General features: G+C 44.4%; 5 protein-coding genes and 1 non-coding gene across 10 annotated transcripts; 2 read left to right on the top strand and 4 right to left on the bottom strand.

The window, feature by feature from the left end:
* Positions 1–3,802: 3,802 nt before the first annotated feature.
* Positions 3,803–4,452, top strand: LOC123400058. The gene has a single exon (XM_045094456.1). It carries the CDS (start codon positions 3,875–3,877, stop codon positions 4,202–4,204), a length of 330 nt encoding a protein of 109 aa, XP_044950391.1. The 5' UTR covers positions 3,803–3,874; the 3' UTR covers positions 4,205–4,452.
* Positions 4,453–4,637: 185 nt separating this feature from the next.
* On the bottom strand, positions 4,638–8,240 carry LOC123400057 (subtilisin-like protease SBT3.6). The gene is made up of 11 exons (XM_045094455.1): positions 7,951–8,240; positions 7,732–7,826; positions 7,531–7,628; positions 7,292–7,453; positions 7,084–7,195; positions 6,444–6,987; positions 6,251–6,348; positions 5,934–6,173; positions 5,715–5,829; positions 5,402–5,606; positions 4,638–5,332 (listed from the first exon to the last, which is right to left on the bottom strand). Exons 1-11 carry the CDS (start codon positions 8,023–8,025, stop codon positions 4,764–4,766), a joined length of 2,313 nt encoding a protein of 770 aa, XP_044950390.1. The 5' UTR covers positions 8,026–8,240; the 3' UTR covers positions 4,638–4,763.
* A 21,009-nt stretch (positions 8,241–29,249) lies between these two features.
* On the bottom strand, positions 29,250–34,535 carry LOC123400055. The gene is made up of 5 exons (XM_045094453.1): positions 34,285–34,535; positions 33,936–34,105; positions 30,425–30,506; positions 29,779–29,860; positions 29,250–29,685 (listed from the first exon to the last, which is right to left on the bottom strand). The coding sequence occupies exons 1-5, from the start codon at positions 34,451–34,453 to the stop codon at positions 29,562–29,564; spliced, it is 627 nt and encodes a 208-aa protein (XP_044950388.1). The 5' UTR covers positions 34,454–34,535; the 3' UTR covers positions 29,250–29,561.
* A 6,420-nt stretch (positions 34,536–40,955) lies between these two features.
* Positions 40,956–48,347, top strand: LOC123400052 (NEDD8-activating enzyme E1 regulatory subunit AXR1-like). Of its 3 annotated transcripts, none has more exons than XM_045094448.1 (14): positions 40,956–41,146; positions 41,873–42,045; positions 42,140–42,303; positions 43,238–43,348; positions 43,611–43,690; positions 43,793–43,943; positions 44,031–44,124; positions 45,325–45,413; positions 46,200–46,273; positions 46,377–46,539; positions 46,925–47,010; positions 47,518–47,601; positions 47,696–47,876; positions 47,972–48,347. In XM_045094448.1, the coding sequence occupies exons 1-14, from the start codon at positions 41,091–41,093 to the stop codon at positions 48,053–48,055; spliced, it is 1,590 nt and encodes a 529-aa protein (XP_044950383.1). In that variant the 5' UTR covers positions 40,956–41,090; the 3' UTR covers positions 48,056–48,347. The 3 variants fall into 3 exon arrangements, with proteins under 3 accessions (XP_044950383.1, XP_044950382.1, XP_044950381.1); XM_045094447.1 differs by having other exon boundaries at positions 47,681–47,876; XM_045094446.1 differs by having other exon boundaries at positions 41,008–41,146; positions 47,720–47,876.
* A 1,005-nt stretch (positions 48,348–49,352) lies between these two features.
* Positions 49,353–52,889, bottom strand: LOC123400054 (dolichol-phosphate mannosyltransferase subunit 1-like). 3 transcript variants are annotated; one of them, XM_045094450.1, is made up of 9 exons: positions 52,567–52,654; positions 52,144–52,470; positions 51,543–51,642; positions 51,403–51,436; positions 51,247–51,323; positions 51,119–51,144; positions 49,873–50,037; positions 49,682–49,796; positions 49,353–49,587 (listed from the first exon to the last, which is right to left on the bottom strand). In XM_045094450.1, exons 2-9 carry the CDS (start codon positions 52,239–52,241, stop codon positions 49,483–49,485), a joined length of 720 nt encoding a protein of 239 aa, XP_044950385.1. In that variant the 5' UTR covers positions 52,242–52,470; positions 52,567–52,654; the 3' UTR covers positions 49,353–49,482. The 3 variants fall into 3 exon arrangements, with proteins under 3 accessions (XP_044950385.1, XP_044950384.1, XP_044950387.1); XM_045094449.1 differs by lacking the exon at positions 52,144–52,470 and having other exon boundaries at positions 52,567–52,871; XM_045094452.1 differs by lacking the exons at positions 49,353–49,587; positions 49,682–49,796; positions 49,873–50,037; positions 52,144–52,470 and adding an exon at positions 50,282–50,955 and having other exon boundaries at positions 52,567–52,889.
* On the bottom strand, positions 50,398–50,528 carry LOC123400611. Its single transcript, XR_006610831.1, has one exon. It is a non-coding gene; the product is annotated as a small nucleolar RNA snoR113 (small nucleolar RNA).
* Positions 52,890–70,314: the final 17,425 nt, after the last annotated feature.

The following is a 70,314-nucleotide window of genomic DNA, read 5'->3' as shown; positions in this document are numbered from 1 at the left end:
TGTAGTTCATTCACCTTTATTGTGTTTTAATTCATAGGTATGTTCCCCTTTTCTATTTTCATTTCTGATATTGGACACTTAATTAGGGCAGGGTGACGAGGCAAACAAAGTAATTAATGTACCAGTGTTTTAGTATTTCAGTTTTGAATTCTAGTTTCCTCAAGATCTCACAATTTCATTAGGGTGATTTTGTTTGCTGTGTGTACTATCTGAAATTCAGTTATCTAATGAAACACTGACATGTTTTAGACGGGAATTATGCAGTAGCTAGGTCGTTTTGGGAGGGGGGTGGGGGTTGGGGCTGTACCTTGTTTGGGGCGAGGGCAGTACTTGGCGGCTCCAAATCCCCGGGATCTGGATCACAAGCACCATCCATGTCTTCTCCCCCGCCAGCCGCCGCCGCCCCTGCAGAGTCCTTTTTTTTCTTTCTTGAGGAAGAAGAAGTGATCGGGGGGTGGAAGGAGTGTGGAAAAAGAATACACTAGGCCGGGTGGGCTAGGTCGGCCTGCTGAACTGATGGGTGGGCTAGGCGGGTGCTTATCTGTCAACGTGTTTTTGTGTTAACGGGTGCGTTAGGCGGCCCGTTTACGGAGCAGGTTCTTTTTATGGCGATGGCCCTTGACAATTTTTCGACCTGAAGCTAGAAAGAAAACAGTTGGTTTTTTGAACTGATCAGTTTTCAGACTGATAACTAAGCCACGTGTCAATCATTAAGTGGAACAAAAAAACGACCTGACATAAATTTAAAATCAGACGTCTGTTCATTAGTCACTCCCTAAAAAAAACTCCATGACCAAATCCCCGCTCGTCCACCACCCACCCACCCCATCAACACACCTCCTTCCTCTAAGCCGCCGCCGCTCAAACACCCGACCTTCTACGTTGAGCCACGCCCAAACCACCGCTCACCTTCTCCTTGTGCTACCCCTTCCCGCAGCACCGCCGATGCCGAGGAGGTCTAGCCCACCAGAACCCTGACCCACCCCCTGCCACACACGTCACCACGCCTCAGCGCCCCAATCCGCTGCCGCTCCACGCGCCACCGCAGCGAGACGACCCCAGATCTGCGAACATCTTCCTCGTGAGAGCCCCTTCTCCCACAGATGGCTAGAGGAGTTGCTCCACCATGCCGACCCCGGCGAGCCCCACCGTTAACATCTTCCCCTCCAGCCTTCCCCTCACAGTGCCCTTCCCTTCGCCCTAGCAGTGTCACATCCAGCCTCTCCTCCCCAGCCACACGAAGCACCAGCATCGCTCCGCTGGATGGCCGGCGGTTCACCTACATCTGTCGTGGAGGCTGGATCCCGCACTGGGAGGGGTCGGTGGCGGCGCGTCTGTTGAGGACGGATCTCGCGCGTTTGCCCTCGTGGAACTTTTGCTCCCGGTGAAGGAGGAGGATGGTTGGTTGTCATTCACCTTGAGAATGCAGGTCTTGTACTACGACGGTTCAGTACATGGGTGCGTGCAGCGTACGACTGCGGTTTTTGAGTGATGCAGGGTTACCTGCACCTCCTTCCCCTTCTTGAGGAGCATCAGCCGTGGCGGGAGCATTCACTCCGTCCCATAGTCGAGTGACAGTTGCCTTCAAGGATTAGAGGGGGCCCGGTGGGCTCCAAGGTCGCCAGCGACTCTCCCTCCCTATTCCTACACCTCCCTCCCGTCCCGTCCGTGGCACGGCTAATGGCGCGGTTCACTCGCAAGAACCCACCCCTCCCCGCTCAGATGTAGTTCGGCTAGAAGGGTCGTGTAGACCGGTGACCTACCTGCAGAAGATTCAGACTGAATTGCAGCTTATAGCTAAGTTTCTTGATGTTTTGTGTTTGTTTTATCACTAAGGTTCTTCCATGGTTGATCATTTGTGTCACAGAGATACCCTAAATAGTTTTCTCTCTTGCAATATGTTCATGCAAACTAGAGCGCAATGCCGGCTTGCTGAATGCTCCTACTAATCGCTGAGAGCGGATGCTCTTTTGTAAAACCTTAGTCTAATTGGTTCACTTCCCTCTGTTGTGAATTACACTCGTCTTGTGCAGTTTCATCTGTTTTAAAAAAACATTGTGCTACGAGGAAGTTCACTCCCTGTCTTCAAGCAGCTCATAAGTTACTGTAGAACTTTAGTATTTTTGCGTTGTTCGTGCAGTGCAATGTGCCACCCATTTAGTTCACTAACTATCAATATGAAATGAAAAAATGTTAGAGAGATGACAAAAAATCATGTGGTTCACTTTCAATAGTGTCGTCGTTCACTTATTCCTACCATGTACTCCTCGGGTGGGAAAATACATTTATCATAAAAAAAATACCATGAAGTTCGCTTGCCCGTATGATGCAGTGCAAATTTCAGTCTAAAGCAGTGCGCTCTTATGTACGATGCAGTTCACTAGTTGATTTTGGTGTCGCGAAAAACAAAGTGTCCGCATTTTGATAATTTTAAAACTGCTCTTAAACCATAAGGAATTAGAGAGGGTGATTTAAATGAAAAAGTTCCGCCTCGTCGATATCTTTCCAACGTCGTGTCATTTGCATCGTTCTGATAAGCGGTTTGGAAAATTTTACGAAAATACGCTCGCTGCCACTCGTAGGCAGCTACACTGTTTTCAAAATTCATTTAAAACCATAAGGAATCTCAACAAACAAATAACATATGAAAGTTGTGCCTATTCCACAACTTTCCAACGCTGTATCACACACCTCGTTCCAACGAACAGTTAAAAATGCAGCGAAAATCGTACCAAAAAATCAAAATTTTTGAAAAACAGAATTCCACATTTGGTAAATTTGAGACTCTCTTAAACCGTAAGGAATTAGAGAGTGCAATCTACATGAAAAAGTTGTGCCTCGAGAATATATTTTGAACATCGCGTCGTTTGCTTCATTCCGACGAACGGTTTAGAAAAAATCATGAAAATACGCTCGCTGCCACCCGCCAGGCTCCCATCATTTTTTAAACCGCTCTTAAACCATGAGGAATTCCAAAAGTGCTCAACATGGTGAAGCTGAGCATTTTTCATAGCTATCCAACGGTGTAGTATGCGCCTCGTTTTAAAAAACGGTCTAGAAACTGAAGCAAAAATAGTGCAGAAGTATGTTGATTTATCAGTGAAGTATGTTAATTTTAGAGCATAATCAAACAGCCGTGAAGTAAGTTTCTCATTGCCCGAAAGTGTTGTTCTCCGGAGCTCATGTGAGCTTGGGTGAATAGTAAAACTAAAACTAAACGAAAAAAGTTTAAAAAATTCTGATTTTTATGTGGAACATTAGAAAAAGTTTTAATAGCCTGCAAATTTTCAGCACCATATGACATTCGTGCAAAATCCGGCAAAAAAAAAATCGATGCTTCAAACATGTTTGAAGGCTATTAAAACTTTTGTCGATGTTCCACTCAAAACAATATTAGAATTTTGTAAAAAAAATATTTTCTCTTGGTTTTTACTGTTCATCCAAGCTTACATGAGCTCGGATCATGACAGTTGTGTCCCTTATTGCCTTGCTAATATACGGTGTTATGAGGTAGAACCCTTGTTGGTTGCGCCATGTAAGTACTCTCTTCGTCTGAAATTATTTGACATAAAAATGAATACAAATAGATGTACGAGGAACTAAAATACATCTAGATACATCCATTCCTACGACAAGTATTTTTGAACGCGAGAAAGTATTAAACAATGTTTCTTCGGCCGTACTAGCAGATTGTAACTTTATTTTTTAAAGGAATAAAACTCACTTTGGACAAAAAAATGACATAGCACAGTTTGGTGAAACAATTTTCGCCCTTTGTGTGTTGCCTCCGGTCGATCGCTTGCGCTAGTTGGACTCGTCCTCCCTCCAAACTCCATCCAACCAACCCATCGCTTTCCCCCTCCCCCCCGCCCGCATGCTGGGCGCCGTCCTCCGCGGCCCGGTCTCTCCGATCCCGCCTCTCTTCCCCGCGCCGGGGCGCCCTCTCATCCACCTATCCCGCCGCCTCCCTACGGCGCCCGCCATGGCCGACGCCAAGAAGACCGACGCGCCGGCGACCCCGGCCCCGGAGCCGCCCGAGAAGCCGCTCCCCGGCGACTGCTGCGGCAGCGGCTGCGTCCGCTGCGTCTGGGACATCTACTACGACGAGCTCCAGGACTACAAGGAGGCCCTCGCCGCCCACGCGGCCGCGGCCGATCCCAGCGGCGACAAGGCATCCGCCGACGAGAAGAAGACCGAATCATGAGACCCCAGAGGAGTCAGGACCCGTATGTGTATGCTTTGACTTCTCCTGTCCCCAAATTGGATTCCTTGCTCGTGTAAGATATGGCAGCATTACTCATGGAATTACAGCCAAACATCCATTGCATTCTCACCGTCTATGCTGCAATTTGTACTAAAGTGGAATGCTCTGTTAGTGCTTACTGCTCACCATTCTTTGTGTGACCAAAGATGCCCCTGGTTATCAATACAAGTTCCTTTTTTTTTGTGCAACAGTGCAATTCATGTTTGCACATACTTGCTGCTAAATTGTTCGAATTTGTGTCGCCAAAGATGCTCCTGGCTATCAGTACAAGTTCCTTTCTTCTGCAACACTTCAATTCATGTTGCAGATACTGCTGAAATTGGCCAAATTCGGGGTGACAAAATTTATTTCACCATAGTAAAACTCTAGCCAATAAGCCCCAACCAATCACCAATGGTATTAGAATCAGGAGAGATTAGCGAGTTCCTTACATCGTGTGTTCTCATGACCCAAAGCGGCGGTACATACTACAGGCACAGGGTGTTACACTGCTACTTATTCATGCATTGACATAGAACCTATTGATCATCGTCCGAACCACCAAAGGAATCCTCACCGTGTGTGTGCCGTCTTCCCATGTTAGGCTGCCGAAGGTGTATCTCCCCTGAACTTTCAGTTTGGCCTGGAACATCACCTTGAATGTTAACCTGTTGACTGTCGAGTTGAAGGTCAGGAGCGAGGGGCTCACGGTGACGTCCACCCCTGGAGGTGCTTCTACACGAGCTCTGTACTTGGACGTGACCGGGCCGACATTGGTGACCGTTCTAGACACTGACAGTTTGCCCCTCAGTTCAGGAATGGTGATAGATGGGACATTGAGGTTCAGCTGCGATTTTGGCGAATGCTGACAGGGTGTGTGCTGCTGAACCATGGAGGCAATGGCTGAGTTGTTGTAGCCCATGGAGCAAAGGAAGCGCACGTAATCAGATGGTCTCATGTCGTAGACGAGACCAGGGTGCGCAGCCCTATTTGGATCCACATGGCCACCTCCATAGTCAAAGGGATTCGCCTGCTTGTACGGCGCTGCTTCAGATACCATCTCGAATCCATACTCGTCATGGACATTGGCTACAAATGTGTAGACTTGTTAGTCAGGGGGGAGAGTATGTGCGACAAGGTGAAGCATATGTGCATTACCTGTTGTGACCATTGCTGATTTCACTGCAGCTGGGCTCCAATTAGGATGCATTGATTTGAGAAGAGCGGCCATGCCTGAAATGTGCGGGCAGGACATGGAAGTTCCAGAATCTATCTTGAAATTCACAGGTCCCATGGCCGATGATAAGGCTACAGAAGGTGACCATGATGCCAAAATGTTTACACCCGGGGCAGTTATGTCTGGCTGCAAATGTTGGATGGCAAGAGAAGATGCGTCTTTATTTAAAGTGTAGGTTTATTACTAGAATGGATTAAGGATGTACTTAGTTGTTCAACCAAAGGAGATGTTTACCTTCAGAATAGATGGAGTCAGAGAACTTGGGCCCCTAGATGAGAAGTATGCAACTTCAGGGCCTATCAGTTCTCCAAGGATTGTTTTTGCGGAGCTAAACTGAACTGTTGGGTTCCTGTGTATGTAAAAAACCAATGTCAAGACGGCTCAACAGACAGCAACGTCATAAATTTAGTTTCTTCACAACCACTAAATCATATACAGTACTGTTTTAAGTACCTCATGCTAGTAGTATATGCAAGTATGGCTGTTCCAACTTGATAGTCTACTTGAATAAGGGGAATATCAAAAGCAGACGCTATATCTTTGGTTAGAAACTGCGCGAAGATGACTCCTACACCACGGGCCTTTTTTACAGTCTCTACTGCCACCTGGGATGCCCGCTGTCCTCTTGTTTGGAAGCAAAGCACCACATTTCCTTTTACTAGAGTAGCATTCAGAGATCCTGCAGTGCAGCTTCTGCAGAGGCATTAGCCAAGATGGGAGTACAGGTTTTAGGATTGATAACAGAAGAGACCAAGGACGACGAAGCTTACCTTGCATCACTATCATCAGCATTATCAGATGAAACATCTTCAGCATATACTATGCGCATGCTTGTTGCAGCATGCTTTCCGGAGTACATTGTTTGGCCCTGCATCCATGGTACATGAGAATTCCAGAAGCACAGGAACATGTCAACAGTTTCCTACCATAAGTTCAAATAACTAATTCAGATGGAACTCTTACCACATAAGTACTATTGTTGCCAAGCGTGATCTTTGCGAGGAAAGTCCGATCAATGGTGCCCGCAGCAACGGTTAGAACCCATGGTGCAGAGTTGATCACCGTCTCCGAATAAGGACCGGAGTTCCCTGCAGAACAGACCACAGTGATCCCTCTCACGACGGCGTGGAAGGACCCAATGGCCAGGACGTCATCAACATAAGCAGGGAGAGGTGGTGCTTGGCCGAGGGACACCGAGAGCACATCGACACCGTCGTGTATGGCAGCATCGAAGGCAGCAAGGATGTCTGCAGAGGTACAGTCCCCGGTAGCCCAGCACACCTTGTAAACAGCCAACCTAGCCCTCGGTGCCCCTCCCCTCGCCACACCACTGGCAAGCCCCCGGAAGCTGGCGTCGGGCACTAGAGCGCCGGCAGCAGTGGACGCCGTGTGCGTCCCATGCCCGACGGCGTCCCTCGCCGACATGTACTCGTGGATGTCAGCCGTGTTCATCTTCCCGTACTCGGCTTGGTACCCTTTGATGAACCACTTGGCGCCTATTATTTTCCTATCCTATCATGAATCTGAAGTCACCACCAGGATGATACATTCTCACAACCAAATGGTGAGCAAACTGAAAGAAAAAAAATACAGGCATGCTAACCTGTTGCAGTTGGAAGCATTGAACCTTTCTCCGGCGACGCATTGCCCTTTCCACCGCCGTGGAACCTCGCCGATGCCATCGTCCCTAAAGCTGGCTGACTCCGGCCATATCCCTGAAAAGTTAAGACCCCAAGAAAAACCTCAGTCATCACATTGCTGTGCCAGTGTCAATTCTGATCTCTGCTGCAGCTGAAGAAATGCAGTCCCACCTGTGTCTAGCACGCCGATGATGGAGTCCTCCCCGAACCTGCTGCCGGAGAGGATTCCGCTCCCGCCGGCCGGCGACGGGTTCACCCGCATGAAGTCCCAGCTCCTGGTGGTGTGCAGGTCAAGCACCCGGTTCCGAACCACCCGCACAACCCCAGGCAAATCTTTTTGAAAGATAAACAATTAGCCAGACAGAAGTTTGCTAAGAACAACAGCAAGATGTGCAAGCCCGGCCGCTCACCGGAGAGCTGCGCCGCCTGCGCGTTGGTGAGCACGGCGGCGAAGCCGGAGAAGCCGTGCCTGTAGCTGTAGAGGATGGCGTCCTCGGCCGCCTGCTTGCTGAGAAATCACAAAGCCAGACAGCAGCTCTTGAGTCTTGAGGCCTTGTCCAAAGTTGTAAGGAACCATGGATGAACTAAGAAGAAGAAGACTCGTCTCTAACCTGCCGAGGACGGCGGCGAGCATGCCGTGGTGCGAGTCCCGGACGAGCTCCGGGTGCAGCTCCGGGTGCCTCTCCCCCATGTACACAATCTGCACCTGCAGATCGACGCGCCAAGAAACGAACAGACAAATCAACAAACACGCAACCATAACGAGCTGCCCTGCGCGCCGCCGCCAAAGAATGTGCACAAAAGCTGCCGGAATACACCGGATGGCTCACATTGGCGCAGGAGCAGAGGCCGAGGCCGAGCAGCAGCTGGAAGAAGACGACGACGCCGACGGGCTTGGGAGCCATGGGCACCGCCACCGCAGCTCGAGAGGGACTGAGCGGGAGGCCGGCGCCGGGAAAAATGGAGGGCTGCAGCGGAGTGGAGTGGTTTGAAAGGTGAGGAGGAGGAGGCGAGGCGAGCTCAGTCCGGGGGAGGGGGGTTGGTGTCTTTGCCGTGTCCGGCCTCAGTCTCTCTCGGCTCGGGCAGGCTCCTGTCAGCGTTGGACCTGGACTCGATTCAAATCTCCTACTACCAGGAGTAGTAAAGGAGTACAGTGCCGCTGTTGCAGTGACCGGCGTGGATCTGCTTGCTATGCTTGTCTGTCTGTTTGTTTACTCTTTGTTCTTCCTCCTGACGCAGCGACGTGCTTCTCGGGTCGAGTTTCCTAATGGAGCCGAGGTGATCACTGTCGTGCTCCCACTACTCGTTCCTCCTCCTCTCTCTCTCTCTCTCTCCTGCCGATCCGTTGGCTGCGTGCTGCGTGCGTGTGCCGGCGGTGTTGGCGTCCGGCCGAACGCGCCTCGCCCGTTGGGTGCTCCGCTCACTTGTTTTTTTTATTAATTTTATTAATAATTCCTTGCCCTTTGCTTTGGACTGCCGTAGGATTTCCAGCCAATTTTCTTCCTGAGGCTATCCACACTAATAACATAATTATAATTATAATTATGATTTCCAGGCATATAAGCTAAGAGATAATAACATTATTAGCAATTATACAGGATAATAATGTTATTAGCCATTATACCGGATAATGACATTAGCCATTATATCGTGGACAAGATTAGGGTGCATCTTTGATTTGCAAGATTCTCAAAATGCAGGAATAGAGAGGGAAAAAAAACAAGGATTGGAATACCGTGTTCTTTGAATCATGTAGAATTAGAAAACCACATGAATTTGGTTCCGGGCTCCTTTGCTTCACAGAAACTTCATAGGAATTTTGGAGGATTTGTATCGTTACGATTTTTTTCTATGCAGGTTGTTTAATTCGTAGGATTAGATTCCTTACAAACGAAATCTATGGATTGGTGTGCACTCTGCTTTGGAGGAAAATTTTCATCCACTCAAACTTCTTTATATAATGTTTTTGTTTTTCCTGTCACATGAAACACTCATTGCTCCAGGTTCTAGTGGTGGTTCTGCTTTCATACGCCCCCTTTAAAAATCAACATGACATGTCACTCCAGCGTTGTGTTTATTCAGTTCACTTATTTTGAAAATCATGTGAATCAAAGAAGTCATCAAAGAGTGTTTAATGTCACAGGAAACAACGGAACCAAAGTAAGAGGTAATCTTAAGAATTTTCCCTAAGGATTCCATTCATGTGAATCAAATGACCTATGTGGGGAAAAAATTCTAAAATATTATAAAATTTGTTTGAATCCAAGGAACCTTAAGTCCGCGCTTGGCATCGGGGTATTTCAATACAAGTGTATTTAATTTACACGTGTAACTTACCGAGCTGCGAAGGATCCCGTCTGGAAAGCAAACGGCTGATGAAGGTATGTATTTCCTTACAAGTGTATTTGTGGGGGAAACGACAATCCAAACATGGCTTAAAAAATTTCCTACTGTGGTAGGGTGTATCTTTTCCTATGATATTCCTATCCTAGGAATAAAAGGATATAAAAAATGTAGCATGGTTTGCTTCACGTTTGAGGCCTTTTTGGTTTACAGACTTTTTGTGAAATTCTATAGAATAGGATTTGTATAGAAACATTTTTCTTTTGATCCCTTTAGTTTGTATGAATGCATTCATATTCCTATGTAGGATTAGTTTTTATCCTTCATATTTCAAAGGAAAAAATTAGCTCAGGACAAATGGAAAAATCCAATCTTATGAAACAAATGACATACATTTTTATATAAGAATTGAGACCCATGTCATCTTACTTTCTATACTTTTCTATTCTTATGATATTCCTACCTTACAAGCCAAAGAAGGTCGGTTTTGTGCATCGACAACACTTTCTGGCGCGGGCAGCAAAGCACCTGATGTAGGGGCAAACCCTATTGGTGGCCTGATCTTCACGAAATGAAGGTGAATTTGAGGAAGAACAAAAAGGGGATTAAGAAAAAACACAAGCAAAACACTCAAATCAATACAAAGAATTCAATAAAAGATACACATATATACAAATTTGGTCTAAATCTTCCATATGAGAGAAATGGTAATAGATAGGGTTCTTCCCCAAGTCCTAAGACAAGGAGGGCTTGAATTCCATGGAGGGATCTTCCCCACAAGTGAAAGTCTTGGTATTCCTATGGAGTCATCCCCTCAAGAAGAGGTCATCATCTCCAATGGGTCTCCATGAAGGAGTTATCCCACAAGGGAGGTACATGAGTTAACCTATGTGGTTTGAGTTATATCTTAGCTAACCCTAAGAGGTGAAGTAAGGTTGTATATAGGTCCATCCATGAAGGGGAAAGTGAGGAGGTGATACATGGCCCATTTGCTCGGGCGGGTGCTAAATGTCCGGGTTGGTATTCGGACAGCTTGGGGTCGTGCAAACAGTCCGACTACTGATGCATGCTCTTATTCCGTATTATACCATATCATATTTGAATGATATATTTCACAATATGATGCAATTATAATATCATTTCTCTCTTAAAATACAAGGCATACAAAGAGAGGGGGATTGTCGAACAATTGAAAATTTATACCTAAAATGTAGCAGAAGAAAAGGAATTTTCCGGAGCTCAAAATGCAGTCTCGATTTTCGAAGAATTATTTTGAAACATTTATATAAAGAATATGGAGTGGAGGGGGCACCAGGTACCCACACGCCCTGGTGGCGACCCCCTAGGGTATGTCGTGTGGCCGTGTGGGGCCCTTGATGAGGACATCACACCTTCGCCTCTACGAGCCCTCATGACTCTACTCCCGGTGTTATTTGGCTATAAATTATATTTTTTTGTAGAAAAAATCACAGAAAATCCTCAGGATTTTCTACCACCGTCTGCAAGGCCGTACTTGAGCGGAGCACTTTTCCTCTCCGGTGGAACAATTTCGTTGGGGAAACTTCCCTCCGGGGCGGGGAAATCGAAGCCTTCATCCTCGCCAACACTTCGTTCATCATGGGGATCATGTTCTTCATGAACATATTCACCAGCACCATCTCATCCCAAAAACCTAGTTTGTCTCTTGTATTCAACTTTTGTATCAAACCTCAGATTGGTACTTGGAAGTACATGTAGTTGTTGATTACATATTGTAGTTGGTGCTTAGTGGTTTTATTGTTGGAAGTTATTGTATTAAAATTGCTCATCGCATGTTTATACCCACTGATCATGATCCATATGATGAGTTGTGAGTAGTTTCGGTAGTTCTTGAGGACATGAGAGAAGTCTTGTTGCTAGTAATCATGTGAAGTTGGCCATTGTTCAATGTTTTGATGATGTGTTATGTTGCTCTTTCTCTAGTGGTTTTATGTGAATATTGATTACATGACACGTCATCATCTTTGGGCCTGGGGGAAGGCACTGTGGAATTAGTTTGTAGATGATGGGTTGCGGGAGTGATAGAAACTCAAACCATAGTTTATGATTTGTTTCATAAGAGTCTACTTGAAACCAACTGTTTAATGATATGATTAGCTTTATCTTAATTACTTCTCTTGTATTTGTGGGTGCTTGTATGAATTATTGTTGAAGTTAGGACAATACCTTAGTTCCGGTCAATCCACATAACACTTCTCAAATCAATGAACGATAACTTAATGAATCGTGATGGAAGTAACTTGTTGAGATTCACATGTGTTCTTAAGAGTGTTTTAGCTACTATAAGAAACATCTATGTATTGTCCTTCTCAGAATTAAGGGTTGAGCCACATGCTACATCTATTTACATTTTTTACTTGTTACCTTGTTACGAATTATCTTGTTATCAAACTATCCATCAAAACTATCTTACAACACTTGCAGTGAAACCTTGGTGAAAATTGTTTGTCAATTTATTCTGCTCCTCATTGGGTTCGACACTCTTACTTATCAAAAAGATTAGGATTTATAACCTATATTTGTCGGTCATCACACTCCGGCCAGCGCAGTCTTCGAACATAGAACATCATCCACTAGTGTCATCACAAGCCTAGAGCCTAGAGCCGCCAACACTAGCGGATCTAATCATATTTGCTTATTATTGTTATTGTTAGATCCGCTAGTGTTGGCGGCTCTAGGCTCGTTGAAAGGATCGATATGGTTGACTGGAGGGGGGTGAATAGGCAACTAACAAATTTTAAGCTAATATTTAAACAAATTAGGTTTAGCAACAAATAGGTTGTCTAGATATGCAACTAGGTGAGCAACCTATATGATGCTAACAATAACAATAATAAGCAAATAATAAATACAAGTAAAGATAAGAAATAACCACAAGTGCAATCGATGAAGACGAGGATGTGTTCTCGAAGTTCCTTACCTTTGAGGGGAAGTACGTCTCCGTTGAAGCGGTGTGGAGGCATAATGCTCCCCAAGATGCCACTAAGGCCACCGTATTCTCCTCACGCCCTCGCACAATGCGAAGTGTCGTGATTCCACTAAGTGGTGCCCTTGAAGGTGGCAACCAGACCTTTACAACAAGGTTGGGGCTCTCTCCACAACTTAATTGGAGGCTCCCAACTAAACCGCGGAGCTTCACCACAATGGAATGTGGCTCCGAGGTGACCTCTTCTGTCTAGGGTGCTCAAACACCCAAGAGTAACAAAATCCACACAAGAACTTGGGTAATCAATTTTCCTTTGGTGGAAGTATAGATCTAGGTCTCCTCCTTCAATCCCTATCACGACCGCAAGTTTGAGTGGCTAGGGAGATAGATCAGGCAAGAAAGCTTCAATGCATCAATGGTGGAGAGGGAGGGTAAGAGATGAGGGGGAGGAAGAAGAAAACCCTCTTTATATAGCCCCCCCCCCCCCCGATTTCTAACTGTTACAACTATATTGCACTGGGCGATACAACCGGTTGCCAGTCTGGTACAACCGGTGTTCCAATATTAGAGGAACAACCGGTCAACCACCGCTCTACAACCGGACCAAAACAGAAAGTTGGCTCGGAGGTGTCACTAGCCACAGCCGTTGGGCGTGGCTAAGTACCAAGCGGTACAACTGCTTGGAACACTGGTAGTACCGGTTATAATTAATATAACGGTCCGACTGGGCCACCACCGACCAACAACCGCAGTGAAACAGAGCGGTGACCGGTTGTGGACCGGTGCAGGGCCGGTACAACCGCCCAGCTGTTGAGCGGTACAACCGGCCATAACGACGATACAACTGGTCAGTTAGGAAAACAAGGGCTCCTCTCTCAATGATGCGATGGAACATGATGGGTGCAAAAGTGTGTGAGAAGAATTGTTTCACCCATAGACTTCCAATGTGCATTCCCTCTTAATAGTACGAGATCCCTACGACTAAAGAGAATAAACACGCACGGAACATGTCTTTGATCTTTTCCGTTTCGAGGGAATATCTAACCGTCTTGTGTCTAACAAATGATATGTGCGTACTTGACACCCGGTTAGAGAACATAGTGAGTTGACATCATCACCAAAACACTTAAGCAGGATAATGCCCTTACACGCGTGACCGTGGCTTCACTAGACATGGTCACCCCCCCCCCCCTTGCAGCGCAATCCTCGGCTGGCGTTGGAGCCCCTTAGGTGGCGCTCCGTCACCCAACATGTTCTCCAAAATGAAGGTCAACACCTCCATGGTTTACAACCAAACCGTTCAGAGGGCGTGGCGTGGCCGGTATGTGAGGAACATCACGACAACCCTTGAGGCAGAGTCGGTGAAGTTGCATGCCGGCTTGGACATCAAAGTGGAAACCTTTCGTGTTCGCATCGGTGATAAGCGACAGAGGAGGGTGCCCTCGCAAGGGAGCAAAGTTGGACGGTCTCTGCCGTTGTCGGACTGCCATCGAAAGAGGAGAAGGTGATAGACGACGACGGATCGGATAACTCCAACACTAAGTAGATCCACCTTAATCCGTTTTCCGTCTTCGAACGCTACTTCCGCAACGAGGACGACAAGGGTAATGGAAATGGCGGACGCGGATGAACTTTTTTCATTTGTCATAGTTGTAGAACATGTCAAATTAAATTTTGACGATCGTATGTCATACTCCCTCCGTTCTTAAATATAAGTCTTTCTAGAGGTTCAACTAACGGACTACATACGGATGTATATAGACATATTTTAAAATATAGATTCATTCATTTTGCTTCGTACGTAGACACCTAGTGAAATATCTTAAAAGACTTATATTTAGGTACGGAGGGAGTACATGTGTAATTTAACGTTGCATAAAATAAGTATGGATTTAAGTGTTTAGTCTGAAGATGAAGTCAATTTGTATAGACAAACTTTTAATATGTGCTCGGTTATTGCGCGCTCGTGTCCGGGACGTGTAGGGGTCTGAATTTCCCAAACTCCGATACATGCTCTTAATACTTTGTAAATTAATATAAAAGCATTTAGAACATTACTCTAGTGTTTTGTATGTTTTTTATAGTATTAGTTTGTGGAGGGAGTATCGCTGAAAGCACCGGCATGGACTGCACATCACTGATGATTAGTGCGTGCTTTGCTCTCGATTTCCAATCAGACAGAGCTGATCTCCTTCTTGCTGCTTTCCCGCTCCAGTAGTACCACCAGTACGAACGAGTACGAGCGCGCACAGCTTTACCGACCGTTGGTACTACTAGTAGATTTCCTTTCCTACGTTGCCGCTCCATCACACAGGTCTCGCTCACTGGTGGCGTCTGGTCTTCACGCTTTCTTTTTTCCTGATGAGGCACGCACGGGCGCGGCTGCGTGGGTCGGCGGTGGGTGGAGCACGCTGCCATGCCTGCCAGGAGCGGGGGGGTCGGACGCGCGCACGGGCGATGAGATCACGGCCTCACATGCCGGCGGGCAGCGGCGCCGAGCCAGCTGAACGGCCGGTGACCCACGCTTTTCAGCGAAATCATCATCTCGGGATGGAACGGGGCCAGCAAAATATTCACATTGAGACCTCGGTGATGCTCTGCTGTGTGATGGCCTCACCAACGCCGCGGCACGCGACCGTGGCCGAGTGAGCAAGCGTGGCGGCTGTTTTGCGCTGTGTTTGCCGTGGCCCATATTGAGCAAGCATGGCGGCCAGTTTGCACTGCTCTTGTTAAGCTAGTCGCAGTGTTTGTTAAGGGGCTGTTTGGTTCCCAGCCTAAGGTTGTCACGTCTAACCTTAGTCATGCCACAATACATTAGGCATGTGTTTGGTTCATTGTCACACTTGTATCCTGTCATACTTTCCTAGTTATTTGGTCCACATGTCATACACTTAATTTTTTGTTAAATCTTATCACACTTGTGGTGTCCATTTTGTTAGCTACACTTTCTGTGACAGCCACATTTTACCTAAGGTTAGTTGTGGCAAAATTAGTCATGAACCTAACTGCACTCGATCTGTTCACCTCGAGGATGGCAAATTCTACTTACTTAGCTTATATCCCATGATGGCAACTGTAGATAGATATATGGATAGGTGGAGCAGGAGCAGCACGGCATCAGTACTTGTACTCGGCGGGTGCTACTAACAGCAGCACTGTACTTGAGCGGCACCACTGCCCAAAGCACAGCGTTGACTGCGTAGTGGACTTATGATCCAGTGGGCGCTCTGGTTCTGCTCTCGTGTTCTTCTCTCTCTGGTAGTACGTTCGCGTACGAGCACGCCTTTTACTGTTGCCCATTGCCTTGGTGGTAGATTTCCTTTCCTTTTTCCGCTTTAGTAGTCCGTTGACGCCTCTCTCGCGTACTCGCTTTTGCTGGCGTCTGGCCTTTAAGATGCTTTCCAGATGAGTGATGACAGCCAGGGGTGCGTGGGTGGGTCGGCGGTGGAGCAGCTACTGGTACCAGTACCACTACGATGCATGGCAGCCAGGAACTGGAGATCATGCTCGGCCTCACGGTTTGGAGGAACACCAGACAGCCGGCAGCTTTCTTTCCTTGGGCGTGCTCGATCTAAACTTCAACTCATGCCTTAAAAAAACGACCATAGTCCACGGCCTAGGCACTCCTAGTTCATGCCGTCTTGACCGGACATCTTCTTTTGCCACTTCTGGAACATACTCTTTCTCTTTGGTGACATATTGGTCAAATACACAGTCATGATTGCTAGCGCCATCTCTTGCTTTGGTGTGGGCGTTGCTAGCCTCATCATATCGAGCCAGGGCCGGTCCTGATATTTTGAGGGCCCAGTGCAAAATTCTAAAATGGGGCCCCAAAATTTTCTATGAGCATTCGTAGATGCAAATTCACTTACATAGGTCTCCGCGCCAATCCCTTCCATTTTAATTGTGTGAAGGTGAACATAAACACGATGCTTGGCAAGCAAGATTGCAAGGCTTGATGGCATCGATCCCGAGGACCCATGAGCATAATTTCATGGGAGCATCAAGTGTCATTGGGAACCCTTGGATATTGCAAGCACTGCCATGCAGGAAGTGCCTTCGATGGCGACTTGCTTGCTCGCTTGTAGACGGAGAATACGCAAGTACTGTCTCTTGGCTCCGGGTCATCAATACCCTTAAGATGGTTGTGTGCCATATGGCTGATTGCAAAGGAGATTACGGCAAGAAGAAAGGTCTTTGAACATATCTCCTTTTCTTTAGGGATGAATATCTTCAAATAAAAAGGCACACATGCTAACCATCTCTTCATTGAGAGATGAGGTTAGTCGTCGTGTGTGGCGAACAGCTTGCTTTATGGCGTTTGTATCCCAAAATCTACTTAAATAAAATAAATATGGTTCTCAAAGAACTAATCAAGCTGTTCTAAAACAACAGTTAAAAAACCAATTTACTAAGATGATACAAAAACAGAAGCAAGAATATGCAAAACAATTTTAATAAGTACTTACTAGAGTAGATATTATAGTTTTACCATGCTTGACCTAGTTGACCGGGTGATAACGAAACTCCTGGTGCCGCTCCCCTACACGAATTTATGAGATAATTAAATAGAATCACAGATCAGACCACATATGAGAGGGAGAGAGAAACTCAAACGAAAACCTAATTCTACCGCTGCATACACACCTGAAGATGACTCTTGAGATGGTGCATCGCGAGGCCCTTCACCCTTGACTCTGATCTCTGCCATGAAGCAAAATTACCAGGTAACTTAAAACTCAACAAATTATCACCATCTGATCTTCAAGAATGGATCGGTCTCTACAATGCCCGGCCTTCAAACTGCGCGAAAACATGGACAAATCGGTCATGGAATTCAACGTTCCACCGGAGGCGGGATTTGGGATAGATGGTGAGGATGACCTGGAAGTGCGGCCGGAGACTCCGTACTGCGACTCACGATCTGGGCGAAAAAGGAATCGGCTGCGCAATCATCGTGAACTCTCAATTTACTCGTTTGGAGAGAAAACAACGTGGGCTATCATCTACGATTTGTTTGTGAGTCCCAGTCCTTCTCTTCTTGGGGCCTGGGCATGGGCTAACTGCGAGTACGTGGGAGGGGCCCCCTGGACTTCGGGGGCCCGGGGCGGCCGCCCCTGCTGCCCCCCCTCAGGGCCGGCCCTGTATCGAGCTTCCTCTTATTCATGGCCTCCTTCATACCGGGCTTCTTTGTTTGGAGCTTCAAATATATCTTCATGTGCTCCTTCTTTTCTTGACGTTTTCTCTTGTCCCGCACTTTCTTTCGAGTCATCATGTCGTCAAAGTTTCTTGCAAGGCCATATATGCCGCACCCCACTTCTTGTCAATCTTCGAGTCGGTCTTGCCCCTCGGCCTCTTCACCACATCTCCATCCCTAGCCATGACCGTCGGTCATCCTTTCTTCTTTAGAGTGGCATATTAAACTTTGAATTTGGGGCATTCCTTGGTGAGCGACCAATAACGGGTGACGGTGAATGGCTTGTTTTCATGCAGGACCTTGAAGCTTTCAAAGTTTGGAATGCCTACACAATCAAAAAAAAATCACATATGTAATAACGAATGACACAAGATGTAAAAAAGAACATGAACATGACATAGTAATGAAAGAGGAAGGGATCATACAAGTCGCCCACACCTAGGCCACTCACGGGATCAGGGACGGAGCCGGGATGGATGCATGGAGGTGGTGGGTTTGTTCATGAAGGAGGCAAAGCTTTCATGGAGTAGGAAATTTTGGCTGAAGTAGCTACGTCGATTGAAGGAAAATCAAATCATTGAGGGGGGTCTACCCCCCCCCCCCTCTCCCCCCGTCCACCTTTAGATTCATCTTCGTCGCCCGAGTGGACCGCGTGGGCTTTCCTCTTGGCCGACTCTCGATCAAATTTCTCGTCCTCCGTCGGCATGAGCTCCGGTTGCTCCTTCTTCGTCGTCGGACGGGGCGGTGGTGGCCGCCCGGTTGTTGACTGTGGGTTTCTCCAGGTCGCCGGCCATGGAAGGAAGGGGGAGTTTTCCTGAAAAAAGAGAAGGAGAATGGGTCGTTGTGTCCCTGACGGACGGGCCAGGGGAAGACAAAGGGCGCGTCGCGTCCTGTCCGTCTCAACGCAAACATGATCCAAATTTGATCAGGAATGGATCGGCGACGGACTCAAAGGACGCGACCAGACCATTTGGATTGTGCGTGGGAGTTCACCTAAGAACTGTAAGTTCCGGTATGAATGAAATTGTGTGGGTCTTTGGTCGCCGGACACCGTTTGAGCTGAGCTGAGAGCATCTCTAGTGGCTAGTGTATGTGGTAGTCTAAACCAAATATAGACTACCAGAGGTGAAAAAACGTCTCCAGCGGCTGGTGTATGAGGTAGTCTAAATTTTACACATCCATCAAAATTGCTACCAATTGTCCACATTTGGACAACCGAGCCACGACCAGCAAACCACAGCTGCCTGCCCTGAGCTCTCTACCGCTCCCGTTTCTTCAGTTTCGTAGAGAGCGGAGTGATGAGAGAGAGAGAGAGTGATGGGAGAGCGCGAGCGGCGGCGGCGGCTGCAAGGGAGGGCGAGCGGCAGCGGCGGCTGTGTGCGCGTGCGCGAGCGGCGGCTGCGAGTGGCAACGGTAAGCGCGAGCGAGCGTGCGCCAGCGCGTGCTCCGAGCAACCGAGCGGCGGCTGGCTCTGAATTTGCCGCCGGCTCTGAATTTGCTCCTCTCTCTATCTATATTACTGGAAATGTAGACTATCAAATTTAGACAATCCGCTGAAAAACAGAGTGTTGAGTAAATAGGCAATTTTCCAAGTAGATTAATCCATGAAATAATTACTAACATGGCATTGACTAGGTTTATGACATACTGATCACGGAGTATACTAGCAAGTACTACGCATATAGCAGAAACATCTACGCATATAGGCAGTACTACTAGTGCAGACACAAACAGGAGAGAGATAAACATATCATACCCTTCGATCGGCCAATTGGCCGTAGCAGCAGCGGTGGCGGCGGCAACATCCTCTGCCGCCTTCTCCTCGGCTTCGGCCTTCTCGCGGACGAGACGGTCAGCTTCGCTTGGTGAAGACATGGCAATGACGAGGGCGACGCGGACGTAGACGAAGCAGACGGACGGAGGCGAGCAGTCGCGTGATCGCTCCCCAAAAACCTAATCGCCCCTCTCTCGTACAGGAATCGGAGAGGCGGGGTTTCGGAGGCCTGCACTCCCGTCGACCGTGTACGCGGTAAACGGGACGGAGTCTCCGGCGGCAGCAGCAGCAAAAGGAACGAACGCGTGAGGCAGATGTGATCTGATTCTTGTGACGGCTAGGGTAGGCGATAGCCTGCTTATAAAGGCGGCTGGGTGGAGAGACGTGGGCCGAACCCACGTCCGAGTCGGTAACAGCCCACGATCCGACGTCTCGGATCGTGACGTGTCCGTTACATATTCTCCGTTCCTGACCAGCAAAAATAAGCGCGTAGGTATGAGCTCGGCTCGGTTCATTCCCGCAACCCGCGGTGCGTCGCGTCGTGATGAGGCGTGGCGAGGCGGGCGGCGGAGGAGGAGTGCGCGAGGGCACCTTCTCTTCTCACTCTCCAATAGCATGTGGAAGAGAGACCCTTATAAAGGGGTCCAACTTCTCCTCCACTAGCGGGGTGGGACTAAACTTCCCACCACCTTGTCATGCCACCACCTACATGGGCCCTTGGAGAATTTTTCTAAAATTCACTAATGGGCCTAAAACCCACTACCAATTTCAACAATCCCCCACCAGATCTCAAGGGCACATCGTGTTCCCTCGTTCCAATCACTGTTTTAATATACCAGCATTTCAGTGAAGACCTGTTAAGGTTGAGCTTCACCTAGAGCAAGTAGCTACACCCCTTTAAAACTGAACAATGGACTATGCCTTGAATTGTCAGTTTGGCGTAAAGGAGCTTCACCATAAGTCTTACTAGTACTAGACTGCCGAAGTTGACCCCTCGGGTGGAGCATATTAGTCACACTCCTGGCCTATTCATGAGTTTCTCAAACGTCTGACAGACTTCAATCTCATTCTTATATGTTTGTTGGACTTCATATTGTCCTTTGAACTCTTCACTTTAACAATAACTGTTTGATTATCGCAGTTCATAAGGATAGCCGGAACCGGCTTCTCAACCACAGGTAAGTCCATCAAAAGATCTCGAAGAAATTCTGCTTCGACACGAGATGTGTCTAATGCTATTAATTCTGCTTCCATTGTCCATCTCGTTAAGATCGTTTGCTTGCAAGACTTCCAGGAAACAGCACCACCCCCAAGAGTAAACATATACCCAGTAGTGGCCTTCATCTCATTAGCATCAGAGATCCAATTCGCATCACTATACCCTTCAAGTACCGATGGGTATCCCGTATAGTGAAGCCCGTGGTTGATAGTACCTTTCAAGTAGTGCATAATTCTTTCAACAGCACGCCAATGAACATCGCCCGGGTTTGCAACAAACCGGCTAAGTTTGCTCACAGCAAACGCGATGTCAGGCCTCGTTGCGCTAGCTAGGTACATAAGCGAACCGATAATTTGAGAGAATCTCAATTGATCTATAGGTGTGCCTTTAAACTTTCGAATAAGCACACTAGGATCATATGGTGTTTGAGAAATTTTGCAGTCTGAATATCCAAAGCGACTCAAAATCTTCTCAACATAGTGGGATTGCAAAAGTGTAATCCCACCCTCATCATCTCTCAACAGCTTGATGTTCAAGATAACGTCAGCCACCCCAAGGTCCTTCATCTCAAAGTTTTGAGACAGAAAAGACTTAACCTCCTCAATTACTTTGAGGTTGGTTCCAAATATCAGTATGTCATCAACATACAAGCACAATATAACTCCTTCGCCCCCACCATGGCGATAGTATACACATTTGTCAGCTTCATTAACAACGAAGCCAACATATGTCAGAGTTGTATTAAACTTCTCATGCCATTGCTTAGGTGCTTGTCTCAGACCATATAAAGATTTCAGCAACTTACACACCTTTCCTTCCTGACCTTCTATCACAAAGCCATCTGGCTGTTGCATATAGATTTCCTCATTTAGCTCTCCATTCAGGAAAGCCGTCTTAACGTCCATTTGATGAACGAGAAGACCATGAGAGTCCGCCAATGAGAGTAGTACTCGAATGGTGGTCAGTCTAGCCACAAGTGTGTAAGTATCAAAGAAATATTCTTCTTCTTTCTGGGCATAGCCCTTGGCCACAAGCCTAGCCTTGTACTTTTCAATCGTACCATCGGGCCTAAGCTTCTTTTTGAACACCCACTTGCATCCCAATGGTTTGCAACCATAGGTACGATCAGTGATTTCCCATGTCCCGTTAGCCATGATGGAATCCATCTCGCTACGGACCGCAACTTTCCAGTAATCGGCATCTGGAGAAGCATACGCTTCTGAAATAGAAGTGGGATTATCATCCAGGAGGTATACGAAGAAATCATCACCAAAGGTCTTTGTAGTCCTTTGTCTCTTGCCCCTACCAAGGGTTTCCTCGTCATCCTCCTCGGGATTATCATCATGTGTTTGTTCATAATATTCCATAGGAATGGCAGGCTCAGGAGTTATCTCAGATTCCTATCTAGAAGTGCTTTGCATATCTCTCATGGGAAATATATCCTCAAAGAATGTAGCATCCCTCGACTCCATTATTGTACTAACCTTCACGTCAGGTACCTCAGATTTCACTACTAGAAATCTATAGCCTACGATATTCTTAGCGTATCCCAAATTAACGCAGTCCAGAGTCTTTGGTCCAAGCTTACGCTTCTTGGGGATCGGTACATTGACTTTCGCCAAGCAGCCCCAAGTACGTAAGTACGAGAGCGTCGTCCTTCTCTTCGACCACTCCTCGTAGGGAGTGACCTCATTATCTTTTGTAGGAACTTTATTCAGGACATGACACGCGGTCAATATAGCCTCCCCCCACCATGCGTTGGATAAACCCGATGTATCTAACATGGCGTTAACCAAATCAGTTAGAGTACGGTTTTTCCGCTCGGCAACCCCATTTGACTGAGGTGAATAGGGAGGCGTCCTCTCATGAATAATGCCGTGTTCCGCACAAAATGAATCAAATTCGTTTGAGAAGTACTCTCCACCACGATCAGACCGAACTCGTTTAATTTTCTTTTCAAGTTGATTCTCAACTTCTGCCTTATAGATTTTAAAGTAGTGTAGAGCCTCATCTTTAGTATTTAACAGATACACATAGCAATATCTAGTGGAATCATCTATAAATGTCATGAAATATTCCTTTCCACCTTTAGTCAACACACCATTCATCTCACAAAGATCAGAATGTATGAGTTCTAATGGTGCCAAGTGTCTCTCCTCTGCAGCCTTGTGAGGCTTGCGAGGTTGCTTTGCTTGCACACACGAATGACACTTAGAACCTTTGGCTAAAGTGAAAGTTGGGATTAAATTCAGTTTTGCTAGCCGCGACATAACACCGAAACTTATGTGACAAAGACGTGAATGCCAAACTTCAGATTCATTAACACTCGAATGAATATTGTTCACGACTTTATTACAAAAATCTGCAAGAGAAAGGCGGAACAAACCTCCGCATTCATAACCTTTTCCAACGAAAAGTCCATATTTCGTAACTACTACTTTATTAGACTCGAATACCAACTTAAACCCTTCTCTACACAGAAGGGAACCACTAACGAGATTCTTCTTGATGGCGGGGACATGCTGCACGTTCTTCAGCTGCACGATCCTTCCCGAAGTAAACTTCAGATCGACCTTGCCAACACCAAGAACAGAAGCACTCGCGCCATTCCCCATCAATACGGACCCGCGACCGGTGGCCTGATAAGAAGAGAACAATGATAAGTCGGCACACACATGAATATTTGCACCCGTGTCCACCCACCAATCGGTGGACCGACAAACTGTAAATACAGTAAGTAAATTACCGTACCCAGATGCACCACTTTCATTGTTGCCCACAATCATATTGGCAGACTTGGAGTCCTGCGCCGGCTTCTTGTACTTGTTTGGGCATTTGTTCGCCCAGTGTTCCTCTGAACCACAAGTATAGCATCCATCTCCCTTCTTATTCTTCTTGAAGGGCTTCTTTCCCTTCTTCTTGAAGTCGGTATTCTGTTGGACAGAATTCTTTCCCTTGGGCTTGCGGGAATTGAAGTTCCTCTGATGTACCATATTGGCAGCAGAAGAGCTTTCCACCGCTTTTCCATTGGAGTCCTTTGCTCTCGAGTTCTGCTCAACACTTAGATGACCGATGGTGTCCTCTACTGAGAACTCACGCCTCTGATGTTTCAGAGTAGTAGCAAAGTTCCTCCAGGAATTAGGGAGCTTAGCAATTATACAGCCCGCGACAAACTTGCCCGGCAAATTGCACTTAAGAACCTCAAGTTCTTTAGCTATGCATATTATCTCATGAGCCTGTTCCAATACAGAACAGTTGTCAACCATCTTGTAATCGTGGAACTGCTCCATAACATACATCTCACTCCCAGCATCGGTGGCCCCGAATTTAGATTCGAGCGCATCCCACAAGTCCTTGGCAACATGCATATGTAAATATGCATCAACCAGCTTATCTCCGATCACGCTAATGACTGCTCCAAGGAATAGGACGGTGGCCTTCTTAAACATCTTCTCCTTATCAGGAGTGATAATTTCCGTAGGAGTGACACCGGCTAGCCAGAACACGTTCATAGCCGTGAGCCATAAGGTAGTTCTCATTTGCCAACGCTTGAAAAAAGTATCGGTAAACTTATCCGGTTTCAGTGCAGCAGCAAAACCATTACTTGAAAAATTCCTACACAAATTAGGTTTTTGGATTGTTGAGTAAATAGGCAATTTTCCGAGTAGAATAATCCATGAAATAATTAATAACATGGCATTGACTAGGTTCATGACATACTGATCACGGAGTATACTAGCAAGTACTACACATATAGCAGAAACATCTACGCATATAGGCAGTACTACTAGTGCAGACAGAAACAGGAGAGAGATAAACATATCATACCCTCCGATCGGCCAATTGGCCGTAGCAGCAGCGGTGGCGGCGGCAGCATCCTGTGCCGCCTTCTTCTCGGCTTCGGCCTTCTCGCGGACGAGACGGTCAGCTTTGCTTGGTGAAGACATGGCGATGACGAGGGCGACGCGGACGTAGACGAAGCAGACGGACGGAGGCGAGCAGTCGCGGGATCGCTCCCCAAAAACCTAATCGCCCCTCTCCCGTAGAGGAATCGGAGAGGCGGGGTTTCGGAGGCCTACTCTCCCGTCGACCGTGTACGCGGTAAACGGGACGGAGTCGCCGGCGGCAGCAGCAGCAGAAGAAGGAAGGAACGCGTGAGGCAGATGTGATCTGATTCTCGTGACGGCTAGGGTAGGCGATAGCCTGCTTATAAAGGCGGCTGGGTGGAGAGACGTGGGCTGAACGGGCTGGGTGGAGAGACGTGGGCTGAACCCACGTCCGAGTCGGTAACAGCCCACGATCCGACGTCTCGGATCGTGCCGTGTCCGTTACGTATTCTCCGTTCCTGACCGGCAAAAATAAGCGCGTAGGTATGAGCTCGGCTCAGCTCATTTCCGCAACCCGCGGCGCGTCGTGACGAGGCATGGCGAGGCGGGTGGCGGAGGAGGAGTGCGCGAGGGCACCTTCTCTTCTCACTCTCCAATAGCATGTGGAAGAGAGACCCTTATAAAGGGGTCCAACTTCTCCTCCACTAGCGGGGTGGGACTAAACTTTCCATCACCTTGTCATGCCACCACCTACATGGGCCCTTGGAGATTTTTCTGAAATTCTCTAATGGGCCTAAAACCCACTACCAAGTTCAACAATCCCCCACCAGATCTCAAGGGCACATCGATTTCCCTCGTTCCAATCACTTTTTTAATATACCAGCATTTCAGTGAAGACCTGTTAAGGTTGAGCTTCACCTAGAGCAAGTAGCTACACCCCTTTACAACTGAACAATGGACTATGCCTTGAATTGTCAGTTTGGCGTAAAGGAGCTTCACCATAAGTCTTACTAGTACTAGACTGCCGAAGATGACCCCTCGGGTGGAGCATATTAGTCACACTCCTGGCCTATTCATGAGTTTCTCAAACGTCTGACAGACTTCAATCTCATTCTTATATGTTTGTTGGACTTCATATTATCCTTTGAACTCTTCACTTTAACAATAACTGTTTGATTATCGCAGTTCATAAGGATAGCCGGAACCGGCTTCTCAACCACAGGTAAGTCCATCAAAAGATCTCGAAGAAATTCTGCTTCGACACGAGATGTGTCTAATGCTATTAATTCTGCTTCCATTGTCCATCTCGTTAAGATCGTTTGCTTGCAAGACTTCCAGGAAACAGCACCACCCCCAAGAGTAAACATATACCCAGTAGTGGCCTTCATCTCATTAGCATCAGAGATCCAATTCGCATCACTATACCCTTCAAGTACCGATGGGTATCCCGTATAGTGAAGCCCGTGGTTGATAGTACCTTTCAAGTAGTGCATAATTCTTTCAACAGCACGCCAATGAACATCGCCCGGGTTTGCAACAAACCGGCTAAGTTTGCTCACAGCAAACGCGATGTCAGGCCTCGTTGCGCTAGCTAGGTACATAAGCGAACCGATAATTTGAGAGAATCTCAATTGATCTATAGTTGTGCCTTTAAACTTTCGAATAAGCACACTAGGATCATATGGTGTTTGAGAAATTTTGCAGTGTGAATATCCAAAGCGACTCAAAAATCTTCTCAACATAGTGGGATTGCAAAAGTGTAATCCCACCCTCATCATCTCTCAACAGCTTGATGTTCAAGATAACATCAGCCACCCCAAGGTCCTTCATCTCAAAGTTTTGAGACAGAAAAGACTTAACCTCCTCAATTACTTTGAGGTTGGTTCCAAATATCAGTATGTCATCAACATACAAGCACAATATAACTCCTTCGCCCCCACCATGGCGATAGTATACACATTTGTCAGCTTCATTAACAACGAAGCCAACATATGTCAGAGTTGTATTAAACTTCTCATGCCATTGCTTAGGTGCTTGTCTCAGACCATATAAAGATTTCAGCAACTTACACACCTTTCCTTCCTGACCTTCTATCACAAAGCCATCTGGCTGTTGCATATAGATTTCCTCATTTAGCTCTCCATTCAGGAAAGCCGTCTTAACGTCCATTTGATGAACGAGAAGACCATGAGAGGCCGCCAATGAGAGTAGTACTCGAATGGTGGTCAGTCTAGCCAGAGGTGAGTAAGTATCAAAGAAATCTTCTTCTTCTTTCTGGGCATAGCTCTTGGTCACAAGCCTAGCCTTGTACTTTTCAATCGTACCATTGGGCCTAAGCTTCGTTTTGAACACCCACTTGCATCCCAATGGTTTGCAACCATAGGGACGATCAGTGATTTCCCATGTCCCCTTAGCCATGATGGAATCCATCTCGCTACGGACCGCAGCTTTTCAGTAATCGGCATCTGGAGAAGCATACACTTCTGAAATAGAAGTGAGATTATCATCCACGAGGTATACGAAGAAATCATCACCCCTCTCCCGTACAGGAATCGGATAGGCGGGGTTTCGGAGGCCTCCTCTCCCGTCGACCGTGTACGCGGTAAACGGGACGGAGTCGCCGGCGGCAGCAGGAGCAAAAGGAACGAACGCGTGAGGCAGATGTGATCTGATTCTCGTGACGGCTAGGGTAGGCGATAGCCTGCTTATAAAGACGGCTGGGTGGAGAGACGTGGGCCGAACCCACTTCCGAGTCGGTAACAGCCCACGATCCGACGTCTCGGATCGTGCTGTGTCCGGTACGTATTCTCCTTTCCTGACCGGCAAAAATAAGCACATAGGTATGAGCTCGGCTCATTCCCGCAACCCGCGTCGAGGCGGGCGACGGAGGAGTGCGCGAGGGCACCTTCTCTTCTCACTCTCCAATAGCACGTGGAAGAGAGACCCTTATAAAGGGGTCCAACTTCTCCTCAACTAGCGGGGTGAGACTAAACTTTTCACCACCTTGTCATGCCACCACCTACATGGGTCCTTGTAGATTTTTCTGAAATTCTCTAATGGGTCTAAAACCCAGTACCAATTTCAACACAGAAGTTGTCTAAATTTTAAAAAAATTAAACCATTATTTATACGAAGATATAGACCACCAAATTTACACAAGTCACTAGAGATGCTGTGACCTGAGCTGCGTGGTGCGGGCGGGGCAGAGAAGGAGCGGGGTCGTGGTGCGCTAGTCAGGTAGGTGGAAAATTTACTTGGCGCAGACTGCTGCACCTGCACTACACGCGGGTGATGTGATCTTCCACCTCACGTCACCGCTCATCTCTCCCCTCTCTCTCTCTCACTCACACACACACACACAAGTTTGAATCGCCTCCACGACCACCACCACGTCTGTGGTGTGCTTCATCTGAACAGCGCCCGGCCCGGCCCTCGACCGGAATATCGAGCAGCTTGTTCATAAGTACAGTACGTCCAGCTTGACCTTGATTGCACGGTACGTACGATGGGCAGCAAAAGATTTCTCTTGCCTTGCTGCTGTAGAGGTCCCCCGCCCTGGCTAATTTTTCTGTTTTGACCTATGACAATGAAGAAATTCAATATTGACCTCGATTCAAAAAAAATCTCAATCTAACCTCTTTTCCTAAAGCCAACATCCCTTACGTCTGATTTGCATGCGAGACGCCAATGCCCCTGACGTCTGTTACGGGGTGGCATGACCGGCTGACCTGCTAAATTTCTGACGTGGCATGATACCAGACGCCAAGGACCCTGACGTCTGATACCAAACACCGAGGACTCCGACGTCTAGATGACGTGACACATATTATTAAAAAAAAAATGTGATCTGCTACCAAACGCCAGGGTCCTTGACGGACGCCAAGGTCCCTGGCGTCTGACCCTTTGCCACGTGAGAAACTCAGCAGGCCACCCGGTCATGCAAAGCTGGCCAAACGGGTCGTGTTTTCTGGGCCTGCCCGAAAGCACGCTAGCCAGGCACGTCACGGGCTAATCGGGCTGTGCGAGGCACGCAACCCGTCTCGGGTCGTGCCTGGGCCTGAGGGCTGGGCACGCGGGCCGGCACGGCACGACCCGTTGACCATTTTATTATTTATTTATATATAGGATAAAAAAATAACCTGATAGGTTAAAATCGACCTAAAACACAGTCCAATATATTAAAGTCGGTCTAAAAAATAGCCTAACAGGACAAAATCAGCCCAAATAACAACCTAAAATAATAATAAAAACTAGCAGGCTAACAGGTGTGGCGTGCCTACGGGCCGGCCCATATAGCCTCCGTGCCGTGCCTGGGCCGGGAGGCTGCGCCGGCGGACCGGCACGACACGGCCCGGCTAATAATCGGACCCAGGCGTGCCGTGCCTGACACGATTATGGCGGGCCGGGCCGTGTCGTGCCGGTCCGGCCCGTTTGGCCAGGACTACGGTCATGTAGGCCCGTATGTTAGATCAGTTTTTTTTAAAGTAAGGTCAAATTTGATTGTTTTTTTTAGCTTTATAGGTCGAAATGAAAAAATTGGCCCCCGCCCTTCGCTCGTTTTCACTGGTGCTGCGGCAGAGGCAAGGCACGCTCAAGGAAACAGTAACGCCGTATGGGCAGCAGGCCAGCAGCGCAGACGACCGTTCGTCCGACTCTCCTAATGCATTCAACGAGGGCAGACAAGGCTACAGTGTACTGCAGAAACGTACTCCACTTAATACAGAACCGTTTTGTAAAAAAAAAAAAGGTAAAATAAGAGAGCGACAAGTAAGTAGGGTGCTGGACAGATAAACAGCAGCAGGAATTCCACTCAAAAAAGGACCTTTTGAGCTGAAACAAACACCTTGGACACATATTAGTATTATTCAGCAACCACCCAACGACCGGATCACGTTTCTCCTCCAACGGAGAAGAAACGCCCCATCCCGTTTCTCATTTACATAATCGGACCCCGATGTTTCCATAAATGGCAGAAATCAAGCAAGTATACAGCAAAAGGAATTCATTCAGTACCACGCCCCAGGAAATCGCCCCCATGCATTTTTCCCTTGACGCCTATGGCAGGGTTCTTCAGCTTCCCGGCTCGGAAATGGACAGCCGACCCCGCTCACCGCTGCTACTGCTTGGGTGGCCGTCGGTCCGGCGAAAATATGTCCTCCACGTTTTGCTTGATGTAGGAGCCAGTTTTGTTGAGGTTCTTGGCGACTCCGGACGCGACCAGCCCGGCGCTCCTCCTGAACCTGCACACCACCACAAGCAGCCACTCTCAGAAAGTCAGAGGAGACCATCATTGCGTAAAGATGGGGGAGGGGAGGGCTGGAACGGTAACTTTCCTCGCCATGAATTCCTGTCTCGCCAGCTGTGGTCGCTGTCCTTGCTCCTGAGGCTGGGTGGCGGCGGCAGCAGCAGCAGCAGCTGTGACAGGAAACATAACATCATCAACAGTTTTCAAGTCCACTCTGCAGAAAAGGTAGCACCAGAAAACGTGCTACACTGGTGGATTCTACTAATCACCATGGCAATATATTGAATGCAACAAATAAACTTAATTTGGACACGGTTCAGTTGTCTCAGAAACCACTATCCCATTCACCATGGTCAGAATGGTACTGTGTTTATATTTCAGGAGGCACGGCCAAGTTTGCCATTCGGTACAGGAGTAAGAAAAAGAAAAAAGAAACAGGCGTGTACTTGATTGTGACCAAACATAAATTACAGAAATGGATCCATGGAGATATCCGGACTTTTAAGTGCAGGAATGGGCAACTGCCACCAGCCCAACATAAGTTGACTCTCACCAGCATATAGACTTGGTACTTGTACAGTTAACCAGAGACTAGGTATGACTTTAACCGTTAAAGGATAATGGCAACCCCACCATCCATTAGTATTACCATGGATTGCGGTTTATAGTTCTCCACTGAATAGTGACATAGCACAAAGTAGATGCAACATCAAAGTACAAGAAGATTTACATACCTTCCTTCGGTTTCGGATTACGTGTTGAAGCATGCTCTACAGCGGGTGATTTTCTCTCAACCATTCTGCTGTCCACCAATAGCTGCAGGAATATTTCTCACTTTCCTTAGCAACAAGAAAATCCAAAAGGGTACGGTACACAAATGAATAAGTGCAAAATTTATACGTCTTAAATATCACATGCATTAGAGGGTGCTTGGATCCAAGGGACTAAAACTAGTCTCTTTAAGAGGCTAAAGTTCCAAGCACCCTTGACTAAAGAGAGGCTAAAACTAGTCTTGAGGCTAAAATCTTTTAGTCAGGGGTACCCCTACTAAAATGTGCATTAGTCCTCTCTCTCCTCATTTAACTCCTCAGGCAAGTTCTGGATTGGAGGGTTTGGAGGATAATAAATGCTCATTAACTTGATTTTAGTCTTTTAGTATTTGGATCCAAGCATGGGTGAGGCTAGCAAGTTTTAGTCTCATTACTTTTAGTCATGAGACTAAAACGTATCCAAGCACCCTCTTACTGACGATAAATTTTCCATCCATGACATCACTGAGAACACTTCATTGATCCAGAGTTCGTCGATAAAACCCAACCATCAAGCAAAAAGAAGGGTGTTTGCTACAATTCTTCTTGTTCTTGCTCACCAATCTCTTCATGTGGTACTACTCACCGTAACTACTGTTCATATGAGGTCTTTTTCAGGTATGGTTGGGTTCTTGGGTTTGGTTAGTGTGGATGCTTACATCATGTTATTCTGTTTCCATAGGTCTAGGTTATTTCTTAGGAGTGAAGTCAGGCCATCACTATAAAATAGGTTGAATTGTATCCTCTTTACTGAAGCAAAAAAACTGCTTAATCCACCAGTTGGTGCCCTTCTAGTTCAAGTCAATGTCAGGCCTTTCTCAGATGGATGTTTACCCCCACTGTGAGCTTATGATCACAACATTTTGGTTAATGCTGCAAACCAATATACCTACGAAAATTGTACAAGATATTTTGTGTGCGCGATGGAACTGATGAATCATTCAGTGCATGAAAGTTGACAGCACACGATCAAATTTCAGGTCTGGTGCAAGATAGGAATCTCCTTGTATGATGATGATGTTGACATGGAAGAATTGGACAGTTAGAAGAAAGATAATCCAAAGCTATTTCAGTATCTGCAAACACAGCATGCTAGAACATAAGTTATGTGCAATTGTGCATCCCAGAACCTAACAGGTCATACTATGAGGTGAACATATTTCTGTGACTATGAGTATTCAGCTGAAACAATCTCATTAAAATCAGGTTGGACGCCACCCTGATACCCTTAACCTACTAAGCAGTGTCATCTACATCAGACTTCTGGATAGTCTGCCATCTACATCAGAACCTCTGAATAGTCTAATGGTCTGGTCTACGCAAAACTAACCCACAGAGTTCCACTGCCTTGCTATGATGATGCACTCTATTCATAATTCACAAGTTGTGGTTAGTTCTGACGAGCACAGGGCCTAGTCAAGTAGAACCAGGTTGCGCTGCTTGAATGTATGTTAGAAAGGTCAATCCACCACCACCCCACCCTTTTTATTTTTTTATTACGGAAAATCAGGCCGAACTTCTAAAAAACAGCCCACCCGCTTCCATAGAACAATATCACGCCAACGTAAACCTAAGTGGATTTGTTGGACCCCGGGAAACCATCACAAGTACTCGGCCTATAGAACGAGAACAACGTCTCCTCCAGCGGAGCTTAGTTCTGATGGCAGCCAACATTTGTCTCAGAGCCCAAAATGGACCAAACGGGTTGGTGGAGGATGAGGTCATGGTCACAATAGCAGATCTTGGGTAGGGATGACTTTCTGCTAGTGGGCTGGCAATAGTTATAGGTGAGTGGTGAGAAGCAGAGAAAACTAGCCCACGATAATCAATATTTTAAAACAAGGATAATTGCTAGATAAAAGACTAGCTGCAACAGACAGTAAAGGGGAAAACTAGGCAGCAAGGTTCACTGATTTTCATTTATTGTTTCAACTCACGCCTGCTTTGCATGTTCAAAATCAAAACAAGTAGTAGTATGCATAAAAGAACAGATGGCAGCAGTCCAATGAATTCAGCACTTGTGGGCATGCAACATACATGCAGGCAATGAGTGAACTGGCGCTTGCTAATCTTTTGAGAACAAGAAACCACATTCCCTTAAGGAGCTACGGATGACTAATTTGTAAGGAAAGGGACAAGGTCTACATGTGAGCATGCACAATTTGATGAAGGTGTCATTTTCATCATTCAATTTGATCTAACTAATAGAAAGTCCATCAGGCAACATAAGCATTAACAAAGGCATACCTTTTTGACATTATTAACAGCAAAAAAAATACTATCTCCTATAAACAATAAATACTACTCCCTCCGTTCCTAAATATAAGACCTTTCAGAGATTTCACTATGGACTGCATACAGATGTATATAGACATATTATAGAATATAGATTCACTCATTTTGCTCCGTATGTAGTCCATAGTGAATTCTCTAAAAGGTCTTATATTTAGGAACGGAGGAAGTATCATACTTCTACTTTTCCATTTTCCTTCTTGTTCAACAATCACCAAGTTAGATCGAAAGCAAGTAAAGAATTAGCTCAAGTAAAAATAAACAAAAAGAATCAAAAGAAAAAGAGCAGCAAAACTAGGTGGATACAAAACAAGTTCATATAACTTGTCTTTCTGGTCTTTCAGAATCTCATCGTTAATATAAAACCAGAACTGTTTCTGTCTTCCTCTCAAACTGATCAAGGCCAACCCAATTGCCAATATTTCACAATCTTACAATTTATTTTGGCTGTGTTTGCATCCAAGTAGGATCCTAGGTGCTGAGCAGATGCTACCAACACACTGAAGCACCAGTCAGATTTCAGATCAAATCTTTTATGCCAATCAAAGTGCTCACAACCTAACACGAATATTGCTACACTCTGGCAAGTGCTCGTCACTACTACACCCCCTGCTCGATTTTCATATGGAGTTATCTAGTTTTTCTTTTTCTCCTTCCTAATTCCGTTGGTTCCAGGAGATCATATAAGTGTCCAGTTACCTCTCAGACTCAAGGATTTGGATACTTGTCAAAGTTTACAATTGCGAAAAATACCAAGCATAACTTGCTTACGATTGTGGGCTATTACTGCAATCATATGTCTTCTGATATTCTCTTTCTGGCAATCTAGGCAATCTGAGATTTTTTTTCCTTCAAAAATAATAAAAACTTGTCTTCTTTTGGTAAGGTCAAAACTCTATTGAGAATTGTATGAACACAAAATACAAGGATCGAGCAGGACAATATGAACAGCAACTGCTAAATGGACAATTTTAGAAATTTCTGTGACCATGTGTTGCGATTCACATTCATTGCCTACATATGAAGTTTATGAGCAATAACAGAAACATTTATAATCCATAAGCAAGCGGACAGCCACGATACCAAATAACATCAACTGAAAAAAATCATAGTCTCCTACAGCAGCGATGAGATGAAAGCCAACCTCGAGGCCCTGGCAATACGGCAACAGCGTCTTGGCGCCATTCTCGCCGGTTTTGGCGTCTCTGTCGTCGACGAACATGGAGTAACCGGCGCAGGCGTATTTGAACTGTCTCAGATCATGCCCCTGCGCCGCGACCTCCTCCCTAGGCTCTTCCACCACGAAGCCCGGGACTGCCACACATCAAGCAATCAATCAGCAGTTCCGTGAGATCTTCCGATCCAGCGTACTACGCCACCCAGAAAGGAAAAAAAAAAAGCAAGCAAATTTGACGCCGACCGCGATGATTTGCTCCCGGCGAAAACATGCTGAATTCGCGGGGTGCTATCTATGAGGGATTAGGGTTCCGGACCTTGGGGGATGGAGCGAGGGATCCCCACGCAGATGGGGTTGTATCCCCGGGATTTGAGCACCGACGAGTAGTACAGGCAGCCCTTGCACGACTTCCCCTTCCTCAGCGGCCCCGGGATAGACGGCCCTCCGGCCGCCGCGCCGCTGGACTCCGGCGATGCCTCCCCCATCTCTATCCGCCTCCCCCGTGCTCCCTCTGCGACGGAGAAATTTCCTTGTCAAAGGGGCACCGACCGATCGCCCCGCCTTGCCTGCAACGTGGGCCCGCTTGACTCCTTGAGTCGCGCCGTGGTAAACCGTGGTCGCTGGCTCGTCGGGCCCACGAGGCAAATAATCTAACCGGGAATATCGTTGTGTCTTTCTTTTTTTTATTTCAAGACAAGAGGCACTAAACAAACTCTACTGCTGTAAACAGGAGAGAGAGGATGAAATATACTCCCTCCTTTTTGTTTATAGAGTTCATTTAAAAAAAATCATTATACTAGGCTCATTTTGAGTCTAAATGAGTTAAATTGCTTTGAGTCTCACTGTATTTAATTTAGAGAGGCAAGAGAAAGAAAATTAGTGGTATGCATGCACATGCATCATGCAAGTTCAATAAGAGAGAGGGTGCTATATTTATTGCTTCAAAAATTGAATTTGTGAGAAATATTTCATTGACTAGTTAAAACTAGTGTCATCCACTCACAATTCACCTTAATTGATGAGATTTCAGATTTAAGCCCTATAAACTGAAAAGAAGGGAGTAGTCGAAAATACATAGGAGCACTCGGATGCCACATCCCCCTATATTTCAAATAATTTAGTAACTTAAAAAAAATAAGAATCCAAAAACATTTTATGAAATGAAACATGACCAAATATTGCGTTCGTATATAAATAAAAAAAATTGAACAGAGAATGACTTTCATTGTATTCGGGGTAAAAGATTTACCAAAAAGTGCCATATAAAGAAAAGCTATATTGCCGTCATAAATTTGTTTTCCCCCTAAAACCAACGGGAATCATTCCTTCAATTTTAAGTGTAATACCTGGTCATATTTTATTCCAACAATTTTCCTAGATTTTTGAACTTTCTTTTAAATTACTAAATTATTTTTAAATATAGGGGATAGGAGCACCCGAGTGCTCCTAAGTGCTCATAACCCGCTTCGAAGTATAGATCCTATGGATGCCCCTTAGTAGTCTTGAGTTCATCGAGTTTTTTCTATTGTTTTTTCCGTGTGGAAAAACTTTCAATCTATTCTATTCCAATCATGACAGTACAAAAGACATCAGATGTCCCTCCCTATAATAATAATAATAAAACAAATACGGTTTCTGTCGTCCGTCGTGGCGTTTTGCAAAAAGGCCCCTCCGTTTTCAGTTAATCAACCCGCAATCGTTTCTTAAGTGAGGAAAACGTTTCACTTTTATAAATAAGACCCTACGTTTTCCGAGGCAAGGAGGCATGGCGGCAGCAGACGGCGCGCTCGCCAGATCCAATCGGCGGCGGCGCGCGACGCAGCTGGCGACGGGCGGCGCGACGGCTAGGCGCGGGGGCTTCGGCTCGGCGTTTCTGGCCGGGGGAACGGGCGGCATGACGAGGTGGTCGCCGGGGGCGCGGCGTGCGGCGGGGCGGCGGCGGCACGAGAGATTGAACGACGGGGCGACACTCGGGAGGAGGGATTAGGCGGAGCATCTGGCGGTGTAGGAGATCCTCACCGACGGGGGTCACCGACGTCGAGGTGGGTCTCTCCCGGCCATGTCTGCAACCACCCTCTCCTTCACCATCCTGCGACCATGCTTGTGGCTGCCTGAAGTGTCGACCTTGGCGGCAGGGATAGCTTATGCCCTCCCGTCGCGAGCTTGTGCTCCTCTGCGGTGCCGTTCCCCCGCGTATGTCGTGGTCTTAGCCTCGTACACGCTTGGTCCTCCTCTTCGGCGTTGTTCCCCTATGTATGTAGTGGTACGATCCCAATCCACACTTGGTCCTCCTCGGCAGCAATGTGATGCGACCTTCGTGGAGCAACGGGCCAGGCGCATCGTCGGATGGATACGTATCTTGTTATCTACAGCACCAATGCATGAACGGCTGCGGAACTGAAGTGCACACAAAAGGGGTTCAAAATGCCTTCTCTCTGTTTTTTCCTCTCTGGCATCCCTGCTGGAAGGGTGTTGCAGCAGTAACTAAGGCATGCCGTGCTCTGAAACTTGCACAGGGGCGCACAACGTACAATCGTGATGAGGCTCGGCTCGGCGGTGGCCTGACAGCCTGGTGCATGCGTTCTACTAATGGAGCTCGGGCGGTGGTGATTGAACAAAGCATCTCCTCATGTCATCGTCCTCCTCTCATTTATCTTTCATCTTATATCTCTGTTCTTCTGGCTACATGCTCAGGTGTTTAAGGCAGGAACAATAACTAAAATTACCCAGGAGGAACAAGAACCAGCGACAACTACCATTGCTAGCTAAGCTAGCTTCTCGGGTGCCCCCTCGTTCTTCGTCATATACATGGGTTGCAACGGCCAAAGCACTTTCTTGATACTAACAATCCATACTTGGGTGCCTTCTTTCTCCCCAACTTTGGTGACTCAATACGGCTTGTGGGCAACTGCAGTTTACAAGTATTAGTACTACAAATGCTTTCTGAATGTTGAAGCCAAATGTGCTAGAAAAATATAAAGATAATTGATTTGTTTTCATGTCTAGCTTTCTGCACTCAACCTTGAGAGAGAGTGTGCCTCATGGTACAACCTTGACATTGGTGTGGCCTTGAATGCCAAAAAAATATGAGTAGCCTGAGCCTCTTGTTCTCCCTACAGATATATAATTCAAAAGATCGATGAGATTTTGCTTAAAAAAGTAGCATCGGTGAACAATCAGAACGTCAATTTAGCTAGAAGAATATACACTGTCCTATAGCATGCAGTACATATGTCCTTGGTGACATGTTATTTTTTCCGCCCGTTGCAACGCACAGACATTTGTACTAGTATTAACTAGCAAATATGCCCGTGTGTTGCAACGGGAGAAATATATACATTATGCGCTAGCCAAATAAGCGTAATATTTTTTTAAGGATTGACACAATGCCGTCACATATGAGCATCCTCTGTTTTTAACATGATGACTCATCATGTTGCCACTTAACTTTCTCTCCCACCCTCGTTGATGATGGTCGCGATGTTCATATGATGACAATGCATTCAACGCGCTAAATCCAAAGGCTATGAGCTTGCTACTGCATGTCACATTTGTCATTATGCTGCGTAAGAGAATTTTTTTAAAAACAAATCTCACCGACCATGAGCTACTTCCAATGTCTAGACATATAAAGACTTTCGAAAATCTAATCAAATCCTAGACATAAAAGGCTTTGAATCGGTGAACAGTTGTTGGATTGACATTTTTATTTGAAAATCACCAACATTTGTTTTGTGTACGAACATTTTCTGAAATGCAAGAAAAGTTTTTGAATTCATGAGCACTTTTGACTCAATAAACATGTTTTGAATCACATAACTTTTTTAAAAATTGGGGAACAAATTTTAAAATTTGTGTTTTTTTACTTTTTTGTGAACATTTTCTAAAATTTGATGGACACTTTTTGCAGATTCCCGAATATGTTTTGTGTATATATTCTGAAATGTATTTTCTGTACGAACATTTTTTGACTTTTTGTTTTGTGTACGAACATTTTCTGAAATGCATGAAAAGTTTTTGAATTCATGAGCATTTTTTGACTCAACAGACATGTTTGGAATCGCTTAACTTTTTTGAAAATGCGGGAACAAATTTTAGAATTTGTGTTTTTTACTTTTTGTAAACATTTTGTAAAATTTGATGGACACTTTTTTGTAGATTTCCGAATATATTTTGAACAAATGATCATTTTTTCAAAATCGAGAACATGATTTTATTTCCCGACTATTTATTTTTCAAATTGTGATTTTGTTTTGTAATTTCAAACAGTTTTACAAATACACAAATATATTTTGAATCCATGAAACTTTTATAATTTCCTTTGAAAATTAAATTCTGATGCATTTTATAATTTCTCAAACGTTTCTTTAAAACTCACCATATTTGAAATTTGGAAACCCTGAATTAATATAAAGAAGGAAGTGAACAGAATAAGAGAAGAAAAAAATGAAAAAGAACAACGGAATCATGTGCAAGATGGGGGATCGAACCCTGCTCGTGTGGCTAAAAGTGCAATGCCTCAACCACTACAGCGCTAGTCCGTTGCTACTTCTATAGTAACATCTCCTTGGAATAAAGTACTACGCTGCGACTTTTGGAAAAAAAATCAAAGTGTTTTTCTTTACTTTTGGGTGGCACATTGGGTAATTTAAGTCAACTTTGAGGACAATATTAATGACGGACGACCAGAAACCCTATTTGCTTTATTATTAGGGAGAGATAATAAAAATTACAATTACAATCAATTTCGTGGACCGCATAAAAACGACCATAAACACTAAAACTAGATGATGCCCCGCACGTTGCTGCGGGATATTAGAAGAATTTCAAATTTATTTGTTGATTCATATATGTGCTCGACGTAAATGCAAAGATCTATCCAGCACAAAGCAACACCTTATTTGCTTGAGTGCAATATCATCAAACAAAACCAGTGTATTCTAATAGGCCCAGTCACGAGCACACCACAAAGTGAAATGAAATAATGGGATAGGAGGCGCTCTTAGAGGGAGGACACCTGCTTGGGATAAAGTTTTCAGAAAAGGTAAAATAAGAGGATGATGTAAGCAGATGATGTGGCTTCACCATATGCCACGAAAATTCACTAGTGGGAGGCAGCTATTTAGGAATAGAGGATTTGCAAGTAGAAAAATCCAATGTGTGTTATACTCAATTTTGTTATACTAATGCGTTTACAAAGGGAATGGAAGAAAACCTTATTATATTTTAATTGTAGCATTTCAACCAATAATAAACACCTTCAAAGCACGTAAATAAAATTCCTCTTTGGAGTTGTACGAATACCGGAGGTGAACCATAGAATCCGGAAGCTCAAAATTACTTCTCAAATATGCCAGCATAAAAGTTGGATGAATAAGGACCAAATCGATAAACAAAACATGAGATTAAAACTTTGCGAATTATAGCAAAATCGGAAGGATAATGACAAATCGTACCTGAGCAGTCCTTCCAAACACCCATGTTTTCAAGTGTCAAACGACACCATGTGTTTTCCGGAGGATAATATAATGTAGCTACAGATGGGGGCACCATTTTTATCAAGTCGGAGATGAGAACATAACCGGTTCAGCCTCTACGGAACATATGCACCCACCAGATTAAGTTAGATTATGCACAACTTATCCAATTGATCTATGAATATCAACTGTCATATTCCAAAGGATGGTACAGAAAATGACAGTCTTTAGAACAGTGCATAACCTGGTTAAGTGAGAATAACACATAAAATAAAAGATGTAAAACACATGCAACACAACATTGTGTAGTTTTTGTATCATACGATGAGTTTAAGACCTAAAACAAAGAAAAGTTGTTATTTCAATTGATAACAAAAGAGAATGAATAGACACGGAAAAGCATACAGGTACATGTAGGAAAGGGAAAGCTTGTTTGTCCTCAAGAAAATGCAATGGTTGCCAATCCAAAAAGTAATAAATTAATCACATGTTCAACTACACGCCCAATTTTTGCAGGACAAACTCGACAAAACGATACAGGAAGATGTATAGGATCATTATTTATGACAGAGAGATTAACTTATAAAATGAATAATGGTCCTTTTCTAGTATTTTGTGTGCTACTCAACTACAATACTGTCTAACAAAGTGTCTATATGGTCAATCTAGCTAATAACGTGCTGATGCATTAAGGAAAATGGGTAAACACATGTGCGACTCATAATACGAACATTGGCTCTTCTTTGAACATAATCGAGGAAGGTAGGGCATAAATAATCAACATGCTAAGTGACAGTAGAGAAGCGAAGTAGAGGAAAGCTTGGAACAGAGGAATTGATCAAGAAGAACCTGGCATGAAAGAGGGGTTGAAACGCTTGCCGACGACAACAGGTTAGCTGATATATCCCGCCATCACGCACGGCACCAACATATGATGGGTTTCGACGACGATGTCGAATTCCTCACATCATGCTTGCTGACTTTCCAAGGACGAAAATCAGGAGCGCCAGAGGGAGTCCTGAAGACGATGGAACGGAGCAGCACCAACAATTTAAAAGGAGATAAAGTGCATCGGTCGTTACTCCTGTTGTCTTGCACGATGGGGATGGGCTGTAGAGGGATGGGAATTGATTGAGAAGGTGAAGAGGGAGGGGAGAATCAATATGCAGGGGAGTAAATGAGAACACTACCGTGGTTAGTTCGTGGGATAGGAGGCGCTCTTAGAGGGAGGACACCTGCTTGGGATAAAGTTTTCAGAAAAGGTAAAATAAGAGGATGATGTAAGCAGATGATGTGGCTTCACCGTATGCCAGGAAAATTCACTAGTGGGAGGCAGCTATTTAGGAATAGAGGATGAGTTCAGCACATGCCAGGCCAAAATTCGGTGCCCACCCGCGGGCCGGCCCGCGCGACACGGCCCATATGGCCAGGTTTGCTTTGAGACAGGCTGAGAGATACGCGTGATCCGGCCGTTCCTTTGGAATTGGATGCACGCACGAGCTGGTGCGAAACGCCCGCACCCACCTCCGCTCCGCATCGGGCGTGCAGCTTTCACGCTAGGGAGGGGTCGCGATTCCCCCACCTGGTTTTCCACTTCCGCCTCCTCGGCCGCAGCCACAGAAGAGAGACCGCCGCCTCCGCAGCCATGGCCGCCGCCGTCGCCGTCGCCGAGCCAAAGACCAAGTACGATCGCCAGCTCAGGTAACGCGCCGGCCCTCTTCCTCCCTCCCATCCAGCACACCCTGGGCCGCATCTCCGCGTGATTGGTACCCAGATTCCGAGGGCTCGCCATCGATTCGAGGGGCTTAGGGTTCTGCCGCGGATGGAATCACGCTCGTGCTCGTCGGGCCCGGTCTGGGCAGGGGGTCGACGTATGATCTAGGGTTTATGCTTCCACCGTGGTTCGGCTAGCGGTGCGGCCTGCTGCTAAGATTCGGACGCCGCGGAGTCTGGGCAGCTGCTGCTGTTTGGGTTTCTGAAAACCGTTGCTTGGGCACTGACTGAGCCAGTTGCAAGTTTCCAACCCAGTTCCCTGCAAAGCTCAGATGTTAAACCCGTAGTCTGGACATTTTGTCAAGGCGCGTGAGCTGTGGTGTCTGTCGCCTGTCAGCCCATTGCAGCTGTTAGTTTAACCCGCCCCCTTGTTTAATTTGCACAATTTGCAATCAAGTATAGCAACGACATTTCCTGTTACAAATCCTTGGTGCCGATTAGTGCGTATCAAAACTATAATTCATGGCGTATGCTTCACTTTATAAGTATAATATGTCTCACTTTCTATTGTATGACCTTCAGCCCTTCACTTTTCCCCAACAATGTCTTATGATATACGTTTATTATTACCCGTGTAAGTTACTCCCTAAGAAATCTAAGGATGCGCATATACACATATTGAAAGTTACATGGTGTTTCCAATTCGAATTACAGGATATGGGGTGATCAAGGACAGGCTGCACTGGAGAAGGCTAGCATATGCTTGCTTAACTGTGGCCCTACCGGAACTGAAGCGCTGAAGAACCTTGTGCTTGGAGGAATAGGGAGTGTTACTGTCGTTGATGGCTCCAAAGTCGAACAATCGGACCTGGGAAACAATTTTTTGTGCAAGTCCTTTGCTATGCAGTCCTTTATGTTCCTGAATTCATTTCCTAAAATTATGACACTCATATTTACTGATTGATCTATATCTATGTTCAGTGGATGAAGGGTGCTTGGGTCAATCAAGAGCAAAATCTATATGTTCGTTCCTACAAGAGCTCAATGATGCTGTGAAAGCCAAGTATGTTGAGGAGTCTCCAGCAACAATGATAGATACAAACCCTTCATTCTTTTCCCAGTTCACTGTTATCATTGCTACCCAGGTGTGTTTTCGTATACTCTCCAGATAAGCCGCAAAATCAGCGATTAACATGCTGGTGCTTTCTGTGTAGATTTTTTTGCTGAATGAATACTTGTGATTTCTGTGAAGCCAAAAGATCTAGTGATTAAAATCTTGGGTTGTGGATTTGGAGGTTTGTTCAACCAAATGGGGTTACCATAATTTGATGTCAAAAACATAAAGTGACTACTTAAGGTCAACTGCCATGGGCATTTCATCAACTTATGCAGATACGCAAGTAAACTGCTCATCACATGCTGGCCGCACGAATTTTTTTACAAGTAAAATTATCGACAAGTACATTAGAGGAATTTTCATTTGTGTCAAAATTTTATTGCACTGTACATCAATTACCAACAGAAAAAAGAGCTTTGCTAGACTTACGTAAAGTTTTCTACGAAAGTTTACGTAGGTGCTGATGTGGGCTTTTTTGATTGGCTTGCACAGGGCCGCACCCTGAAAATCAGGGGGGAGATTAGTGGCAGTTAGGAAAAGAAACCTGCTTTTGTAAGTGATTTATGTAGGAATTCGTAGGTGTAGCATTTTTGCAGAAAAAATCAGGCATCTGAATTAGCATTAAATTAAAATTTGGTTTAATGTTCCCATAATGATCTACTAACTACTGGGTGCATAGTTTTGGAATATTGTGTGATTCGGGTACTACCTATCTGGCCATTTTTGCAATTGATGGTTTATTGAGTAGACCGATGATTCATATCTTTGGTATGTCACTGCTAGCGAGTTAGCAGCAAACCTGGTTTATAGTTTTGATCTCCTGTATTTTGTCGAATGTAGATGCTACAAGAGTTTCCTAGTTTGCTGTTGAAGTCGTTTAGCCTATTTCTGGGCAAAAAACATCTTTATGCAGTTTGCGCCTCTTAACTAAAGTTACTAATACCAAGTTTTCACTACTGCAGCTTCCGGAGAGTTCTTTATTGAAATTAGATAGTATCTGCAGGAGTGCAAATATCGTGTTGGTTGCTGCCCGTTCATATGGTCTAACTGGGCTTGTCAGGGTCAGCATCAAGGTACTTACTATATCTATCTTAAGCCAAAAAATATGTTTAGTGCCTCCATATACCAAATTATCATGATGTCATTGTATCACAGTTACAAGGACTGGTAATTGTAAATTCTTGCTTATTTGATACATTGCCACCTGAGCGGCTGAGCATTTGTTCGTATGGCTTGTTAACATCACTATACACTAGCGTCTAACCATATTGGGAGAAGTTATGGGCCAAATCATTTTGAGAAAGTTGACAGTTTTTTCTTGTAATGTATTATTAGGAGCACTGTGTTATAGAATCAAAACCGGACCACTCTTTGGATGACTTACGGTTGCACAATCCCTGGACCGAACTCAAACAGTAAGAATATATTCATTTCTCTGTTGTTTGCAGAACAAGTTGCATGTTAATCGTCTCATTTCTCAAGAAAATATTTGCTGCTGACTTTCTACTGACTTTCAGGTTTGCAAAGTCAATCGATATATGCGACAAAGATCCTGTTGTGCACAAGCATACTCCATACATTGTTATCCTTGTGAGGCTTGCAGAAAAATGGGCAGATGCGCATGATGGGCAGTTACCTTCGACCAGGCAAGAGAAAAGGGAATTTAAGGTACATGATTTTTTCGGTTTGATGGACGACAAATTTAACATATTTCTAGGATTGTCTGGTTGTTGACCAAGCTACTGTTTTTGTCAGGACCTAATTCGAGCCCATATGCTTAACGTAGATGAAGACAATTATAAAGAAGCTGTAGAATCTTCATATAAAGTCTCAGTAACTCCAGGAATCAGTAAGTCAGTTCTATAGTTGCTTTTATGAATGTAACTTCAACATGATTTGCCGCTTGCTTTTCTTAGTACCATACAGCAAAACTACTTGAATAATTGAATTAATGCGACCCCAACACCATGCTTGACATATTTAATGAGTGTGACCTATGTGGCAACCTCAAAACTTCTTCACACTAAACTTGTACATATAGTCTGCATTTGAATTAGTATATTTTCACATATTTTGCTGAATCTTAAACATGAAATAATTTATGGATTTTTGAGAATAAGAACCTATCTGGAAAATAAAAATAAAGTAAAAAAGTAATTATGTTTCGGAACCAAGCAAAACCAGATTGCTATAGGGTAGACTTGTCCAATAAGGACATAACTACTCCCTCCGTTCCTAAATATAAGACCTTCTAAAGATTCCGTTATGAACTACATATGGATGTATATAGACGTATTCTAAAGTGTACATACATTCATTTTGCTCCCATATTAGAATCTCTAAAAGGTCTTATATTTAGGAACGGAGGGAGTAGTTGCTAAGCCCAGTCAGGCCAGTATGTATGGTATGCAGCTTAGGTGGATTTCTTTAGTCAGTCTATAACTCAGGCTTTTCTTTGGCTTTGTTATTATAGATATTGTGTGATAGTTTGGTAATTGTGATTTGAGGTGGTTGATCAAAGATAACCTGCTTTGTCAGTGTATGGTGCTGTTGCAGAGCAGCAACTGCAATATTTGAGTACCATCTGACTATACTATAAAGATAATAGTATTGTCACCTGATATTTCTGGTACAAGCATTTGCTAGGGTATTCACAGTCACATGCTTGTCAGTTCGAACTGTATATGAATAAAAGTTCATTTGCTGTTCGCTATCCTTTTCTTAATCATTACCATGGCGTTGCTGTCAGCTCATATTGGTATGTATGATAGATTTGGCAGGGAAACAGTACCATTCATGTTATGTCACCTGATGGTAGCGCACTAAGATGTCATGAAAATAATGGCAGCCACATGCCATCTGAAACTATTTATGACATGTATTCTTGAAAAGAATCTGCCACTTACTCCTTTCACAAATATATATGCTTCATGAATTTACTTGAATAGTCTTATTTCTAGATGATGTGTTTGTTCTGTTATTATTTGTATAGAAAATAAGTGCTCCTGTGTCGAATTGATAGTTCTGACCCATGATCGTTTTCTGCTAGGTGATGAAATCCGTCAGATAATCGATGATAGCTCCTCTGAAGTTAATTTTTCTTCTTCGGATTTCTGGGTTTTAGTTGCTTCTTTGAAGGTACCTTCATTATGATTCACATCATAGTGGTTATATGGTCTCCTTGTGGATGAATACTAATTCATTTGTCACTGCACTGTTGTTTGAAATACCAATCACTAGATACCCTTTGATATTGTTGACACAAGTTCAGAAAGTTTCTTCTGTGTGTGTGGGTGGGTGTGGAGGTTGGGAGTTTACTCTATGATACTGATATACTTATAACTGCATTTATGCTACAATTATTTAAAAGCCAAAGTCTGAAGTAGTTCTAGCTAGAAGCCTCAGCGGACGAGGATGATTGATAGGTGGTTCATAACTTGTTTTTTATTAGCTAAAACCACATATGAATTACTACCTGTGTCCGAGTTTATTGGGCCCCCTTGTATTTTAGGTCGAACTTTGACCATCTATAAACTAACACAAATATAAATTATACTATGATACAAAAAATACATTGTTGAATTTGTATTTGAAAGATGTTTCCCATAATATTATTTTTATGGCATATTGTTTATATTTTATTAGTTAAATTTATGGTCAAACTTTAGCCCAAATAAGAGGAGGCCTAACAAACCCGGACGGATGTAGTATTACTGGAGAGGCCGCATTAGAGCAATGTAAGCCTATGCGTGCTAAACACAGGTAGCTGTTTTAAGAAATGAATGCATGGACTATTCGGAAACTGTCCACAACTGTTACCTGGTGAAGACACAGGGTTTCCTTTGCACATATTTTGTGCAATCATTTATTTCTTAGCACGGTTTTCCAGTTCTTAAGTTGCATTGCCTTCTTTCTGTTTTACAGGAATTTATTGCAAATGAGGGCAATGGCGAACTACCTCTCGAGGGAACAATACCTGATATGACATCACTTACCGAGTCAGTTTCTTGCAACTATCATCCCTCAGGTTCAAGTTTATTGCCACAACTGTATCTTCTATTACATGAATCTTCTTAAGTGTATGCTTTCTGACCAATGCAGGTATTATGTAAGCCTACAAAAGATTTACCAAGCTAAGGCGGAATCTGATTGTCTTGCCATGGAGTATCGTGTGAAGAGTATTTTGAAGCGAATTGGTAGAGACCCTGATTCTATTTCAAGGGCATGTATCAAAACATTTTGCAAAAACACTAGAAAACTCAAAGTAAGATGCTATCTTCATGGCATATATATTTGTAACTTCCTTTTCTGATTACTATAAGTACATCTCATTGCATGAAGCCTTGATAATTGTGATAGATAGTTCGGTATAGTGATGGATAAACCTTTCAGTTTTCTGTTATCCACTCCCATGTTTGATAATGAGTTTTAAATTTTAGGTTCATACAAATGATATGCCAATTACTGCTCATTCATTTGTTCAAACAAATTTAGCTGTTACGACTACTGTAGATTCCCCTCTAATAAGTGTAGGTTGCACAGGACATTCAAGTCTTATTGGCAGTGCAACTTCTGCTTTAAATTTCTTGTCACATGTCTTTTGGATCAACTATATGTGCTCCCGTTGTTTACTGATTTCTATTGTCTAGGTCTGTAGATACCGCAGTCTGGAGGAGGAGTTTAGCTCCCCAGTCCTATCTGAAGTTCAAAAGTACTTCGCCGACGAAGACAGTTGGTCAGCCATCTATTACTCTTATGTTTCTGTTTCATCTCTTCAGCTGTAATCAACATAGTACTACTTTCATGTTCTGCAATATTGTTATTTATCATATGTAGAACATCTGCTGACAAACATGTCAGTGTAGAACTAGGCAATTCTAAAATGTTGTAGAATTATATTTTTTAAAGGCAGTAAAGCATTTTTTTGTTTGTGAAACTACTGTATACAGATACTATGGTGGCCCTTCTTGTGGGTATCTAGAGCAGAACATTTCCATTTGCTTGTTCTTGATATCAGCACTAGTTTTTTTCTTGATGCAAGTAAATGTTTTTTCAGCCATTGTTGACCATATTGCAAAATGCATTGCAAGTTTTGTGCACACATGGGTTTATGTCTGATGATCATGCACTTTGAATATTGTGTGACTTTATGTTGGAGCTGCTAGGTCTGGTTTATTTGCATTACTTTTTTATTATGTAAATTTATTGGCTTCTCAAATGACAAGCGATTCTATTGATGCAGTTTCGCAATGAACTTCTATGTTCTGCTTCGTGCTGTTGACCGGCTTGCTGCCAACTACAGCAGATTACCTGGACAATTCGACAGGTACATGACAAGGATGTGCATTCACTTATGGCGATAATTGTGATATCATGCTTTTAATGTTTTTAAAATACTGATTAAGCACTGGATTCACTAGTGAGATTGGTGAGGATGTTCCTAGGCTGAAGGAGGCTGCTGTCTCGGTGCTAAGTGACATGGGTTTGAAGGGATCATCCTTGTCTGAAGACCTGATTGCTGAAGTGTGCCGGTTTGCGGGTGCAGAGATTCACCCTGTCGCTGCCTTTATTGGCGGAGTGGCCTCCCAGGAAGTAATTAAGGTATGCCCTTTTCTTCACCAACCTTATCGAGCTAGATATAACCAGGAGATTATGTTGTTGTACCTTACTAACAAGTCGTTTCGCCCTTTGTCCAGCTGGTGACCAAGCAGTTTGTGCCGCTGAATGGAACATTCATATTCAACGGAATCGACCTCAAGTCTCAAGTTCTGGCCTTATGACATGGCGTATTATCTTGTAGAGTGCTTTGGAACGGCCATCCAATTGGGTAGTAGACCTAGCTAGATTCTGCGTCACGGCCTCGGTGCATGCAATGCAAATCATTATGTCCATTTATGTACCTTGGTACTGAGGTAGTGTAATTCGCACAGCGGCTGCAGATCAGCTCTATATGAATTCATGGGGCCCCTTCCCCCCTCTTTTACCGTTGATACTTGTTGGCAGTGGAATGTGGGATGCTTAGTTCCTAAGTGGCAACTATAAATCATCTTGGCTAAGAAAATCTTTGCTCAATGACCAAACTCAAATTCGTTCATTTGTGTTGAAACATCATTGTACCCAGCAGACTAAAAAATTGACCCTCTCATTTGTAACCTTCAATGTGACTCGATAATTAGGTGTGATATTTGTCATTTAGGTGACGTAAAGAATGAAGGATGAGTAAGGAAACCTTTGGCTCCTCTTGATTATTGGCTATACGTAAATCTGGTTTAGTTCAATAGATCATTCATTATTGGCTGAAAGGAAGTCATTGCAGTACCCGCTGATGATAGAATGCAGGTTCGGATAGAGGGGAATTGTAGGCAATAGTTGTGGGCTTAACTTGGTCATCTGTAGTGTATGCTGTTTGGTACTCCTACATACCTAAAATGCATGTGGTAGCAGCTTGTGTTTCTAATAATTTCTTAGTCATTTTGCTCTCTGGTATTTGCTGTATTGTCATTGTGCAGCTTCTGAAATGCATTCGGACTTCCTTTGGGTGCTTTAGGCCTTATACAATGCAAGTTGCTAGGAGATGTGCTTATTTATAAACCGATTTCTTCTTGAGCATCAGTGCGTATTTTAAAGCACAACCTCTGCCATTCAAACAAGAAAAATGGGTACTTCAGATTTTTTTTTACAAGCACCTTGCTTTGTAAATGGTCTTATAGAAGTTAGAAAAAGAGAAAGAGAAGATTGAGAAGGAAGGATGTAAGTTTTTTTCTTTAGATAAGGAAGGATGTAAGTTAGTGTGACCTTTTGACGAGTAGTTATCGTGGTTACATTTTCTGGGACTGATTCCTAGGCAGATCCTTTGATGTAATACAACTCCAGGGATATGGACGATCATTCATCTCTATACTTCAAATATGTATATATGCATCCGTATGTAGTCCGTAGTGAAATCTTTTAGAAGACTTATATTTAGGAACGGAGGGAGTACACCCTTAGGATCGGTTGAATTAAACATATGGAATGTTCTCACGTTTCCTGTCCTCTGTTTATGTGCTGTCCACCCATTCACAAGTAACCAACCAGTGTGAAAACTATACATAATTCAATTGTAAATCTGAGAATGTTAGCAAAATTTATGCAACTCAAGCTGTGACAACATAAGAGGAAAAACACTCTAACAGGAGTCGGTCAAGCATCTACCATGTTGTCTCCCCTATGTTGTGAGCAACAGATACACAAGGCCTTTCAAATATCCAACAATTTCGGATCCACCAAGCTTTGAGATTCCGAAGACCCTGTCGACAAAAGTTATCGGGACCTGGACATGACAAGCAAAATTTATAACTACCAAAACCAAGATACTTCAATCCAGCCTTACACAAATGGAAACGGGTCAGTGTGAAATGGATAACCTCTTCGACGTGATAGCCTTTCCTAGTAGCCCTGACAATCATCTCCATTTGGAATACATAGCCCTTGCTGACGCAGCTGGAGATAACATCCTCCAAAACACTTCGCTTATATAGCCTAGGAAATTGGCGATGTGTCAAATAACAGCAATTGCAAGGGCCTTGTTCTATTCATATAAAAAATTGAGGCACACCTAAATGATCCAGTCAGATCAGAAGCTCCGGGTCGTAGCAACGTCTGTGCTAAGACGTTCGCTCCCCTGCTAGTCAACTTACGCATAAGATTCCAACCATGGACACTACCGTTGCTAACATAACGGGTGCCAGTTACAATGTCAGCGCCGGTTTCCTTTTGCTTCCTGGTCAATGATGGAATATGGTTAAAAGAGAAGTTACTGTACATACGTTCTTCTGACTAACATTTACTTTTTGACCGATGGCCTTGGAGAGCTCAGCTACATGCCTACATGCCTACATCACTGAAATAGTTTCAGCCATTAAACCAAACAACTAATACATATATGTGGCTTGGTTAGCCAAGATTCCATTTCTAGACCTGACAAGAGCAAACTGGTTAATTAAGACGTATTTTGCCAAAGAGAATAGTCAAAACAGAACAGATTAAATAGACAATTATGTTGTAAATGTACACAATATTTGAAAGCATACAGTAGGGCAGTGTACGTGCCCATGAGAGTCTCTGTAAAGACTAGGGGGAAATGGCTCAGAGAAAACCTTTCGCCGAATCATATCACATCATGCTACTACCACCCCAGGACAATAACGAGAGGATCTATTCGTGTCTGGGAAGCAGCTGTAAGACTGGCCTTTCATTTTCTCTTCACTGCCACACAATTATAATCTGTATCTATCTAGAAACAAATCATACAAGAACACATATAGATAGATGATCCAAGAAAGAAAGGGATGCAGCGGCAGAGCGAGAGCGAAAGTGAGCAATCAAGTGGAGGCGCCACCATGACGGTGGTGCTACCCTTGCATCTTATGCAGCAGAGCAATTGGGTTGGAGGATCCCTCTTTGCAACTGCACCTTGGGCCTGTACAAACTGGCAGCCAGGAAAAAGAGAAGGTATGAGAAGGTGAGAATTGGATTTTCACGGTGGCCAGAACGAGTGCCCGTCCACCTTGGTGGCATCTTTTGGTCTGTGTTGTGTGCCTCATGAGGACTTTGATTGATCCCGACAGGAGCGACTCTATGAAGTGGAAGTGTGCAATTCAGTGTTGGCAGTAGTCTGCATGCGAACTCTCTGGTTTTACTGTTGAAAAAAGAGCACCCACTACAATTATGTTTTTCTCTTCTGCTGACAGAGAATAGGCAGTGCTCCTGCCAGTTTCCTCAATAAAATAAAATAGAATGCTATGAATCAAATAATTCTTTCTGGATAAATTCAAAAGCATCATTGAGCATATGTTTCTCACCTGATGAAGCTTGGCAAATATTTTGGCTGTTCAGAATAGAAAAAGGAATCATCAGTAACTAAAAGAAACGGAACCATTTAAATAGCTTAATATGCCAAATAACAGAGAAGAAAAGTGAAGAATCATACATGATGAGATAGATCTGCATCCATTATAACAACGAACTCCCCTGAGGCATGCTTTAGTCCATGCATATATGCAGTACCTGAATTTTTACAGTAGTTCGTTAACACGAACATCAAGCATAACATTCACCATACGTAGAAATGGGCAGCTAAGCTTACCAAGTCCTAGCTTCCTTGGTCTAGCTCGCAGTAGCTGGTATTAGATAAAAGATATTGTGGTAAGTCATAAATAACCAAAATCCATACCACATATATATACATATTAGCTCGTACATCAGCATGTTTGTTAAATTACTTACAACACGATCTTCACCATATAATTGCTGCAATTGCTTTACAACGTCTTGAGTGTCATCAGGGCTTCCATCATCCACAATAATAATTTCGAACTTGGAATCACTACAGTAGAAAGTTGCATCATCAGTTAAAGTTTAGTAAAACAAATGCAACAGCCTTGCCGTTTGAAACACACCAAATTATGCCAACGAGATAATATGAGTACACAGAAGCAACGAAACAGGTTGTAATGCTGACCAAATACTACGAGTGGACAACAGCAACAGAAAACATGCTGGATATTACAATAAATTTGTTGTGTGATGGATTCTAAAAGAACCATTACAGATAAGCCCTACGCAAAATTAGGTCCTTCAGTCTCAAAATAAGATGGTATACTCTTGTCAACCAGTTGACATGACTAATAAAATACAGTTTGCGGCAATCAATCAACACTAGCCCCGGATGCACTATGATGAATGTCATCTAGGATATAAACAGTGTCAAGTGTTAACTGAAACGAGCTGCGCGCACTGACAGGCCAGGCATACTTTGGATAACTCTGGAAAACTGCCTGGTCTTGGACAAATAACATGAACAGGAAACTAGTTTCGACGCTGTCACCTTGATCTATGTCTGAGAGATCTTCTCACAATATCAAGTGGACAACAGGGACTAAATTCAGCTGACCACGGCCCCACCAGCATTTGGCAGCTACACATGATGAGATGCGACAGTGATCATATCTCATGGCCTGAATCCAACATAATAATTAGTCCCAAAAGCGTGTTATACAGTTGCACTGCGTGAGTGGAGAATCCCAGAGCTATTAGCAGTAACTTGTAAACAAAGATTTCGATCACTGTCAACGCCCAAGTTTATCTACAAACAGGAAAAATATGAGCCGGCTATAAACCCATCTGGAATTCTGGATCACGAACGCCCTCCTCCCTACAAAGATAACGATCTCAACTACTTACTGGGAGAAGTAAAAGAGGATGAGCAGACGGGCAAGCAAACCAGGTGGGGTAAAGGCAGGGTGGTTACGGCAGGTGCTTGAAGATGAGGTAGACGATGAGGGCGACGATGAGGCGCTCGTTGTAGGTGGGCACGATGATGCTGTACTCCGGCTTGCCGCCGCCCGCCTCCGCTCCATTCTTCATAGCCGACCGACCAGAGCAGCGCAGCAGATCTGCCCCACCCTGGATTCGGGCCGCCGCAGCTGATTGTCGCTTTCGCGGACGGGGGAGAGAGCTGGGGCCGAGAGGAGAGGACCGCCGCGCGGCAAGAGGAGGTCCGGCGGCAGAGGGAGAGCGTGCTAGCGAAGCAGCCTACCGGGCCAGCAGCCCAAACAGCCCAGCTGAGCAGCCAGTTTCTATTCCAGTTATAAAAAAAATGTTTACCGGCACATAGCTCCTAAAATCTTTTTCCCTCACGCTAGGGTTTCTTTCCTTCGGAGGCGATTGTGTTGCCGATGAGGTTCTGAGCTTCCTTGCCGTCGATCTCCCGCGGTTCTCAGCCCTGCGCTCCGCTGATGATCTTGCGATCACGACGGGACCTGGCTGGTTTGCGTGGGTAGCGACGGACTTAAGGTTCCACCAACAAAACCCGATCGATCTTCGCCAGGTTAGGAATTCTCATGGATTCGGGAGACGCATCGGGATAGCTGAGATCAGCGACGTTGACAGGATGATAAAGGAATTGGTGCTGCATGAAGAGGATCTGGATGACGTCATCTTCGACGAGAAGGATGCTCCATCGGCGGCGACACGTTGGATAGCTCTGGATAGGGTTCACTCTGAAAAAAACTATAGCGAGACATGGTTTTTTAGAAACATGCGTGCGGCCTGGGATCTGGCAGGAGGTAAAGTTCAGACTACTAGAAGAAAATCTATATACCATCCAGTTCTCATGCTTGGGGGATTGGGAAAGAGTGATGCAAGATGGACCATGGAACTTCCAAGGCGATGCTGTTATCATCAAGGAATATGATGGGGTGACCAAGCCATCGACGATCAATTTGGACACCATAGGGATATGGATTCAGATCCATGACGTCTCTGACCTCTATGCCCCATCTAGTTCCTGCACTAGCAGCCAAGGTGGGAGAGGTGTTGTTCTGTGAATCCCCATCCCAAGATTTCACGAGTAATTTCTACCGTGTGTGGGTCCGAATCAATGTCACGAAGCCACTCAAAAACGCGGGGTCCATGATACGGGATTCAGAACGCCAAATCTATAAGGTGAAGCATGAGAAGTTGCCTAACTAGTGCGATGTGTGCGGTATGCTAGGGCATATCTACAAGGAACACGGCAGCGGGGTTCACCCTCCGTCAACCTTGATTTTCAAGGAATTCAGAGCTGAATGGTTCATGAGGATAGGTCGCGGCCCAGGCAGGGGGCGTGGCCGTAGGGGAGGTCGCCGAGGAGGACGCAGTGGAGGATGGGACAATTCAAGAAGGGAGGATATGGATGAGGACCTGGCGGGTGACCTGAACGATGTTGACATGAAGGATACCAACATGAAAAGAGACAAACAGGAGTGTGATCGAAGGGGGTGGAGCTAGTACTGAGCAGATGGGGAAGAGTCATCATAACAACCAACTAGCTATAATCTCTCATGGCTCCTCAATAGCCAGTCCACCACTGAAGAGGGACCCAAAGAGATCAAGGGCAAATGTTGATGCTAAACAGAACTTGACAACAATAACAAAGAACTTGGCGGGCTCACTAGATGGAGCCGCCGGGCTCAATGAGTATCATAAGTTGAAACTGTTGCAGTGCTGGCAAACCCGCGACAGTTCGAGAGCTTTGTGATCTAACGAGGCATTTTGCCCCCTCTATATTTTGTATCCTTGAAACCCAGTTAGAGGGATCAAGAGTAGAAAGTTTGGTAGACACTCTAGGGTTCAATAAAAGTTTAACAGTGGGTAGTTCAGGCAGGAGTGGTGGCCTTGGTGTATTTTGGAAAGATTCAATAGAAGCAAAAGTTATTGGTTACTCTCAGTATCACATAGACATGGAAGTTGAGAGTCTGGCGTCTTCTCCCTTCCGCATCACATTTGTTTATGGCGAGGCTCAAGTTCCTGAGCAATATAAAACATGGGACATGATGAGAGGTATTGTGATAGCAAGTACGCTCCCGTGGGTAGCTATGAGAGATTTGAATGAAGTGCTTCACGCCAATGAACATGACTGAGTTGAGAGACGTAGTCAGGTTCACATGGATGCATTTAGAGATGCCCTGGATACCTGTGGTCTTTCGGACATAGGGTATAAGGGGAATCCGAGGACTTTCGAGAAGAAGGTGGCAGGTGGGACTTTCACTCGGGTCAGGCTGGACCAATGTGTAGCCTCAGCAGATTGGGTTCTTGCTATGTCACAAGCAAAGTTGAGCCATGAAACAACTGCGTCCTCCGATCACGCACCTTTGTTGCTCCGCTTGATTGATGTGCATGCAGGCACAGGTGGACCTCGACCTTTCATATATGAATTGATGTGGGAGTCTCATGATAACTTAGCGACTACTATGGCACAAAGCTCGGGTGACCGAGGTTGTAGATGAGATGGAAGAGCATGCTAGAAGTTTTTATCGACTAGATGGATGAGATGGAAGAGCACGGATGGAGGCTGACCACAGTCGCTTAGACGCTCGACTGTGGCGACTGATATTATTATCATATAAAGCCCTTTCTATGATGTCGCGTAGACGCCCGACTGTGGGAGCTGCCAATACTTTCATATAAGCCCTTTTCTATGGTGTTGCGTAGACACCCGACTGTGGCAATCATTATTACTTTCATATAAGCCCTTTATATGGTGTCACATAGACGCTCGACTGTGGCAACTGCTAATACTTTCATATATTTCTGTGGTGTCGCTTAGACGCCTTACTGTGGCATGCATGTTATTACATATTTCATCATTATTACATTTTAATAATCCCCTTTTGTGGCGTCGCCCCACACACCCAACTGCGGCACACCCGTCATTATCTCATTATAAGCCCTCTATATGGTGTCGTCCAGACGCCCGACTGTGGCTTATAGTCCGTGTCCTTACGAGGCGTCGCCTCGAAAGCCCGATCGACACATTTAAATTAATTATTTCCCTTTTACTTTGCTTGCTTATACATCATGAGTAGAAATGTTTTAACTGCATAACTACATCCATGAATTTAGTCTTGTGGCATATCAGGTGGTATTAAAATGTTTGTGCATGCATCTCACCTCCTTTAACTTATGTGCTTTCTTGATGTTTGCGAGTATATTCAAAGTACTCATTTGCTTGTTCGTGGATATTGTCTTGGCCAGATTGCGTGTTTGGAGAGGAGCACGATGATAGCAGACCTTGGAACCCGAGAGTCGAGGATAGCAACCTTATGAGATAGGAATTATCCAGGTCAGCTGTTCCTCTCGGAATGGAGCCCCATGGGCACTAGAGATTTCACGAGTCGCTTCCGCCGTCAGCCTTTAGACATTTTTTCTAACCCCATGGACCTTCATGGTCTTGTAACCAAATTTTGTATTCGCTTGGAAATTTTGTTCACCGGCTAACAGTAATCCTGGGGCTGATGAACACATGGGCCTATTTTCTAGAAATTTTATTCCCAAAAACCGGCCGCTACATTGCATCAATGACTAATGTTATGTTTGTTAACTTGCAATAAATCTTACCAATTATACTCCTTATTTGTTAAGTTATTACTCCCATGGGATTAGCATATGAACTTTTATTATTTTTTCTAAGATTGCAACATGAAAGTAAAGCAATGAAACTCATACTATTGTTTATTATATAACTCTCACACACAATTACATAGATAGAATGATCACGAAGCAAGCACTCGAAAATTAATTCATGCAAAATCTTTGTTCTTCTAATTCATGAAATAATTAAGGGCCAAATTAAAATAGATAGTAATGATAAAAGCGATAGTGATACGATACCTTGGCAGCTCCTCAAGCTTGGAACAAGCTAAGGGTGGTGCCCATACCAGTGTACTCAAGTTTCCTTCTTTGATGATGATTGTGGTGATAAAGTGGTGGCTTTGTCCTCCATAAATTTTAGCAAAAGCTCCTTCAGGCTCTGGATCTCACGAAGAAGGTGTTGGATCATGGCACCATTATTTTGAATTCCAACCATTATGTGCTTATTCTCAAGTCCCGAGAGCTTTTTCCTGCATTACTTTCAGTGGGGCGAGAGATATCCCAATAGGAAGGTATATGCATGCGAGAAGTATTCTCAACCCCGTAGTTATGAATTAAGTTATGAAAGTCGTTTCCATGTAATATGCCTAGGGCCCTCCTCGAAGTGTGTTACATCTTGAACCGGCTGGCTTCACCCATGGCTTGACTTGGGTTAGGAGTGGTGGAGATGCCAACAAGGGTGCCTCACTCCGATGCGGGAGGTTGCACCTCAATAGAGTATCCTGAGCCTTCCTCAATCGTGACCTCCCCCGTTGGCTCTCTTTCCACCTCTATTTGCAGCAAACAAGTGTCGCCCCCACGTTGTTGGAGGACGAGGAGGACATGATGCCTGGGAGATTGAAACCCTGACAGAAAAATAGCCCGAAACAAGAACATATGAGTAACATGCAATACAGTGGACAAAATAGCAAGCGGTATATATAGTAAATTTTTATCTTACGGGACAAGCATACGAAAGGAACATAGAGTCGGGAAGGTGCACGATGGACCCACAAGGGGGTAGGGTGTGCCCAAGGGGGTAGGGCACATCCCCTGCCTTGTGGTATCATCGTGGACCTTCTCCTCTATTTCTTTTTCCCCAAAAAATCTAACATTCCAAAACTGACTGAATATATTTTTACGGAATATTTAGAGTCGGTTTACTTACCATCACATGCATATTCCTTTTTCGGGATTCTAGAGTGTTCGAGATGGTTTCTTCTAGATGTTCCTCCGGTCTAATTACTTTGGATTGTTTCCTTTGACATTATTGATCTTGATGGATCGAGAACGGTAAACTTCGTCGATGATGTAGGGGGCTTTCCATTTGGAGAGAAGTTTGCATGTTAAATATCTAAAACGAGAATTGTACAAGAGGACTTTGTCGCCGATATTAAATTCTTGTTTCTGAATTCTTTTATCATGCCATCTTTTAACCTTTTCTTTAAATAACTTGACATTTTCATAAGCTTGTGTTCTCCACTCATCTAGAGAACTAATATCAAATAAACTCTTTTCACCGATAAGTTTAAAATGTAATTAAGTCCCTTAATTGCACAATGAGATTTATGTTCTATCTTGAGAGGAAAATGACATGATTTTCCATAAACCATCTTATACAAGGACATACCCATATAATTTTTATAAGCAGTTATATATGACCATTATGTATCATCTAGTTTCTTAGACCAATCCTTTCTAGATCTATTAACAGTCTTCTGTAAGATAATTTTATTTATCCATTTTTTAATTCAACTTTCCCACTAGACCGAGGATGATAAGGTGATGCTATTCTATTATTTACATCATATTTAATTAGGGATTTATAGAATGCACCATGAATAAGATGTGAACTACCATCAGTCATTAAATATCTAGGGATTCCAAACATCAGGAAAATAACTTCGTTAAGGATTTTAATAGAAGTGGTATGATCAACACTACTAGTTGGTATAGCTTCCACCCACTCCGCAACATAATCAAAAACAACTTAAATATGAGTATAACTAGTAGAGGAAGGAAAATGTGTCATATAATCAAAGCCCTTGACATCAAAATGTTCAATAATAAGTGAATAATTCATAGGAATTTCTTGACATGTACCAATATTACCAATTCTTTGACATTCATCACAAGATAGGACAAACTTATGTGCATATTTGAAGATAGTATGCTAATAAAACCTAGATTGCAATACCTTATGAACAGTCCTGCCTCCAACATGGTGTCCTCCGTATGCATCGATGTGATACTTCTTTATGATTAGTCCTTGCTTGGGTACAGAATGTCTAAAACACCATTTACTCCTTCTTTATATATATGTGGGTGTTAGAGCATATTTCTCCATATGTGGTTTTGGTAATTGATGACAATCCCTATGGACTAATGGTTGCCTTAAGTTATATCTATAGGATTTGTCCATAGGCACTTCTTGAAGTCCATTTGTTGGGTTCAAGGAGTTTATATGATGACCAAGGTGGTATTCAAGGTATTATCCAAAGAATGGTCATAGAGACACAAGGTTGATCAAGATTGTCAGACAAAGAGTAAATCATGATTATCCACACACAAAGCGTACAAGATGTACCGAGAGGGATCAAGTGATCCCATGGTATGCTAAGCATTGTCCATTACGTGTTTGTGTCCTAATCCATGGTCTTCGTGAGAGTTCTATGTGGGGTTAGGTGTATTTCCATAGGCTTGCGTCTAGAGGAAGATCTCATACAACCCATGAAGGATGACTTCAAGTGGTGATCGTCATCAAGATTGCGGTGTGCAAGTTCAAGTGGATCAACACGAAGATATCATGTTTGAAGCTTGTCGTCCATTGTGGTGTCAATGGACTTGTGAAGATATGCTGAAGAGCAGCTCACCCATGTTGTGCATGGGGGAGCAATCAACTAGTCTTCATCAAGACAACGCAATCAAGAAGGTGGTCCATCTTGAGGAAGCCAAGATCATCGTCATCTAGCTCAAGAGGACGAGGTGCAAGGTATAGGTTTGCCCTTGATAGGTTTTCTGTTTTAGGATAGATTGTCGTACTGTCAAGGGGGGCGCTCAGGTGAGTAGCTCGATTGTATCGTTAGTTGAGAGCTCAAACCATTTGCATCCTTGCATCATACTTCTTGGTTCTTGTTTGGTGTTCCTCTTTGTGAGTTGTAGAGCTTATGGTCATCTTCATGACAAGCTCGAGTTCATCGAAAACGGAGTCCATATACATCTTCTATGATGTTTTTGATGTTGGAGTTTTTGTCGGTTCTTCATTCATAGAGGTCTCACATCTCTATATCATTGACATTTTCATATCTACATGGTCTTAAGAGGATAGCTCTTGTCGTCCTGAATCCAACAAGTTGGGTTTGCTCGATTCGGAGCTCGTATGCGAAAGTTATGGCTGCTTCAGTGGCGAGCGGTAGTACCGCTTGTGCCAAGCGGTAGTACCGCTCCCTAGCGGTAGTGCCTCTTCGGGTGGGCGGTAGTACCGCTCCAGGTGGGCGGTAGTACTGCTTCGGGACGGTAGTACCTCTCTCTGAGTGGCTGTACTTTGTCGAACTTTTTGCGAATACTTTTCCAAGCTGTGGTAGGCTCGACAGTAATATCTTTACTACCGTGGCCAAGCGGTAGTACCGCTCCTCGCCAGCGGTAGTACCACTAGGGGCAGCGGTAGTACCGCTCCTCGCCAGCGGTGGTACCGCTAGAGGCAGCGGTAGTACCATGCCTCGCCAGCGGTAGTGTTGCTGTGCGCGGGCTGTAAGTGGGGGTAACGGTCTGATTCCTTCCTCCACTATATAAAGGTGGTCTTCTTCCCCCTTGGACTGATCTATCCGTTGAACTCGTGTTCTCCCCCCATTGTTGACCTTCTTCGATCTTGCTAACTCTCAATCCCTCCAATGATTTTTGCTAGTTCTTGAGGGAAAAGAGAGAGGAGATCTAGATCCACATCTTCACCAATCACTTTCTCCTCTATGTGAGGGGAACCCCTTGGATCTGGATCTTGGAGTCCTTTGTGAGCTCCTTGTTCTTCCTCTCATATTTCTCCATAGCTTTTGTTGTTGTGGAGGGATTTGAGTGTGAGGGACTTGGCCACTTAGTGTGTTCTTGCCATTGCATTAGTTGCATCGGTTTGAGTTCTCCACGGTGATACGTGAAAGTGAAGTTTGAGAAGCTTATTACCTTTTGGTACTTAGTACCTGATGTCAGCTGTGCTTCCCTTGCAACGACGCCAAGAATAGTCGTGTCGACGGCACCATGAATCCTTCAGCTGCAGCTACGCCATAAGGGACTTCCTAGGCAAGTATGCAAAGGATTTCCCTCGTGGCCTTGGAGCCTTGCGTTGGTGTTCCCTCGAAGCGGAAAGGGTGATGTAGCACAATGGTGGTAAGTATTTCCCTCAGTTTGAGAACCAAGGTATCAATCCAGTGGAGGAGTATCACAAGATCCTGCACAAACACAAAAGCTTGCTCCCAACGCTATGAAGGGGTTGTCAATCCCTTATAGATTGTTTTCCAAGTGAGAACTGAAAGCAACAAAGTAACAAAGCAAAGTAAAAGCGGAGGTGTAAACGATGGATGTGAATAGACCCCGGGGCCGTAGTGTTTACTAGTGGCTTCTCTCTTGAAAGCAAGTAGACGGTGGGTGAACAAATTACTGTCGAGCAATTGATAGAACCGCGCAAAGTCGTGACGATATCTATGCAATGATTATATCTATAGGCATCATGTCCAAAACAAGTAGACCGATACTTTCTGCATCTACTACTATTACTCCACACGTCGACCGCTATCCAGCATGCATCCAGTGTATTAAGTCCATAAGAACAGAGTAACGCCTTAAGCAAGATGACATGATGTAGAGGGATAATCTCAAACCAATGATAAAAACCCCATCTTTTTACCCTTGATGGCAACTACTTGATGTGTGCCTTGCTGCCCCTACTGTCATTGGGAAAGGTCACCACATGGTAGAACCCAAAACCAAACACTTCTCCCATTGCAAGAATCATAGATCTAGTTGGCCAAACAAAACCCAAGACTCGGAGAGAGTTACAAGGATATCAAATCATGCATATAAGAAATCAGCAAAGACTCAAATATATATCATAGATAATCTGATCACAAATCCACAATTCATCGGATCTCGACAAACACACCGCCAAAGAAGATTACATCGGATAGATCTCCATGAAGATCATGGAGAACTTTGTATTGAAGATCCAAGAGAGAGAATAAGCCATCTAGGTACTAACTACGGACCCATAGGTCTGAAGTGAACTACTCACGAGTCATTGGAGGGGCGATGAGGATGATGAAGAAGCCCTCCAACTCCAAAGTCCCCTCCGACAGGGCGCCGGGAAGGGTCTCCGGATGAGATCTCGCGGAAACAGAAGCTTGCGGCGGCAGAAAAGTATTTTCGAGGCTCCACTGATTTTTTGCTGAACATTTGGGAATATATAGGCCAAGGATCTAGGCCAGGGGGCGCCAGGGAGGCCACAAGCCCTGTCACCGCCGCCTCCCCCCTGGTGGCGGAGTGGGAGCTTGTGGGATCCCTGGAGCCCACCTTGCTTGGCCCAGAGGCCCTCTGATCTTCTTCCGTTCGGGAAAAAATCATTTCGGGGTTTTTATTCCGTTTGGACTCCGTTCCAAAATCAGATCTGAAAAGAGTCAAAAACACAGAAAAAACAGGAATTGGCACTTGGCACTGAATTAATAAGTTAGTCCCAAAAAAGATATAAAAGGTACATAAAATATCCAAAGAAGACAAGATAACAGTGTGAAACCATCAAAAATTATAGATACGTTTGAGACGTATCAAGCATCCCCAAGCTTAACTCCTGCTCGTCCTCGAGTAGGGAAGTGATAAAGAATGAATTTTTTATGCTTTTATGCTACCTAGCATAGGTGTCCTTTGTAATTCCTCTTATGTGATGTGAATGTTCAGATCCATTAGATTCAAAACAATAGTTTGCTATTGACGTGGAAACAATGATAATTCAAGCAAACTAGCAAGGTAATCATGAACTTTCAAAATAACAAGGCCAAAAGAAAGTTATCCCTACAAAAGCATATAGTCTGGCTATGCTCTATCATCATTGCACAACGAATTTAAATCATGCACAACCCCGGTATTGGCCAAGTAATTGTTTCACACCTTTACTTTCTCAAACCTTTTCAACTCTCATGCAATACATGAGCGTGAGCCATGGTTATAGCACTTATAGATGGTGTGGAGTGTGGTGGAGGTTGCAAGACAAAAAGGAGAAGATAGTCACATTAACTAGGCATATCAATGAGTTGTGGAGATTCTCATCAATAGATATCAATGTGAATTAGAAGGGATTGCCATACAAATGATGCACTAGAGCTACGAGTATGTGAAAGCTCTTAAAGAAAACTAGTGGGTGTGCATCCAACTTGCTTGCTCACGAAGACCTAAGGCAATTTTGAGGAAGCCTATCATTGGAATATACAAGCCAAGTTATATAATGAAAATTTCCCACTAGCTATATGGTGGTGAAAAAACGAGAGACTCTCAATCATGAAGATCATGGTGCTTAATATGCACAAGTGTGGAAAAAGTGGTAGCATTGTCCCTTCTCTCTTTTTCTCTCATTTTTTTTGGTGGGCTCTTTGGCCTCTTTTTTTTGGGTGGGCTTCTTTGGCTTCTTTTATTTCCTCACATGGGACAATGATCCATTAATAATGATCATCACACTTTCAACTCAAAACTTAGAGCAACTATGACTCTATATGGAATGCCTTCGGTAGTGTACCGTGGCAATGATCTAGCATGGCATAGACATCAATGGAAACATCATGCTAGCTATCTTACGATCATGCAATGGCAATGTAGACGTGGTGGCACATGTCATGGTGGTAGTTGCATGGCAATATATCTTAGAATGACTTTGAAAAGACCATAGTAGGTAGATATGGTGGCTGTTTTGAGGGAGGCTAATGGTGGGTTTTGTGCACCGGCGAAAGTTGCACGACACTAAGATAGTGATGATGGAAGGTGAAAGTGCATCTAAACCATGGACTCAACATTAGTCATGAAGAACTCATATACTTGTTGCAAAAAAATTATTAGTAATCGAAACAAAGCATTCAACGCATACTCCTAGGGTAAGGGTTGGTAGGTATAAACCATCGCGCGATCCCGACCGCCACGCAAAGGATGACAATCAATATACTAATCATGCTCAGATTTCATCACATAGAGGTTCACCATACGTGCATGCTACGGGAATCACTAACTTCAACACAAGTATTTCTAGAACCACAACACCTTACTAGCATAACTTCAATATTACCATAACCACAACTCAAAACTAATTGAGATGAATCAAACTTCTCTAACTATTCAATGCACATGAAGGTGGAAGTCTTCGTATCCCTTTGGATAAATACCCCTTTTGAGACTACTTTCAAAGCATAGATCAACTACCAAGCCACGCACCATTGTGCTCTAAAAGATATAAGTGAAGCACAAAGAGCAAAAGTATCTAGCTCAAAAGATATAAGTGAAGCACATGTGAGCTGAATTGTCTACCAAAAGATATAAGTGAAGCTCGACAAAATCACGGTGTGTGCATATCTCTCTCTAGGTGTGAAGCAAGGGTGATTGTGACACAAGAAAAATAAAATACTCCTACGATACAAGACGCTCCAAGCAAAAACACATAACATGTGGTGAATAAAAATATAGCCCCAAGTAACGTTACCGATGGATTGAAGACGAGAGAGGGGATGCCTTTCCGGGGCATCCCCAAGCTTAGGCTTTTATGGCATCCTTGAATCTCTTGGGGTGCCTTGGGCATCCCCAAGCTTGATCTCTTTCCACTCTTTATCTCTTTGTCCATAAGAACTTCACCCAAAACTTGAAAACTTCACAACACGAAACTTAAACAGAAACTCATGATAACATTAGTACAAGAAAGCAAACCACCACTTCCTTAGGTACTGTAGCAAACTTAAATTCTACTTGTGCTGATGTTGGGTTACTGTATTTTCAATCTTCCATGGCTAATACCCCCCGATACTATCCATAGTTTCATCAAAATAAGCAACCAACACAACAAAAACAGAATATGTTAACAGCAGACCAGTCTGTAGCAATCTGTATATTTCGTATACCTGTGGTAGTTCAAAAATTCTGAAACATTACGACAGTCTGAAGAATTTTCATAGCAATCATCAGCAAAAAGAATCAACTCAAAATATCTTACAGAAAAAAAATTAAATTCTTTTCGTGAGCAGAAAGTTTCTGTCTTTTCCAGCACGACCAAACGATCATCCCCAAGACTAATCATAACGGTTTTGCTTGGCACAAACGCAAAAAGAAACACAAAAAACACAATCATAACAGAATTATGAAAGTGTGGAAAACACAAAACAGAAAGAAAAAGGATAGATTCATTGGGTTGCCTCCCAACAAGCACTTTTGTTTAACGCCCTTAGCTAGGCATTCAATGATGCTCACACAAAAGACAAGAGTTGAAGCACAACGAGAGCATCATAAAGCATGTGAAAATCACATCTAAGTCTAACATACTTCCTATGCATAGGCATTTTATAGGAAAACAAATTGGCAAGACAACCAATAGTTACCAAATGCAAGGAAGAAGAAAGAGACAATAGCAATCTCAACATAACGAGAGGTGATTTGGTAACATGAAAGTTTCTACCAAAATATTTTCCTCTCTCATAGCAATTACATGTGGGATCATATTCAAATTCAACAATATAGCTATCCCATAGGATATTCTTTTCATGATCCACATGCATGCAAAGTTGACGTTCTTCAAAAATAGTGGGATTATCATCAAATAAAGTAATGACTTCTCGAATCCCACTTTTAGTATTATTGCAAATATCATATTCATCATGAGGTTTGAACAAATTCTCAAGATCATAATAAAGACCATCACCCCAGTCATGATTATTGCAACAACTAGGGGACATAGCAAAACTAGCATCCCCAACCTTAGGGTTTTGCATAATTTTAGCATGATTGTCACTAATAGAATTTATAGTGAAACCATTGCAATCATGCTTTTCATCCAAGGAGACCTCGTGAATCACTTCATAAATTTCTTCCTCACAATTTTCAGATTCACGCATCTCACGCAAAACGCCATAAAGATAGTCAAGTGCCCTCAACTCACTAGCAATTCGTTCCACATAAGTGGGTCTCTTAAAGAGATTAACAAACGAAGATGCAAGCATATTGAAGGCACATGGCACACAAGCGAACAGAAAGCAAGCGAGAGAAAAAGGGCGAACGAAAAAGGTAAAAGGCAAAAGAAAACGGCAAAGGAGAAAGGCAAATGGAAACGGCAAATGTGAAGTGGGGCAGAGGAAAACGAGAGCCAACTAGCAACAAAAGTAAATGCAAGAGAATAGTTTGTAAGACCTACTTGGATAGATCTTCATTTGTCCTCCCCGTCAACGGCGCCAGAAATTGGCGTGTTGACGGGAGATTATTCTTGTCATGATCTTCCTCGGCAAACGATCCTCCTCCCCGACAACGGCGCCAGAAATACTTTTGATGTCAGTTGTGCTTCCCTTGCAACGGCGCCAAGAATAGTCGTGTCGACGGCACCAGGAATCCTTCAGCTGCGGCTACGCCTTAAGGGACTTCCTAGGCAAGTATGCAAAGGATTTCCCCCGTGGCCTTGGAGCCTTGCGTTGGTGTTCCCTCGAAGCGGAAAGGGTGATGTAACACAGCGGTGGTAAGTATTTCCCTCAGTTTGAGAACCAAGGTATCAATCCAGTGGAGGAGTATCACAAGATCCTGCACAAACACAAAAGCTTGCTCCCAACGCTATGAAGGGGTTGTCAATCCCTTATAGATTGTTTGCCAAGTGAGAACTGAAAGCAACAAAGTAACAAAGCAAAGTAAAAGCAGAGGTGTAAACGATTGATGTGAATAGACCCGGGGGCCGTAGTGTTAACTAGTGGCTTCACTCATGAAAGCAAGTAGACGGTGGGTGAACAAATTACTGTCGAGCAATTGATAGAACCGCACAAAGTCGTGACGATATCTATGCAATGATTATATCTATAGGCATCACGTACAAAACAAGTAGACCGATACTTTCTGCATCTACTACTATTACACCACACGTCGACCGCTATCCAGCATGCATCTAGTGTATTAAGTCCATAAGAACAGAGTAACGCCTTAAGCAAGATGACATGATGTAGAGGGATAATCTCAAACCAATGATAAAAACCCCATCTTTTTACCCTTGATGGCAACTACTTGATGTGTGCCTTGCTGCCCCTACTGTCACCGGGAAAGGTCACCACATGGTAGAACCCAAAACCAAGCACTTCTCCCATTGCAAGAATCATAGATCTAGTTGGCCAAACAAAACCCAAGACTTGGAGAGACTTACAAGGATATCAAATCATGCATATAAGAAATCAGCAAAGACTCAAATATATATCATAGATAATCTGATCACAAATCCACAATTCATCGGGTCTCAACAAACACACCGCCAAAGAAGATTACATCGGATAGATCTCCATGAAGATCATGGAGAACTTTGTATTGAAGATCCAAGAGAGAGAAGAAGCCATCTAGCTACTAACTACAGACCCGTAGGTCTGAAGTGAACTACTCACGAGTCATTGGAGGGGCGATAATGATGATGAAGAAGCCCTCCAACTCCAAAGTCCCCTCCGGCAGGGCGCCGAGAAGGGTCTCCGGATGAGATCTCACGGAAACGGAAGCTTGCGGTGGCAGAAAAGTATTTTCAAGGCTCCCCTGATTTTTTGCTGAATATTTGTGAATATATAGGTCAAGGATCTAGGTCAGGGGGTGGCCAGGGAGGCCACAAGCCCTGTCACCGCCGCCTCCCCCTGGTGGCGGAGTGGGAGCTTGTGGGCTCCGTGGAGCCCACCTGCCTTGGCCCAGAGGCCCCCTGATCTTCTTCCGTTCGGGAAAAAATCATTTCGTGGTTTTTATTCCGTTTGGACTCCGTTCCAAAATCAGATCTGAAAAGAGTCAAAAACACAGAAAAAACACAAACTGGCACTTGGCACTTAATTAATAAGTTAGTCCCAAAAAATATATAAAAGGTACATAAAACATCCAAAGAAGATAACAGCGTGAAACCATCAAAAATTATAGATACGTTTGAGACGTATCAGTACCCTAGAGATTGTTCTTTGTGGATGCTTTGGCGTCCTAGTAGCAATGGTGCAGCAAAGTGGCCCAATCCCTTTTGTAGCAAGCCTGGACAAAGTCTTATAAGAGGAAAAACGCTCCCGAGGACACACGGGAATTTCTATCATGCTAGTTTTCATCATGTTCATATGATTCGCGTTAGTTACTTTGATAGTTTGATATGTGGGTGGACCGGCGCTTGGGTACTGCCCTTTCTTGGACAAGCATCCCACTTATGATTAACCCCTCTCGCAAGCATCCGCAACTACGAAAGAAGAATTAAGACAAAGTCTAACCATAGCATTAAACTAGTGGATCCAAATCAGCCCCTTACGAAGCAACGCATAAACTAGGGTTTAAGATTCTGTCACTCTAGCAACCCATCATCTACTTACTACTTCCCAATGCCTTCCTCTAGGCCCAAATAATGGTGAAGTGTTATGTAGTCGACATTCACATAACACCACTAGAGGAAAAACAACATACAACACATCAAAATATCGAACGAATACCAAATTCACATGACTACTATTAGCATGACTTATCCCATGTGTTGGAAATATGCCCTAGAGGCAATAATAAATTAGTTATTATTATATTTCTTTGTTCATGATAATCGTTTATTATCCATGCTATAATTGTATTGATTGGAAACACAGTGCATGTGTGGATACATAGACAAAACACTGTCCCTAGTAAGCCTCTAGTTGACTAGCTCGTTGATCAAAGATGGTCAAGGTTTCCTGACCATAGGCAAGTGTTGTCACTTGATAATGGGATCACATCATTAGGAGAATCATGTGATGGACTAGACCCAAACTAATAGACATAGCATGTTGATCGTGTCATTTTGTTGCTACTGTTTTCTGCGTGTCAAGTATTTGTTCCTATGACCATGAGATCATATATCTCACTGACACCGGAGGAATGCTTTGTGTGTATCAAACGTCGCAACGTAACTGGGTGACTATAAAGATGCTCTACAGGTATCTCCGAAGGTGTTCGTTGAGTTAGTATGGATCGAGACTGGGATTTGTCACTCCGTGTGACGGAGAGGTATCTCGGGGCCCACTCGGTAATACAACATCACACACAAGCCTTGCAAGCAATGTGACTTAGTGTAAGTTGCAGGATCTTGTATTACGGAATGAGTAAAGAGACTTGCCGGTAAACGGGATTGAAATAGGTATGCGGATACTGACGATCGAATCTCAGGCAAGTAACATACCGAAGGACAAAGGGAATGACATACGGGATTATATGAATCCTTGGCACTGAGGTTCAACTGATAAAGATCTTCGGAATATGTAGGATCCAATATGGGCATCCAGGTCCCGCTATTGGATATTGACCGAGGAGTGTCTCGGGTTATGTCTACATAGTTCTCGAACCCGCAGGGTCTGCACACTTAAGGTTCGGTGACGTTTCGGTATAGTTGAGTTATAGGTGTTGGTAACCGAAAGTTGTTCGGAGTCCCAGATGAGATCCAAGACGTCACGAGGAGCTCCGGAATGGTCCGGAGGTAAAGATTGATATACAGGAAGTCCTATTTTGGTCACCGGAAAAGTTTCGGGCTCATCGGTAGTGTACCGGGAGTGTCGGGAGGGGTGCCGGGGACCATCGGGAGGGGTGTCACGCCCCAAGGGGTCTCATGGGCTATGGGAAGTGATAAACCAGCCCCTATTGGGCTGGAATAAGTTCCCACTAAGGCCCATAAGGTTTGAGAAGGAAAAACACAAGGTGGAAAGAGTTTCCAAGTGGGAAGGTGGAATCCTACTCCAAGTAGGATTGGAGTAGGACTCCTCCACCTCCAATTTCGGCCAAACCTTGAGGTTTTGAGGCTGCCTCCTACCCTCCCTCCCTCCTATATATATGGAGCTATTAGGGCTGATTTGCGACAACTTTGCCACGGCAGCCCGACCACATATCTCCACGGTTTCACCTCTAGATCGCGTTTCTGCGGAGCTTGGGCGGAGCCCTGCTGAGATTAGATCACCACCAACCTCCGGAGCGCCGTCACGCTGCTGGAGAACTCATCTACATCTCCGTCTCTCTTGCTAGATCAAGAAGGCTGAGATCATCGTCGAGCTGTACGTGTGCTGAACGCGGAGGTGCCGTCCGTTCGACACTAGATCGGAGCGGATCGTGGGACGGATCGCGGGACGGTTCGTGGGACGGTTCGCGGGGCGGATCGAGGGACGTGAGGACGTTCCACTACATCAACCGTGTTTCTTAACGCTTCCTGCTGTGTGATCTACAAGGGTACGTAGATCTGAAATCCCCTCTCGTAGATGGGACATCACCATGATAGGTCTTCGTGCGCGTAGGAAATTTTTTGTTTCCCATGCGACGTTCCCCAACAGTGGCATCATGAGCTAGGTTCATGCGTAGATGTTATCTCGAGTAGAACACAAAAGTTTTTGTGGGCGGTGATGTGCGATTTGCTGCCCTCCTTAGTCTTTTCTTGATTCCGCGGTATTGTTGGATCGAAGCGGCTCAGACCGACATTACTCGTACGCTTACGAGAGACTGGTTTCATTGCTACGAGTAATTCCGTTGCTCAAAGATGACCGGCGAGTGTTGGTTTCTCCAACTTTAGTTGAATCGGATTTGACCGAGGAGGTCCTTGGATGAGGTTAAATAGCAATTCATATATCTCCGTTGTGGTGTTTGCGTAAGTAAGATGCGATCCTACTAGATACCCATGGTCACCACGTAAAACATGCAACAACAATTAGAGGACGTCTAACTTGTTTTTGCAGGGTATGCTTGTGATGTGATATGGCCAACGATGTGATGTGATATATTGGATGTATGAGATGATCATGTTGTAATAGTTAATATCGACTTGCACGTCGATGGTACGGCAACCGGCAGGAGCCATAGGGTTGTCTTTAAACTAACGTTTGTGCTTGCAGATGTGTTTACTATA

This window comes from Hordeum vulgare, chromosome 5H, assembly GCF_904849725.1.
Source record: "Hordeum vulgare subsp. vulgare chromosome 5H, MorexV3_pseudomolecules_assembly, whole genome shotgun sequence".
In the NCBI taxonomy this organism is placed as follows: domain Eukaryota; kingdom Viridiplantae; phylum Streptophyta; class Magnoliopsida; order Poales; family Poaceae; genus Hordeum; species Hordeum vulgare.
The sequence above is the reverse complement of the archived record's forward strand: the minus strand, read 5'-3'. Positions and strand labels throughout refer to the sequence as shown.

Bases quoted from the DNA above. Each gene is read 5' to 3' on its own strand.
- LOC123400055 (XM_045094453.1), bottom strand. From the start codon at position 34,453: ATGGGGGAGGCATCGCCGGAGTCCAGCGGCGCGGCGGCCGGAGGGCCG. The intron at 30,507-33,935 runs GTTGGCTTTCAT...ATATTCCTGCAG, and splicing joins CGTATTGCCAGGGCCTCGAG to CTATTGGTGGACAGCAGAAT. The intron at 29,861-30,424 runs GTATGTAAATCT...TTCCTGTCACAG, and splicing joins TAATCCGAAACCGAAGGAAG to CTGCTGCTGCTGCTGCCGCC.
- LOC123400052 (XM_045094447.1), top strand. From the start codon at position 41,091: ATGGCCGCCGCCGTCGCCGTCGCCGAGCCAAAGACCAAGTACGATCGC. The intron at 42,304-43,237 runs GTGTGTTTTCGT...TCACTACTGCAG, and splicing joins CTGTTATCATTGCTACCCAG to CTTCCGGAGAGTTCTTTATT. The intron at 47,602-47,680 runs GTACATGACAAG...ATACTGATTAAG, and splicing joins TTACCTGGACAATTCGACAG to CACTGGATTCACTAGTGAGA.
- LOC123400057 (XM_045094455.1), bottom strand. From the start codon at position 8,025: ATGGCTCCCAAGCCCGTCGGCGTCGTCGTCTTCTTCCAGCTGCTGCTC. The intron at 5,830-5,933 runs GTACTTAAAACA...TTACATACACAG, and splicing joins GCATATACTACTAGCATGAG to GAACCCAACAGTTCAGTTTA. The intron at 5,333-5,401 runs GTAATGCACATA...ACACATTTGTAG, and splicing joins ATCAGCAATGGTCACAACAG to CCAATGTCCATGACGAGTAT.
- LOC123400054 (XM_045094449.1), bottom strand. From the start codon at position 52,682: ATGAAGAATGGAGCGGAGGCGGGCGGCGGCAAGCCGGAGTACAGCATC. The intron at 51,643-52,566 runs GTAACCACCCTG...TTTCTACTGTAG, and splicing joins CTCATCTTCAAGCACCTGCC to TGATTCCAAGTTCGAAATTA. The intron at 50,038-51,118 runs GTGAGAAACATA...ATCATTGACCAG, and splicing joins TATTTGCCAAGCTTCATCAG to GAAGCAAAAGGAAACCGGCG.
- LOC123400058 (XM_045094456.1), top strand. From the start codon at position 3,875: ATGCTGGGCGCCGTCCTCCGCGGCCCGGTCTCTCCGATCCCGCCTCTC.